At 45.6% G+C, this 72089-nt stretch overlaps 3 protein-coding genes, 1 long non-coding RNA gene and 1 pseudogene across 9 annotated transcripts; 4 read left to right on the top strand and 1 right to left on the bottom strand.

Moving 5' to 3' along the window:
• The first annotated feature begins 37392 nt into the window (after positions 1-37392).
• Positions 37393-38575, top strand: LOC147991916 (uncharacterized; annotated as a pseudogene).
• Positions 38576-38820: 245 nt separating this feature from the next.
• LOC125521656 (uncharacterized) lies at positions 38821-44355 on the top strand. 6 transcript variants are annotated; one of them, XR_015606789.1, is made up of 7 exons: positions 38821-39016; positions 39085-39260; positions 39360-39458; positions 39960-40314; positions 41459-43016; positions 43423-43633; positions 43827-44355. It is a non-coding gene; the product is annotated as an uncharacterized LOC125521656 (long non-coding RNA). The 6 variants fall into 6 exon arrangements; XR_015606800.1 differs by lacking the exon at positions 38821-39016 and having other exon boundaries at positions 39031-39260; positions 39960-40030; positions 40189-40314; XR_015606806.1 differs by lacking the exon at positions 38821-39016 and having other exon boundaries at positions 39031-39260; positions 41459-41516; positions 42733-43016.
• Positions 44356-55319: 10964 nt separating this feature from the next.
• On the bottom strand, positions 55320-57641 carry LOC125521645 (U-box domain-containing protein 16-like). Its single transcript, XM_048686707.2, has one exon. The coding sequence runs from the start codon at positions 57497-57499 to the stop codon at positions 55493-55495; it is 2007 nt and encodes a 668-aa protein (XP_048542664.2). The 5' UTR covers positions 57500-57641; the 3' UTR covers positions 55320-55492.
• Positions 57642-65558: 7917 nt separating this feature from the next.
• Positions 65559-67513, top strand: LOC147991915 (protein FAR1-RELATED SEQUENCE 5-like). Its single transcript, XM_087538868.1, has 3 exons — positions 65559-65673; positions 66057-66173; positions 66444-67513. Exons 1-3 carry the CDS (start codon positions 65559-65561, stop codon positions 67511-67513), a joined length of 1302 nt encoding a protein of 433 aa, XP_087394994.1.
• A 72-nt stretch (positions 67514-67585) lies between these two features.
• On the top strand, positions 67586-69172 carry LOC147991914 (protein FAR1-RELATED SEQUENCE 5-like). Its single transcript, XM_087538867.1, has 3 exons — positions 67586-67858; positions 67931-68154; positions 68863-69172. The coding sequence occupies exons 1-3, from the start codon at positions 67586-67588 to the stop codon at positions 69170-69172; spliced, it is 807 nt and encodes a 268-aa protein (XP_087394993.1).
• Positions 69173-72089: the final 2917 nt, after the last annotated feature.

The following is a 72089-nucleotide window of genomic DNA, read 5'->3' as shown; positions in this document are numbered from 1 at the left end:
TAGTTGAACCAAGTATGGCTACGCCCGGTCCTTGCGAAGGTTAAAACGGAGTCTATTTGACAAACTATCGTTGTGGTTTTGATGCGCAGGTGAGATTGGTTCTTGCTTAAGCCCGTAGCAGCCACGTAAAACTTGCAACAATAAAGTAGAGGACGTCTAACTTGTTTTTGCAGGGCATGTTGTGATGTGATATGGTCAAGACATGATGCTGAATTGTATGAGATGATCATGTTTTGTAACCGAGTTATCGGCAACTGGCACGAGCCTTATGGTTGTCGTTTTATTGTATGCAATGCAATCGCGATGTAATGCTTTACTTTTATCACTAAGCGGTAGCGATAGTCGTAGAAGCACAAGCTTGGCGAGACGACAACGATGCTACGATGGAGATCAAGGTGTCACGCCGGTGACGATGGTGATCACGACGGTGCTTCGGAGATGGAGATCACAAGCACAAGATGATGATGGCCATATCATATCACTTATATTGATTGCATGTGATGTTTATCCTTTTATGCATCTTATCTTGCTTTGATTGACGGTAGCATTATAAGATGATCTCTCACTAAATTATCAAGAAGTGTTCTCCCTGAGTATGCACCGTTGCGAAAGTTCTTCGTGCTGAGACACCACGTGATGATCGGGTGCGGGTGCAAAACAGTTGCACACACGGAATACTCATGTTATACTTGACGAGCCAAGCATATACAGATATGGCCTCGGAACATGGAGACCGAAAGGTCGAGCGTGAATCATATAGTAGATATGATCAACATAACGATGTTCACCATTGAAAACTACTCCATCTCGCGTGATGATCGGTTATGGTTTAGTTGATTTGGATCACGTAATCACTTAGAGGATTAGAGGGATGTCTATCTAAGTGGGAGTTCTTTAATTAATTTGATTAACTGAACTTAAATTTATCATGAAACTTAGTACCTGATTAGTATCTTGCTTGTTTATGTTTGATTGTAGATAGCTGGCTCGTGTTGTTGTTCCGTTGAATTTTAATGCGTTCCTTGAGAAAGCAAAGTTGAAAGATGATGGTAGCAATTACACGGACTGGGTCCGTAACTTGAGGATTATCCTCATTGCTGCACAGAAGAATTACGTCCTGGAAGCACCGCTGGGTGCCAGGCCTGCTGCAGGAGCAACGCCGGATGTTATGAACGTCTGGCAGAGCAAAGCTGATGACTACTCGATAGTTCAGTGTGCCATGCTTTACGGCTTAGAATCGGGACTTCAACGACGTTTTGAACGTCATGGAGCATATGAGATGTTCCAGGAGTTGAAGTTAATATTTCAAGCAAATCCCCGGATTGAGAGATATGAAGTCTCCAATAAGTTCTATAGCTACAAGATGGAAGAGAACAGTTCTGTCAGTGAGCATATACTCAAAATGTCTGGGTATAATAATCACTTGATTCAATTGGGAGTTAATCTTCCAGATGATTGCGTCATTGACAGAATTCTTCAATCACTGCCACCAAGCTACAAGAGCTTCGTGATGAACTATAATATGCAAGGGATGAACAAGACTATTCCCGAGCTCTTCGCGATGCTGAAAGCTGCGGAGGTAGAAATCAAGAAGGAGCATCAAGTGTTGATGGTCAACAAGACCACTAGTTTCAAGAAAAAGGGCAAAGGGAAGAAGAAGGGGAACTTCAAAAAGAACAGCAAACAAGTTGCTACTCAAGAGAAGAAATCCAAATCTGGACCTAAGCCTGAAACTGAGTGCTTCTATTGCAAGCAGACTGGTCACTGGAAGCGGAACTGCCCCAAGTATTTGGCAGATAAGAAGGATGGCAAGGTGAACAAAGGTATATGTGATATACATGTTATTGATGTGTACCTTACTAATGCTCGCAGTAGCACCTGGGTATTTGATACTGGTTCTGTTGCTAATATTTGCAACTCGAAACAGGGACTACGGATCAAGCGAAGATTGGTTAAGGACGAGGTGACGATGCGCGTGGGAAACGGTTCCAAAGTCGATGTGATCGCAGTCGGCACGCTACCTCTACATCTACCTTCGGGATTAGTATTAGACCTAAATAATTGTTATTTGGTGCCAGCGTTAAGCATGAACATTATATCTGGATTTTGTTTGATGCGAGACGGTTATTCATTTAAATCAGAGAATAATGGTTGTTCTATTTATATGAGTAATATCTTTTATGGTCATGCACCCTTGAAGAGTGGTCTATTCTTATTGAATCTCGATAGTAGTAACACACATATTCATAATGTTGAAGCCAAAAGATGCAGAGTTGATAATGAGAGTGCAACTTATTTGTGGCACTGCCGTTTAGGTCATATCGGTGTAAAGCGCATGAAGAAACTACATTCGGATGGACTTTTGGAACCACTTGATTATGAATCACTTGGTACTTGCGAACCGTGCCTCATGGGCAAGATGACCAAAACACCGTTCTCCGGTACTATGGAGAGAGCAACAGATTTGTTGGAAATCATACATACAGATGTATGTGGTCCGATGAATATTGAGGCTCGTGGCGGATATCGTTATTTTCTCACCTTCACAGATGATTTAAGCAGATATGGGTATATCTACTTAATGAAACATAAGTCTGAAACATTTGAAAAGTTCAAGGAATTTCAAAGTGAAGTTGAAAATCATCGTAACAAGAAAATAAAGTTTCTACGATCTGATCGTGGAGGAGAATATTTGAGTTACGAGTTTGGTGTACATTTGAAAAATTGTGGAATAGTTTCGCAACTCACGCCACCCGGAACACCTCAGCGTAATGGTGTGTCCGAATGTCGTAATCGTACTTTACTAGATATGGTGCGATCTATGATGTCTCTTACTGATTTACCGCTATCGTTTTGGGGATACGCTCTAGAGACGGCCGCATTCACGTTAAAAAGGGCGCCATCAAAATCCGTTGAGACGACGCCTTATGAATTGTGGTTTGGCAAGAAACCAAAGTTGTCGTTTCTGAAAGTTTGGGGCTGCGATGCTTATGTGAAAAAGCTTCAACCTGATAAGCTCGAACCCAAATCGGAGAAATGTGTCTTCATAGGATATCCAAAGGAAACTATTGGATACACCTTCTATCACAGATCCGAAGGCAAGACTTTTGTTGCTAAATTCGGAAACTTTCTAGAGAAGGAGTTTCTCTCGAAAGAAGTGAGTGGGAGGAAAGTAGAACTTGACGAGGTAACTGTACCTGCTCCCTTATTGGAAAGTAGTACATCACAGAAAACTGTTTCAGTGACACCTACACCAGTTAGCGAGGAAGCTAATGATAATGATCATGAAACTTCAAATCAAGATACTACTGAACCTCGTAGATCAACCAGAGTGAGATCCGCGCCAGAGTGGTACAGTAATCCTGTTCTGGAAGTCATGCTACTAGATCATGATGAACCTACGAACTATGAAGAAGCAATGGTAAGCCCAGATTCCGCAAAATGGCTTGAAGCCATGAAATCTAAGATGGGATCCATGTATGAGAACAAAGTATGGACTTTGGTTGACTTTCCCGATGATCGGCAAGCAATTGAGAATAAATGGATCTTCAAGAAGAAGACTGACGCTGACGGTAATGTTATTGTCTACAAAGCTCGACTTGTCGCAAAAGGTTTTCGACAAGTTCAAGGGATTGACTACGATGAGACCTTCTCACCTGTAGCGATGCTTAAGTCTGTCCGAATCATGTTAGCAATTGCCGCATTTTATGATTATGAAATTTGGCAGATGGATGTCAAAACTGCATTCCTGAATGGATTTCTGGAAGAAGAGTTGTATATGATGCAACCAGAAGGTTTTGTCGATCCAAAGGGAGCTAACAAAGTGTGCAAGCTCCAGCGATCCATTTATGGACTGGTGCAAGCCTCTCGGAGTTGGAATAAACGCTTTGATAGTGTGATCAAAGCATTTGGTTTTATACAGACTTTCGGTGAAGCCTGTATTTACAAGAAAGTGAGTGGGAGCTCTGTAGCATTTCTGATATTATATGTGGATGACATATTACTGATTGGAAATGATATAGAATTTCTGGATAGCATAAAGGGATACTTGAATAAGAGTTTTTCAATGAAAGACCTCGGTGAAGCTGCTTACATATTAGGCATAAAGATCTATAGCGATAGATCAAAACGCTTAATTGGACTTTCACAAACAACATACCTTGACAAAATTTTGAAGAATTTCAAAATGGATCAAGCAAAGAAAGGATTCTTGCCTGTGTTACAAGGTGTGAAATTGAGTAAGACTCAATGCCCGACCACTGCAGAAGATAGAGAGAATATGAAAGATGTTCCCTATGCATCAGCGATAGGATCTATCATGTATGCAATGCTGTGTACCAGACCTGATGTGTGCCTTGCTATAAGTCTAGCAGGGAGGTACCAAAGTAATCCAGGAGTGGATCACTGGACAGCGGTCAAGAACATCCTGAAATACCTGAAAAGGACTAAGGATATGTTTCTCGTATATGGAGGTGACAAAGAGCTCGTCGTAAATGGTTACGTTGATGCAAGCTTTGACACTGATCCGGACGATTCTAAATCGCAAACCGGATACGTGTTTACATTAAACGGTGGAGCTGTCAGTTGGTGCAGTTCTAAACAAAGCGTCGTAGCGGGATCTACATGTGAAGCGGAGTACATAGCTGCTTCGGAAGCAGCGAACGAAGGAGTCTGGATGAAGGAGTTCATATCCGATCTAGGTGTCATACCTAGTGCATCGGGTCCAATGAAAATCTTTTGTGACAATACTGGTGCAATTGCCTTGGCAAAGGAATCCAGATTTCACAAGAGAACCAAGCACATCAAGAGACGCTTCAATTCCATCCGGGATCTAGTCCAGGTGGGAGACATAGAGATTTGCAAGATACATACGGATCTGAATGTTGCAGACCCGTTGACTAAGCCTCTACCACGAGCAAAACATGATCAGCACCAAGGCTCCATGGGTGTTAGAATCATTACGGTGTAATCTAGATTATTGACTCTAGTGCAAGTGGGAGACTGAAGGAAATATGCCCTAGAGGCAATAATAAAGTTATTATTTATTTCCTTATAATCATGATAAAAGGTTTATTATTCATGCTAGAATTGTACTAACCGGAAACATAATACATGTGTGAATACATAGACAAACAAAGTGTCACTAGTATGCCTCTACTTGACTAGCTCGTTAATCAAAGATGGTTATGTTTCCTAACCATGAACAATGAGTTGTTATTTGATTAACGGGATCACATCATTAAGAGAATGATCTGATTGACATGACTCATTCCATTAGCTTAGCACCCGATCGTTTAGTATGTTGCTATTGCTTTCTTCATGACTTATACATGTTCCTGTAACTATGAGATTATGCAACTCCCGTTTACCGGAGGAACACTTTGGGTACTACCAAACGTCACAATGTAACTGGGTGATTATAAAGGAGTACTACAGGTGTCTCCAAAGGTACATGTTGGGTTGGCGTATTTCGAGATTAGGTTTTGTCACTCCAATTGTCGGAGAGGTATCTCTGGGCCCTCTCGGTAATGCACATCACATAAGCCTTGCAAGCATTGCAACTAATGAGTTAGTTGCGAGATGATGTATTACGGAACGAGTAAAGAGACTTGCCGGCAACGAGATTGAACTAGGTATGGGATACCGACGATCGAATCTCGGGCAAGTAACATACCGATGACAAAGGGAACAACGTATGTTGTTATGCGGTCTGACCGATAAAGATCTTCGTAGAATATGTAGGAGCCAATATGGGCATCCAGGTCCCGCTATTGGTTATTGCCGGAGACATGTCTCGGTCATGTCTACATTGTTCTCGAACCCGTAGGGTCCGCACGCTTAAGGTTACGATGACAGTTATACTATGAGTTTATGCATTTTGATGTACCGAAGGTTGTTCGGAGTCCCGGATGTGATCACGGACATGACGAGGAGTCTCGAAATGGTCGAGACGTAAAGATTGATATATTGGAAGCCTATGTTTGGATATCGGAAGTGTTCCGGGTGAAATCGGGATTTTACCGGAGTACCGGGAAGGTTACCGGAACCCCCCGGGAGCTAAATGGGCCATGATGGGCCTTAGTGGAAAAGAGTAGAGGCAGCCCTACATGGGCTGCGCGCCTCCCCCTTCCCCTAGTCCTATTAGGACTAGGAGAGGTGGCCGGCCCCCTCTCTCTCTTTTCCCCCTCCGCGAATCCTATTCCAACTCGGATTGGGGGGGGGGGGGGAATCCTACTCCCAGAGGGAGTAGGACTCTCCTGGCGCGCCACACCTTGGCCGGCCAGCCTCCCCCCCTCTAGTCCTTTATATACTGAGGCAAAGGCACCCTAGAACACACAAGTTGATCCACGTGATCTATTCCTTAGCCGTGTGCGGTGCCCCCAGCCACCATATTCCTCGATAATACTGTAGCGGAGTTTAGGCGAAGCCCTGCTGCTGTAGTGCATCAAGATTGTCACCACGCCGTCGTGCTGACGGAACTCTTCCCCGACACTTTGCTGGATCGGAGTCCGGGGATCGTCATCGAGCTGAACGTGTGCTCGAACTCGGAGGTGCCGTAGTTTCGGTGCTTGATCGGTCGGATCGGGAAGACGTACGACTACTTCCTCTACGTTGCGTCAACGCTTCCGCAGTCGGTCTGCGTGGGTACGTAGACAACACTCTCCCATCTCGTTGCTATGCATCACATGATCTTGCATGAGCGTAGGAAATTTTTTGAAATTACTACGAAACCCAACACTAATACGAACTATGGTACTAACCACTAGTAGTACCCACTACACATCACGACTAAGGAACTATTATATAACCAACACAATGGCAACAACACAGATGGGATGGAACCAACATATGGATTTAACTACATAATCACAACATGACATCATGAAGGTAAAAGTTAACCACAAGTAAATATTTAGATAGAATCCAAATATTTATAATCGTCAATAGCAGTCAAACATATACATCAACTTTATAATTCAAAATCATGTATTCTATATGACAACCAAACAAACATTATAAACCATACTAATTAAGCAATGAAAACATCATTCAACAACATGTCTTAAATTGATCTAGGTCTAGACCTAAATCATTATTAAAAGAAAATAGAATCAACTCCATTATATCAAACTAATTCATTTGTCAAACAATTATAAGAACTACACAACACATGGATCAAATGGATGAATAACTATCTTAGACATGATATGGTTAAGAGTAATTATCAACCACAAATAAATACTTGGATGAATCCAAATATTCATAATAGTTAACAACAACCAAAGTATAACATCAAACGTAATAACTATAGCGAGCATTCCTATAACAAGAGCCAAACCATTTCCATGGTCAAAACTAAATAAACAACTAAATCAAGACACATCTTCACACAAGGCATGTGAGTATAGAACCACTAGAGGTCTAAACGAATAACACAAGCATCACACATACGAGTGATCATGATAAGATACTAAACTAGAATATGCTCTTAATAATACAGAACAACTAATTAATAGCCAAATAGCCAGTAGCAATAATATTACCGGCACATGCTTAAACAAGAGATCAAACTATGCACACTAGGCATATGAGAAAGATACATCTCAACTAACATGAAAGGTAACTATCATATGCATGTGATGAACTATTGCAACAAGTATAGAGCACTCATAATATTAACGTATGACAAGTTAAGCATGTATAAGCCACTAGAATAACTATAAACATGGAGTATAATAAGGCATGAAAGGTTATTAGCATGACATGTCTCGGCTTAAGCATACCACAACTATAACAACTAGATAAAGTAGATATGACAAGTAGACATGTATGGTCATCACAAGAGATACGAGAGTATGCTACCAATACAATACTACTCATAACTATGACATAATTTAGTTGATATCAACTAACATGACTATCAAGCATGGCAATAGCACACAAGCCTACATACTAGTTATGACATGTAATCACATTGACTACGCATACAAACATGTAACCAAGTAATAATATATAATGGAATGAACAACAGTAAGCAATGCATCATAGTAGCATGAATAGCAGGGACAAGATCATGGCATGCATTTCCTATCTATTACAACATACACTTGTAAAGACATAACATAACAACCTGGAATGATCTATAACATGAGTTGATACACCGACTCTCTCTCTCTATGCCATCTAGTTATACAATCACAATATCATGGCACGATATTGAAGCAAGAATCCTACTTAATTAAAATATATGAGATCATAAACTACTAACATGTACTTCTACCAAGCAAATATTAACCATATGATTGGTCATACAATATAAAGTAGCAATGATATAACACATACAATCAAAACATGAGTAGGACTTTGAGCAAGTGCTAACATGGCATGGTAATAAACTAAGGTAAATGGACACACATGATAGTTACCAAGATGAAATAAACTAAATTCTATTTTGCAAGAATAAATTATATATAGCAATACAAAACTAAATGATTTCATCAGCAACTATCCATGCAATCTTGTATAACACACATGTATAAAATAAAAGGAACAACTAGCCAATAATATTCTGTGTTATGAACTACAATGTACTCATATCCAAACAATAAGGCATGTCATTCGACATCTAGCATAAAGAATACTATGCAACAACACGTACTAAAAATATATAAACATCTTTCGTAGACATGACATATTTGCAAACAAAACAAACGTGCGGCATGGACGAAAATGAATATATAATCAATATCTAACATATATTCATTCTAAACAAAAATGAAATAATCAAGACATTAGGTATTGCATAATCACACAGAGGTTACAGTAATTCTACATAAACCTACGCATGGTAATAATTTGCAAAAACATGTACATATGCATATTATAACTATATACCACAAGAAAGAAAAATATCAACATGAAATAACACGTTGAACAATTTTTTGAATAACTATAATCGGTGAAAGAAATAAATCTAACAAGTCCTACGTCGCACTAAAATTATAAGACGAATAACATACACTCGTAGGCATATCACGAACATAATAAAATAACATACTAACAAGAAGAGTTGACCGATCAAATACTCCACATGGTAGTAATACATAAGAACTAATACGAAGGTGTATCTCACTACTACATGATGCACGGAATTATCTACACAAAATCATATAGAACTATATTAAAAACTAGTGTTACACTTAACAAGAACGACTAGATAAAACCTAAACTAAAATCAATTGACCCAACAAGCAAGATTATTCTACCAATGGGCTTCTATGGCCATAGAGAATATTTCCTCTATTAGGAACAAAGTCATACGACGAATAAAAACTGAAGAAATATGTGGATGCCGTTGGATGGCCTCCGATTCATGGACATGGCGTGGCTGACATGGCCAACAAGAGAAATAGGTCAAATTAGGATGTCTAGGAGATAGATTGAACATGGTTTAGTGCATGTGCAAAAGGAATACAGAAACTCACCGAGCGCGACGAATCGATCTGACGAACTCGATGAACAGTGTAGACAAACATGCTGAATTCTTTGCATGTAGTTGACGGAACGCGTTCCTTCTTCTCTGAATGAATTCATGGTGTGGAAAGGAAGAACTTGGCGCAAGAGTTTGGTTGGAGATGGTCCAAGTCACCGGGATCGAAACCTCGTGTTCATGGACAGCAAGAGTTCAAGAAGAAAACTTAGAAGCAGTGGTAAGGAAGAGGGCAGGGGTTCTTGCGGGAATGGAAGAGGAAGTCAAGGCACACATATATATACTCACGGATTTGTAAACCATAGAGAGTTGAAGGGATTAGAGGAGGGGAGGGGTGCATAGTGGCTGTACGTTTCTCTTATGTGTTCTAATGGTGCGTATGTATGCGTACGTGGGTGGAGAAGGAGATGAAGTGGTTAGTGTGGAAGATAAGATCAAGAACAAGTCTACGTATCCTCGTAATTGGAAACGTTCAGAGATTAAGGAAATTAAGGGAAGCAATCAAAGTACGCAGAGGCTGTTTCTATTCTGTGCAAGGTAACGTACAAAGAAGAGAAAAGAGATGCTTCGCTCGTCTGGGTTTGGGCCAATTCGGCCGGCCCATCGGGAAGGAAAGCAAGAGGGAAAAACAGTAGAGAGAGGGAGAAGAAAAAAAAAGGTGGGCTAGCCCCACACGGTGGAGAAGGAAAATAAATGGATAGAAAAGAGTGGGACATATTGGGCCTAGGTAATTCTGCCCAAAGTTTGAGAGAGAGAAAGAGAAACGATTTCCTTTTAGGAAAGGAAAATCTAGAAAGGAATTAAAAGCTTGAACACAAATCAAACGAACTGAGAAATCTAGGAAAATGCAAACTCACATATTTAAATATGCTGAGGACAAATTAAAAACTAGTTAAAAGAAAAGAACAAAACTCAAATTTAATTTAAGTTCGCATTAGATCAAATTAAATCCTCTAAATTATAAAAGTTTGATTTAAGCTTTTTTACCAAATAAAACAAACGAAATTTTCTCGTCCTGATTTTTGGAAAACTTTTTCTTAAACATTCTGAGAATCGGGATGTTACATGTCCCCCCGGCTGCGCGACCTCCGCTGATATTCCCGCCGCCTGCTACGATGCCCGCCCCCACAAAGCAAGTTCCTGAGGCTCGAGACACTGCTCCGGTGGTTGTGCCCTCCGCTGAAGCCACTGGACGTGGGCCGAAAGGAAAGCGAACTGGTCTTTGGTGTTTCAAATGTCGTTCAGATGATCATCTTTCCAAGGAATGCACGGCGATTCATTTCTGTCACACTTGCGACAATTACAAGCACCCTTTGCATCGGTGCCATGTGGTTAAACAACTGAGGCCTACCGCGTCGCTCGGTGGATGTGGTTTAGTTAACGCTATGTTCCTGCAGTTACCGGACATGCTATTCAAGGAGCACCTTGCACCTCCAACCCTGCCGACTGCTTTGGTTCCGATCTCCGGTGGGTCTTTGACCGCAGCTGTGGTGGAGGTAGTGGTCGCCAAGATCGCATCGGTTCAGACATCTTGGAAGTGGGAAGCCGTACCCCATGGAGACAATGCTTTCTTAGTTTGTTTCCCGTCCGTGGAGGTTTTGAAGCGCGTGTCAGCTTTTGAGTATAATGTCAAATCACAAGATGTGAAGATTGCTTTTAGTGAATGGAAAGTTGAAGAGGTTTCATCGATTCTCCCTTTGCAACCTGTTTGGGTACATGTCACAGGTGTCCCACCACCTCTCCGCCATTTTCTTAGTTTGTGGGCGGTAGGATCAGTCATTGGCGCGACGCAAGACGTTGACTTGGTTTGCTTGCGCCTTCATGGTATTGTGCGCATCCAGGTGGCGGTCCACTCTTTGGATATTTTCACAAAAAAAGATGGTTCTGATGAAGCCTCGGTCTCCTCGGATGTCTATATAAAGCTTAATGGGTATGCAGTTCGGTTTGTACTGGAGGAGAAAGATTTCGTCCCCAACGTTGATTTTATTCCACGGATTTGGGAAAACCATGATGATGGACACGACAACGGCGCTAACCGATATGAGGATATGCCTGATAGGGATGCTAACAAGAGGTCAAAAAGCGTCCAAGCTGTTGATCAAAATTCGGCGTTGGGGTCTCAAGTAAGTGCTGCGGTCCCCATGCAGTCTACGCAACGAATAGTGCATACTGATACTCTTGAGTCATTTGTTGTGAGTCTGCCAGAGGATATGGGTACACACAGGCACGTACCGGTGGTGCAGGAGTCCATGGATACATGCACACCAATGCAAGACGAGTTGGAGAAGGGCACGTGCACAAGGTGCACCACTATGCATGCAACGGATGCTGCAAACGACTCGACTACCCACTTGAAGACAGCAGCAGTTGTGCACGGGCCACCCACGCAGCCAACCGCAGCGATTTCTGTATGTTTCGCTGGGCACGCTGCACCGGCTTCGGCGCTGCTCCAGTCGGCCATGCATCTGGCCGCGACACCAACCGCACACAGTACTGTGCATCGTGCTACCTCGGCTTCGACACCGCTACAGCCGGCCTTGACTCCAGCCGCGCATGCGACACTTCCTGCTTCAGTTGGCGTGCAGGAATCCCGGACGTTGCCAGCGATGGAGTCTCCAGTTCGTGATGCCGTTGCCGTGGTGCCACTTGGCCCAGCGACGGATCGTGCTAGAGGATCTTCTTCGGCATCTGATGCGGGCGTTCCGATGGGACCTGCGGCGCGTCCCTCTTCACCAACTCTTGAGACGCTTCGGACAGCACCTGCTTTGTAGAGGACTACATCAACTACTCCGCCGAAGACTTTGACGGGGACTACGTCCGGAGGGTTGGCTGCACCCCTGTGACGTAGTAACCGTCACTCCCTCAATGCTGATGGTTCTTCCTCGACTGATGAGCACTCTCTTGCGAAGGCAATGCGCCTCCAGGCTTTGAGGAATTTGGACCCCATGACAGGTACCTCGCCCGCTCAATCATTTCTCTCTTTGTCCGACAACCATATTTCTACTAGTTTAAATAAAGTCGGTGTACCTATGGGAAATAATGACAATGAAATTAATTTGTCAGTACGGGTGCTTAAACATATGGAGATCGACGGCTTAAAGGTTTCTCCGAAATGTAAAACCACCATACCTGACCCCAAAACCGAGGAGGAGGATGAAGTGGATGCCAAATATGATGGTCCTCTTATATCCCACTTGGTTGGTGAGGTTACCGAGGTTGGATTGGATGATGCAAGACCTGGGTCCATGTTTTGTGACTTCACGGCGTCTTCGCGGAAATCTAAATCGCACTCCTCCAAAAAGAAACAAAAACCGCCCAAGAAGGCGAAGAGTTCAACACAAACCCGAGTTTCCACATGAGAGGCATGTTTTGGAATAGCAGAGGTCTTTCAGACTTGGCTAAATATAAACACGTCAGTGATTGTGTCCGGGAACACGGTTTGGATTTTGTGGCAATTTCTGAGGCTGGCAAGTGTGACTTTCGCCCGCATGTCCTCGATCACCTATCAGGTGGTTTCGACTACGCATGGCATAGTATACCAGCTCGTGGAAGATCTGGAGGAATCCTTCTTGGGATAATGACAACAACCATGGACTTGTTGGCTTTTTCGATCGGTGAATTTCATATAAAATTTCACGTGCGGAATAGAGCTGACAATTTTACATGGACTCTTGTCGCTGTCTATGGGGCTGCCCAAGATGAGCATAAATCGGCTTTCCTTCGGGAATTGGTTAACCTGGCTAAGAATAACCCATACCCAATGCTTATTGGAGGGGACTTTAACATTCTGAGATACCAGGAAGAGAAAAATAATGACCGCTTCGACACTCATTGGCCTTTCCTATTCAATGCTATGATAGACAGTTTGGATCTTCGGGAGGCCAGTGTCGGGTCGTCAGTTCACTTGGGCAAACAACCGATCTGTGCCGACATACGAGAAGCTCGATAGGGTACTAATGGATACCGATGGGAACTAAAATTTCCTCTGGTAACCGTGCGAGCCCTAGAGCGTATCCAGGCCTTATCGAATCATGCACCCATCATTCTGGATTCTAACTTGATACGTCTCCAACGTATCTATAATTTTTGATTGCTCCATGCTATATTATCTACTGTTTTAGGCAATATTGGGCTTTATTATCCACTTTTATATTATTTTTGAGACTAACCTATTAACCGGAGGCCCAGCCCAGATTTGTTGTTTTATGCCTATTTCAGTGTTTTGAAGAAAAGGAATATCAGACGGAGTCGAAATGGAACGAAATCAACTGGAGAAGTTATTTTTGGAAGGAAACACACCTGATGGACTTGGACCCCACGTCAAGGAAGGAACGAGGTGCTCACGAGGGTGGGGGCGCCCCCCCCCTAGGGCGCGCCCCCTGTCTCGTGGGGCCCTCGTGGCTCCCTCGACGTGCTTCTTCTGCCTATATATCTCCATATACCCTAAAACTTCCAGAACGCACAATAGGTCAGGAGTTCCGCCGCCAGAAGCCTCCGTAGCCACCAAAAGTCAATCGGGACCCTATTCCGGCACCCTGCCGGAGGGGGGAACCCTCACCGGTGGCCATCTTCATCATCCCGGCGCTCCCATGACGAGGAGGGAGTAGTTCTCCCTCGGGGCTGAGGGTATGTACCAGTAGCTATGTGTTTGATCTCTCTCTCGTGTTCTTGATTTGGCACGATCTTGATGTATCACGAGCTTTGCTATTATAGTTGGATCTTATGTTTCTCCTCCCCCTCTTCTCTCTTGTAATGAATTGAGTTTCCTCTTTGAAGTAATCTTATCGGATTGAGTCTTTAAAGACTTGAGAACACTTGATGTATGTCTTGTCGTGGATATCTGTGGTGACAATGGGATACCACGTGCCACTTGATGTATGTTTTGGTGACCAACTTGCGGGTTCATGAACCTATGCGTAGGGGTTGGCACACGTTTTCGTCGTGATTCTCCGGTAGAACTTTGGGGCACTCTTTGAGGTCCTTTGTGTTGGTTGAATAGATGAATCTGAGATTGTATGATGCATATCGTATAATCATACCCACGGATACTTGAGGTGACATTGGAGTATCTAGGTGACATTAGGGTTTTGGTTGATTTGTGTCTTTAGGTGTTATTCTAGTACGAACTCTAGGGCTGTTTGTGACACTTATAGGAATAGCCCAACGGATTGATTGGAAAGAATAAATTTGAGGTGGTTTCGTACCCTACCATAATCTCTTCGTTTGTTCTTCACTATTAGTGACTTTGGAGTGACTCTTTGTTGCATGTTGAGGGATAGTTATGTGATCCAATTATGTTAGTATTGTTGAGGGACCTTACACTAGCGAAAGTATGAACCCTAGGCCTTGTTTCAACACATTGCAATACCGTTTACTCTCACTTTTATCACTTGCTACCTTGCTGTTTTTATTATTTCAGATTACAAAAACTATTATCTACTATCCATATTGCACTTTTATCACCATCTCTCCGCCGAACTAGTGCACCTATACAATTTACCATTGTATTGGGTGTGTTGGGGGACACAAGAGACTCTTTGTTATTTGGCTGCAAGGTTGCTTGAGAGAGACCATCTTCATCCTATGCCTCCTACGAATTGATAAACCTTAGGTCATCCACTTGAGGGAAATTTGCCACTGTCCTACAAACCTCTGCACTTGGAGGCCCAACAACGTCTACAAGAAAAAGGTTGTGTAGTAGACATCAAGCTCTTTTCTGGCGCCGTTGCCGGGGAGGTTAGCCCTTGAAGGTATATCTTTAGATCTTGCAATCGAGTCTTTTAGTTTCTTGTTTTATCACTAGTTTAGTCTATAAAAGAAAATTACAAAAAAATGGAATTGAGTTTGTCTCATACGCTTCACCTTTTTAATATCTTTCGTGAGTATGATGGAAAGGATAATTGTGCTCAAGTGCTAGAAGAAGAAATCTATAAAATGTTTGGCACTAAATATTTGAATGATGAGCATGATTGCAATGTTGTTAGTATGAATTCCTTGAATATCCATGATGCTAATGATATGCAAAGCCACAAGCTTGGGGAAGCTATGTTTGACGAAGATGATATTTTTTGTCCCCCAAGTTTTGATGAGCAAATTTATTATGATGAAAGCATGCCTCCTATCTATGATGATTATTGTGATGACACGTATGCTTTAAAGAATAATGATAACAATAAAACTTGTCATCTTGATCTTAATTTACAATCACATGATAGTTATTTTGTTGAGTTTGCTCCCACTATTATTCATGAGAAAAAATTTGCTTATGTGGAGAGTAATAAATTCTCTATGCTTGTAGATCATGAAAAGAATGCTTTAGGTGCTGGTTATATTGTTGAATTAATTCATGATGCTACTGAAAATTATTATGAGGGAGGAATATATGCTTGTAGGAATTGCAATAATATCAAGTTTCCTCTCTATGTGCTTAAAGTTTTGAAGTTATGCTTGTTTACCTTCCTATGCAAGTTGATTCTTGTTCCCACAAGTTGTTTGCTCATAAAATCCCTATGCATAGGAAGTGGGTTAGACTTAAATGTGCTAGTCATATTCTTAAGGATGCTCTCTTTATGTTACAATTCTTATCTTTTATGTGAGCATCATTGACATCATCATGCCTAGCTAGGGGCATTAAACGATAGCGCTTGTTGGGAGGCAACCCAACTTTATTTTTATTCCTTGCTTTTTGCTCCTGTTTAGTAATAAATAATTCATCTAGCCTCTGTTTAGATGTGGTTTTATGTGTTTAATCAGTGTTTGTGCCAAGTAGAACCTTTGGAAAGACTTGGGTGAAGTCTTTATGATCATGTTGTAAAAATCAGAAACTTTAGCGCTCACAAGAATTGCTGCCATTTTTATTTGGAGAGTGCTATTTAGTTAATTCTTTTTGCAGATGATTAATAGATAAATTCCTCAGGTCCAGAAATTTATTTGAGAATTTTATGAGTTCCATAAGTATACTTTTGATCCAGATTACTACAGATTGTTCTGTTTTTTGACAGATTCAGTTTTTCATGTGTTGTTTACTTATTTTGATGAATCTATGGCTAGTAAAATAGTTTATAAACCATAGAGAAGTTAGAATACAGTAGGTTTAACACCAATATAAATAAATAATGAGTTAATTATAGTACCTTGAAGTGGTGATTTATTTTCTTATACTAACGGAGCTTACGCGTTTTCTGTTAAGTTTTGTGTTGTGAAGTTTTCAAGTTTTGGGTGAGGATTCGATGGACTATGGAATAAGGAGTGGCAAGATCCTAATCTTGGGGATGCCCAAGGCACCCCAAGGTAATATTCAAGGACAACCAAGAGCCTAAGCTTGGGGATGCCCTGGAAGGCATCCCCTCTTTCGTCTTCGTTCATCGGTAACTTTACTTGGAGCTATATTTTTATTCGCCACATGATATGTATTTTGCTTGGAGCATCAATTTATTTTGTTAGGATTTTCTTTCTGTTATTTATAATGATGTTTTGCATCTTTTATTTCAATAAAAGTGGCATTAATAGCCTTTACTATGCCTATTTTACTAGTATACATGTTGCTGTTTGAAAACAGAAAGTTTACCGCTGTTGCAATAATTCCCTAGAAAATTCAGAATGTGGTAAAATGTTGAAACCTTTTGCATATTAAGATCTGATAAATTTACTACAGTGAGAATTTTCTTCCATAATTTTTGGAGCTAGGGAAGTATGGATGTTGCAGCATTCTTTACAGACTATCCTGTTTAGGCAGATTGCTGTTATATTTGCATTGTTTGCATATGGTTGCTTCTTTAATGATTCTATTTGAGGATAGGACTATTAAATATGCAGAGGAATTTAGTATGCAATGTTGAATAATAATTTTAGTGATTTGCTACAGTAGAGTATGATAAGGTTTTTGCAATGGTTTATACTAACTTATCTCACGAGTCCTTGTTGAGTTTTGTGTGGATGAAGCTTTTGAGATTTAGGGAGACCTTTTTTTGAGAGAAAGCAAAGCTTTATAACTTAACGGTGCTCAGGCAAATCACCCGACACACAAAAGCCACATGGGGCGGTACAATATTGGTCCAACCAATGCTATCATTTGGCAAACATAAACTACCAAGTTTCGCAAGTTCATGCGCTACCGAGTTCGCTGCGCGTCTACAGAAAGTAATAGATTGCTTAGAGAACCACAATTTAAGCTGAAGCTTGATGTCCTCGATAACAGCCGCGTATGGGGACGAGTCAACCTTGGACAAGTCGAGTGCTTCCTGCAGTAGCTGTGAATCAGTCTCGAAGACGACACGGAGGGTGCCAATGTCAACTGCCATGGCCACTGCCTCAGACATGGCCGCAACCTCTGCTTCGAATGGGTCATTTATCTACTCCTTCCTACCAGCTCGGGCCAGCATCACATCTCCCGCCTCGTCACGGACAACCGCTCCCCATGCAGCAAAAGTCTCGCCCGGCGTATAGGCTCCATCCACATTGATCTTCAGAAATCCTTCACCCGGCGGTGACCACTTGCTCTCTGCTTGCTTCTTTTTACTCGTTTTAAACAGTTGCATGAACTCCAAGGTACTGCATTGGACTCGGCGAATTAGCTCGTCATCCGTGATTGGTAATTCCCCTTCTCTTATTTTATTCCTCTTGTTCCACCAGTTCCACCAGAAGGTGAGGATTTGGACACGCACATTTTCATCTAGCCTCCAAAGCAGGTCCATGATTGCATGCACTAGTGATTGCTCTTCCATCTCCAAGCGTACATTCTCCAGGCTCATCGCCCTCCACACTTCCTTGACAGCCTTGCATTTGACAAAAATATGAGCCCCGTCTTCATCCACTCTCCCGCAAAAGAAGCACTTGGAGTTCTCGAGCCTGACCCCTCTTCTCGTCAGGTTAGTACAGAAAGTCAGGGACTCATGTTTGAATCGCCAAGCGAACATCTGAATCTTGCATGGGCAGGGTAGTTTCCAGATCCTACACCATGCTTGGTCATCCCACCTATCCAAGTTTCCTGCCGCCATTGTGCTACTGCCAGGGGCCCCATTCCTTGCTTGTTTCTGCAACTGTACAAATAGCTTGTAGGCGCTTTTAACAGTATGGTTCCCTTTAGAGTCAAAATGCCATGCCATGAAATCACTAACTCCTTCACGCAATGGAATCTGGAGAATGTGTCGTACATCATCCGGCCAGAAAGTGTCCTTAACAAGCTGCTCATCCCATGCTCCCGTAATCGGGAAAATAAGCTCGCTGACCTGTGTAATCAGGTTCTGTCCTTTGGGTGTAATAACACGGCATGACCAAGCCCTTGGAATCCAAGGATCGGACCAGATGTTAACTCCCGTCCCATCGCCGATTCGCCAGATATAACCCTCCTTGATTAGCTCGAGGATATGAGAGGAATTAAGGAGACACAAAAGCTCAAGCTTGGGGATGCCCAAGGCACCCCAAGATAATATTTCAAGAAGTCTCAAGCATCTGAGCTTGGGGATGCCCCGGTTGGCATCCCACCTTTCTTCTTCAACAATTATCGGTTAGTATCAGTTGATCCTAAGTTTTTGTTTCTTCACATGATGTTTGCCATTCTTAGAATGTCATTTTATTTTGCTTTGCTTGCTGTTTGAATAAAATACCAAAGATCTGAAATTCTTAAATGTTAGAGAGTCTTCACATAGTTGCATAATTATTCGACTACTCATTGATCTTCACTTATATCTTTTGGAGTAGTTTGTCATTTGCTCTAGTGCTTCACTTATATCTTTTAGAGCACGGTGGAGGTTTTATTTTATAGAAATAGATGAACTCTCATGCTTCACTTATATTATTTTGAGAGTCTTAAATAGCATGGTAATTTGCTTAAAATCCTAATATGCTAGGTATTCAAGAATAATAAAATTCTCTTATGAGTGTGTTGAATACTATGAGAAGTTTGATGCTTGATAATTGTTTTGAGATATGAGGATGGTGATATTAGAGTCATGCTAGTTGAGTGGTTATGAATTTGAGAAATACTTGTGTTGAAGTTTGTGATTCTCGTAGCATGCACGTATGGTGAACCGTTATGTGACGAAGTCGGAGCATGATTTATTTATTGATTGTCTTCCTTATGAGTGGCGGTCGGGGACGAGCGATGGTCTTTTCCTACCAATCTATCCCCCTAGGAGCATGCGCATAGTACTTTGCTTCGATAACTAATAGATTTTTGCAATAAGTATGTGAGTTCTTTATGACTAATGTTGAGTCCATGGATTATACACAGTCTCACCCTTCCACCTTTGCTAGCCTCTCTAGTACTGCGCAACTTTCGCCGGTACCATAAACCCACCATATACCTTCCTCAAAACAGCCACCATACCTACCTATTATGGCATTTCCATAGCCATTCCGAGAGATATTGCCATGCAACTTTCCACCGTTCCAATATTATGACACGCTTCATCATTGTCATATTGCTAGCATGATCATGTAGTTGACATAGTATTTGTGGCAAAGCAACTGTTCATAATTCTTTCATACATGTCACTCTTGATCCATTGCATATCCCGGTACACCGCCGGAGGCATTCATATAGAGTCATCTTTGTTCTAGTATCGAGTTGTATCATCGAGTTGTAAATAAATAGAAGTGTGATGATCATCATTCAATAGAGCATTGTCCCAAAAAAGGCCAAATAAAAAAAAGAAAGGCCAAATAAAAAAAGGAAGGCCAAATAAAAAAATTATTAAAAGGGACAATGCTAGTATCCTTTTACCACACTTGTGCTTCAAAGTAGCACCATGATCTTCATGATAGAGAGTCTCCTATGTTGTCACTTTCATATACTAGTGGGAATCTTTCATTATAGAACTTGGCTTGCATATTCCAATGATGGGCTTCCTCAAAATGCCCTAGGTCTTCGTGAGCAAGCGAGTTGGATGCACACCCACTAGTTTCTTTTGTTGAGCTTTCATACATTTATAGCTCTAGTGCATCCGTTGCATGGCAATCCCTACTCACTCACATTGATATTTATTGATGGGCATCTCCATAGCCCATTGATACGCCTAGTCGATGTGAGACTATCTTCTCCCTTTTTGTCTTCTCCACAACCACCCTTCTATTCCACCTATAGTGCTATATCCATGGCTCACGCTCATATATTGCGTGAAGATTGAAAAAGTTTGAGAACATTAAAAGTATGAAACAATTGCTTGGCTTGTCGTCGGGGTTGTGCATGATTTAAATATTTTGTGTGGTGAAGATGGAGCATAGCCAGACTATATGATTTTGTAGGGATAACTTTCTTTGGCCATGTTATTTTGAGAAGACATAATTGCTTTGTTAGTATGCTTGAAGTATTATTATTTTTATGTCAATATGAACTTTTGTCTTGAATCTTTCTGATCTGAATATTCATATCACAAGTAAGAAGAATTACATTGAAATTATTCCAACTAGCATTCCACATCAAAAATTATCTTTTTATCATTTACCTACTCGAGGACGAGCAGGAATTAAGCTTGGGGATGCTTGATACGTCTCCAACGTATCTATAATTTTTGATTGCTTCATGCTATATTATCTACTGTTTTAGGCAATATTGGGCTTTATTATCCACTTTTATATTATTTTTGGGACTAACCTATTAACCGGAGGCCCAGCCCAGATTTGCTGTTTTATGCCTATTTCAGTGTTTTGAAGAAAAGGAATATCAGATGGAGTCGAAACAGAACGAAATCAACTGGAGAAGTTATTTTTGGAAGGAAACACACCTGATGGACTTGGACCCCACGTCAAGGAAGGAACAAGGCGCTCACGAGGGTGGGGGGCGCCCCCCCTAGGGTGCGCCCCCCTGTCTCATGGGGCCCTCGTGGCTCCCCTGACGTGCTTCTTCTGCCTATATATCTCCATATACCCTAAAACTTCCAGAACGCACGGTAGATCGGGAGTTCCGCCGCCAGAAGCCTCCGTAGCCACCAAAAGTCAATCGGGACCCTGTTCCGGCACCCTGCCGGAGGGGGGAACCCTCACCGGTGGCCATCTTCATCATCCCGGCGCTCCCCATGACGAGGAGGGAGTAGTTCTCCCTCGGGGCTGAGGGTATGTACCAGTAGCTATGTGTTTGATCTCTCTCTCTCGTGTTCTTGATTTGGCACGATCTTGATGTATTGCGAGCTTTTCTATTATAGTTGGATCTTATGTTTCTCCTCCCCCTCTTCTCTCTTGTAATGAATTGAGTTACCCTCTGAAGTAATCTTATCGGATTGAGTCTTTAAAGACTTGAGAACACTTGATGTATGTCTTGCCGCGGATATATGTGGTGACAATGGGATACCGCGTGCCACTTGATGTATGTTTTGGTGACCAACTTGCGGGTTCATGAACCTATGCATAGGTGTTGGCACACGTTTTCGTCGTGATTCTCTGGTAGAACTTTGGGGCACTCTTTGAGGTCCTTTGTGTTGGTTGAATAGATGAATCTGAGATTGTGTGATGCATATCGTATAATCATACCCACGGATACTTGAGGTTGTTGGGGAACGTTGCAGAAAACAAAAATTTTCCTACTCGTTTCACCAAGATCCATCTAGGAGTTCATCTAGCAATGAGTCATCGGATGCATCTACATACCTTTGTAGATCGCGTGCGGAAGCGTTCAAAGAACGGTGATGATGTAGTCGAACACGACGTGATCCAAATCACCGATGACCAAGCGCCGAACGGACGACACCTCCGCGTTCAACACACGTACGGGACGGAGACGTCTCCTCCTTCTTGATCCAGCAAGGGGGAAGGAGAGGTTGATGAAGATCCAACAGCACGACGGCGTGGTGGTGGATGCAGGGCGTCACAGTAGCAGGGCTTCGCCTATACTACGAGAGAGAGACATAACGGGGAGAGAGGGAGGCGCCAGGGGCTGGTGTATGAAGTCCCTCCTCTCCCCCACTATATATAGGGGTGCTAGGGGGGGCGCCGGCCCTAGGAGATGGAATCTCCTAGGGGGGCGGCGGCCAAGGGTGGGGGGCTTGCCCCCCAAGCAAGGGGGCGCCCCCTTTAGGGTTTCCCCTCAACCCTAGCCGCATGGGCCCTAGGGGAGTGGCGCCCCAGCCCACTTTGGGCTGGGTTCCCTCCCACTTCAGCCCATGGGCCCCCCGGGATAGGTGGCCCCACCCGGTGGACCCCCGGGACCCTTCCGGTGGTCCCGGTACAATACCGGTGACCCCGAAACTTGTCCCGATGGCCGAAACAGCACTTCCTATATATAATTCTTTACCTCCGGACCATTCCGGAACTCCTCGTGACGTCCGGGATCTCATCCGGGACTCCGAACAACATTCGGGTTACTGCATATACATATCTTCACAACCCTAGCGTCACCGAACCTTAAGTGTGTAGACCCTACGGGTTCGGGAGACAAGCAGACATGACCGAGACGACTCTCCGGTCAATAACCAACAGCGGGATCTGGATACCCATGTTGGATCCCACATGCTCCACGATGATCTCATTGGATGAACCACGATGTCGAGGATTCAATCAACCCCGTATGCAATTCCCTTTGTCAATCGATATGTTACTTGCCCGAGATTCGATCGTCGGTATCCCAATACCTCGTTCAATCTCGTTACCGGCAAGTCACTTTACTCGTACCGTAATGCATGATCCCGTGACCAGACACTTGGTCACTTTGTGCTCATTATGATGATGCATTACCGAGTGGGCCCAGTGATACTTCTCCGTCATACGGAGTGACAAATCCCAGTCTTGATCCATGTCAACCCAACAGACACTTTCGGAGATACCCGTAGTCTACCTTTATAGTCACCCAGTTACGTTGTGACATTTGGTATACCCAAAGCACTCCTACGGTATCCGGGAGTTACACGATCTCATGGTCTAAGGAAAAGATACTTGACATTGGAAAAACTCTAGCAAACGAACTATACGATCTTGTGCTATGTTTAGGATTGGGTCTTGTCCATCACATCATTCTCCTAATGATGTGATCTCGTTATCAATGACATCCAATGTCCATAGTCAGGAAACCATGACTATCTGTTGATCAACGAGCTAGTCAACTAGAGGCTTACTAGGGACATGTTGGTGTCTGTTATTCACACATGTATTACGATTTCCGGATAACACAATTATAGCATGAATAAAGACAATTATCATGAATAAGGAAATATAATAATAATGCTTTTATTATTGCCTCTAGGGCATATTTCCAACAGTCTCCCACTTGCACTAGAGTCAATAATCTAGTTACATTGTGATGAATCGAACACCCATGGAATTCTGGTGTTGATCATGTTTTGCTCTAGGGAGAGGTTTAGTCAACGGATCTGCTACATTCAGGTCCGGATGTACTTTACAAATATCTATGTCTCCATCTTGAACATTTTCACGAATGGAGTTGAAGCGACGCTTGATGTGCCTTGTCTTCTTGTGAAACCTGGGCTCCTTGGCAAGTGCAATAGCTCCAGTGTTGTCACAGAAAAGTTTGATTGGCCCCGACGCATTGGGTATGACTCCTAGGTCGGTGATGAACTCCTTCACCCATATTGCTTCATGTGCTGCCTCCGAGGCTGCCATGTACTCCGCTTCACATGTAGATCCCGCCACGACGCTTTGCTTGCAACTGCACCAGCTTACTGCCCCACCATTCAAAATATACACGTATCCGGTTTGTGACTTAGAGTCATCCAGATCTGTGTCGAAGCTAGCGTCGACGTAACCCTTTACGAAGAGCTCTTCGTCACCTCCATAAACGAGAAACATTTCCTTAGTCCTTTTCAGGTACTTCAGGATATTCTTGACCGCTGTCCAGTGTTCCTTGCCGGGATTACTTTGGTACCTTCCTACCAAACTTACGGCAAGGTTTACATCAGGTCTGGTACACAGCATGGCATACATAATAGAACCTATGGCTGATGCATAGGGGATGACGCTCATCTCTTCTATATCTTCTGCCGTGGTCGGACATTGAGCTGAGCTCAATTTCATACCTTGTAACACAGGCAAGAACCCCTTCTTAGATTGATCCATATTGAACTTCTTCAATATCTTATCAAGGTATGTGCTTTGTGAAAGACCTATGAGGCGTCTCGATCTATCTCTATAGATTTTGATGCCTAATATATAAGCAGCTTCTCCAAGGTCCTTCATTGAAAAACTCTTATTCAAGTAGGCCTTGATGCTGTCCAAGAGTTCTATATCATTTCCCATCAATACTATGTCATCTACATATAATATGAGAAATGCTACAGAGCTCCCACTCACTTTCTTGTAAATGCAGGCTTCTCCATAAGTCTGCGTAAACCCAAATGCTTTGATCATCTCATCAAAGCGAATGTTCCAACTCCGAGATGCTTGCACCAGCCCATAAATCGAGCGTTGGAGCTTGCACACCTTGTCAGCATTCTTAGGATCGACAAAACCTTCCGGATGCATCATATACAATTCTTCCTTAAGGAAACCATTAAGGAATGCCATTTTGACGTCCATTTTCCATATCTCATAATCGTAGAATGCGGCAATTGCTAACATGATTCGGACGGACTTTAGCTTCGCTACCGGTGAGAAAGTCTCATCGTAGTCAACCCCTTGAACTTGTCGATAACCCTTAGCGACAAGTCGAGCTTTATAGATGGTCACATTACCATTCGCGTCTGTCTTCTTCTTAAAGATCCATTTATTTTCTATGGCTCGTCGTTCAACGGGCAAGTCAGTCAAAGTCCATACTTCATTTTCATACATGGATCCTATCTCGGATTTCATGGCTTCTAGCCATTTGTCGGAATCCGGGCCCGCCATCGCTTCTTCATAGTTCGAAGGTTCACCGTTGTCTAACAACATGATTTCCAAGACAGGGTTGCCGTACCACTCTGGTGCGGAACGTGTCCTTGTGGACCTTCGAATTTCAGTAGGAGCTTGATCAGAAGTATCTTGATCATTATCATTAACTTCCTCTCTAGTCGGTGCAGGCACCTCAGGAACATTTTCTTGAGTTGCGCCATTTTCCGGTTCAAGAGGTAATACTTCATCAAGCTCTACTTTCCTCCCACTTACTTCTTTCGAGAGAAACTCTTTCTCTAGAAAGGACCCATTCTTGGCAACAAAGATCTTGCCTTCGGATCTGAGGTAGAAGGTGTACCCGATAGTTTCTTTTGGGTATCCTATGAAGACGCATTTTTCCGACTTGGGTTCGAGCTTTTCAGGTTGAAGTTTCTTGACATAAGCATCGCATCCCCAAACTTTTAGAAACGACAGCTTAGGTTTCTTCCCAAACCATAATTCATACGGTGTCGTCTCAACGGATTTCGACGGAGCCCTATTTAAAGTGAATGCGGCAGTCTCTAAAGCATAGCCCCAAAAAGATAGCGGTAAATCGGTAAGAGACATCATAGATCGCACCATATCTAATAGAGTGTGATTACGATGTTCGGACACACCGTTACGCTGAGGTGTTCCAGGCGGCGTGAGTTGTGAAACTATTCCACATTTTCTTAAGTGTGTGCCAAATTCGTGACTCAAGTATTCTCCTCCACGATCTGATCGTAGAAACTTGATTTTCCTGTCACGTTGATTTTCAACCTCACTCTGAAATTCCTTGAACTTTTCAAAGGTTTCGGACTTGTGTTTCATTAAGTAGATATACCCATATCTACTTAAATCATCAGTGAGCGTGAGAACATAACGATAGCCACCGCGAGCCTCAACACTCATTGGACCGCACACATCAGTATGTATGATTTCCAATAAGTTGGTTGCTCGCTCCATTGTTCCTGAGAACGGAGTCTTGGTCATCTTACCCATGAGGCATGGTTCGCACGTGTCAAATGATTCATAATCAAGAGACTCTAAAAGTCCATCTGCATGGAGCTTGTTCATGCGTTTGACACCTATGTGACCAAGGCGGCAGTGCCACAAGTATGTGGGACTATCATTATCAACCTTACATATTTTGGTACTCACATTATGAACATGTGTAGTATTACGTTCGAGATTCATAAAGAATAAACCATTCACCATAGGAGCATGACCATAAAACATATCTCTCATATAAATAGAACAACCATTATTCTCGGATTTAAATGAGTAGCCATCTCAAATTAAACGAGATCCCGATACAATGTTCATGCTCAAAGCTGGCACTAAATAACAATTATTAAGGTTTAAAACTAATCCCGAAGGTAGATATAGAGGTAGCGTGCCGACAGCGATCACATTGACTTTGGAACCATTCCCGACGCGCATCGTCACCTCGTCCTTTGCCAGTTTCCGCTTATTCCGCAGCCCCTGCTTTGAGTTACAAATGTGAGCAACTGCACCGGTATCAAATACCCAGGAGCTACTACGGGCACTAGTAAGGTACACATCAATTACATGTATATCACATATACCTTTTGTTTTGCCGGCCTTCTTATCCGCTAAGTACTTAGGGCAGTTCCGCTTCCAGTGACCGCTTCCCTTGCAATAAAAGCACTCAGTCTCGGTCTTGGGTCCATTCTTTGGCTTCTTCCCGGCAGCTTGCTTGCCGGGCGCGGCAACCTCCTTGCCGTCCTTCTTGAAGTTCTTTTTACCCTTGCCTTTCTTGAACTTAGTGGCTTTATTGACCATCAACACTTGATGTTCCTTCTTGACTTCTACCTCTGCTGATTTCAGCATTGAGAACAACTCAGGAATGGTCTTTTGCATCCCCTGCATGTTGAAGTTCATCACAAAGCTCTTGTAGCTTGGTGGAAGCGACTGGAGGATTCTGTCAATGACCGCATCATCCGGGAGATTAACTCCTAGCTGAGACAAGCGGTTATGTAACCCAGACATAGTGAGTATGTGCTCACTAACAGAACTATTTTCCTCCATCTTACAGCTGAAGAACTTATCGGAGACTTCATATCTCTCGATCCGGGCATGAGCTTGAAAAACCATTTTCAGCTCTTCGAACATCACATATGCTCCATGTCTCTCAAAACGCTTTTGGAGCCCCGGCTCTAAGCTGTAAAGCATGCCGCACTGAACGAGGGAGTAGTCGTCAACACGTGTCTGCCAAGCGTTCATAACGTCTTGGTTCTGTGGGACGGGAGCTTCACCTAGCGTTGCTTGTAGGACATAATCTTTCTTGGCAGCTATGAGGATGATCCTCAGGTTCCGGACCTAGTCCGTATAGTTGCTGCCATCATCTTTCAGCTTGGTTTTCTCTAGGAACACGTTGAAGTTGAGGACTACGTGGGACATTTGATCTACAAGACATATTGTAAAATATTTTAGACTAAGTTCATGATAATTAAGTTCATCTAATCAAATTATTAATGAACTCCCACTTAGATTAGACATCCCTCTAGTCATCTAAGTATTACATGATCCGAGTTAACTAGGCCGTGTCCGATCATCACGTGAGACGGACTAGTCAACATCGGTGAACATCTTCATGTTGATCGTATCTTCTATACGACTCATGCTCGACCTTTCGGTCTTCTGTGTTCCGAGGCCATGTCTGTACATGCTAGGCTCGTCAAGTCAACCTAAGTGTTTGCATGTGTAAATCTGTCTTACACCCGTTGTATGTGAACGTCTGAATAAAACACCCGATCATCACGTGGTGTTTTGAAACAGCGAACTGTCGCAACGGTGCACAGTTAGGGGGAACACTTATTGAAATTATTATGAGGGATCATCTTATTTACTACCGTCGTTCTAAGTAAACAAGATGCAAAACATGATAAACATCACATGCAATCAAATAATAAACGTGACATGATATGGCCAATATCACATAGCTCCTTTGATCTCCATCTTGGGGCTCCATGATCATCTTGTCACCGGCTTGACACCATGATCTCCATCATCATGATCTCCATCATCGTGTCTCCATGAAGTTGCTCGCCAACTATTACTTCTACTACTATGGCTAACGCGTTTAGCAATAAAGTAAAGTAATTTACATGGCATTTCTCAATGACACGCAGGTCATATAAAAGAATAAAGACAACTCCTATGGCTCCTGCCGGTTGTCATACTCATCGACATGCAAGTCGTGATTTCTATTACAATAGCATGAACATCTCATACATCACATATAGATCATTCATCATTCATCACAACTTTGGCCATATCATATCACAAACCACTTGCTGCAAAAAACAAGTTAGACGTCCTCTAATTGATGTTGCAAGTTTTACGTGGCTGAATTTAGGGTTCTAGCAAGAACGACTTCTTACCTACGTTAAAGCCACAATGTGATTTGTCAACTTCTATTTACCCTTCATAAGGACCCTGTTCATCGAATCCGCTCCAACTAAAGTGGGAGAGACAGACACCCGCCAGCCACCTTATGCAACTAGTGCATGTTAGTCGGTGGAACCGGTCTCACGTAAGCGTACGTGTAAGGTTGGTCCGGGCCGCTTCATCCCACAATGCCGCTGAAGCAAGAAAAGACTAGTAGCGGCAAGAAAGTTGACAAATCTACGCCCACAACAAATTGTGTTCTACTCGCGCAAGAAGAACTACGCATAGACCTAGCTCATGATGCCACTGTTGGGGAACGTTGCAGAAAACAAAAATTTTCCTACTCGTTTCACCAAGATCCATCTAGGAGTTCATCTAGAAACGAGTCATCGGATGCATCTACATACCTTTGTAGATCGCGTGCGGAAGCGTTCAAAGAACGGTGATGATGTAGTCGAACACGACGTGATCCAAATCACCGATGACCAAGCGCCGAACGGACGGCACCTCCGCGTTCAACACACGTACGGGACGGGAGACGTCTCCTCCTTCTTGATCCAGCAAGGGGGAAGGAGAGGTTGATGAAGATCCAGCAGCACGACGGCGTGGTGGTGGATGCAGGGCGTCACAGTAGCAGGGCTTCGCCTATACTACAAGAGAGAGACGTAACGGGGAGAGAGGGAGGCGCCAGGGGCTGGTGTATGAAGTCCCTCCTCTCCCCCACTATATATAGGGGTGCTAGGGGGGGCGCCGGCCCTAGGAGATGGAATCTCCTAGGGGGGGCGGCGGCCAAGGGTGGGGGGCTTGCCCCCCAAGCAAGGGGCGCCCCCTTTAGGGTTTCCCCTCAACCCTAGCCGCATGGGCCCTAGGGGAGTGGCGCCCCAGCCCACTTTGGGCTGGGTTCCCTCCCACTTCAGCCCATGGGGCCCCCCGGGATAGGTGGCCCCACCCGGTGGACCCCCGGGACCCTTCCGGTGGTCCCGGTACAATACCGGTGACCCCGAAACTTGTCCCGATGGCCGAAACAGCACTTCCTATATATAATTCTTTACCTCCGGACCATTTCGGAACTCCTCGTGACGTCCGGGATCTCATCCGGGACTCCGAACAACATTCGGGTTACTGCATATACATATCTTCACAACCCTAGCGTCACCGAACCTTAAGTGTGTATACCCTACGGGTTCGGGAGACAAGCAGACATGACCGAGACGACTCTCCGGTCAATAACCAACAGCGGGATCTGGATACCCATGTTGGATCCCACATGCTCCACGATGATCTCACTGGATGAACCACGATGTCGAGGATTCAATCAACCCCGTATGCAATTCCCTTTGTCAATCGATATGTTACTTGCCCGAGATTCGATCGTCGGTATCCCAATACCTCGTTCAATCTCGTTACCGGCAAGTCACTTTACTCGTACCGTAATGCATGATCCCGTGACCAGACACTTGGTCACTTTGTGCTCATTATGATGATGCATTACCGAGTGGGCCCAGTGATACTTCTCTGTCATACGGAGTGACAAATCCCAGTCTTGATCCATGTCAACCCAACAGACACTTTCGGAGATACCCGTAGTCTACCTTTATAGTCACCCAGTTACGTTGTGACGTTTGGTATACCCAAAGCACTCCTACGGTATCCGGGAGTTACACGATCTCATGGTCTAAGGAAAAGATACTTGACATTGGAAAAACTCTAGCAAACGAACTATACGATCTTGTGCTATGTTTAGGATTGGGTCTTGTCCATCACATCATTCTCCTAATGATGTGATCTCGTTATCAATGACATCCAATGTCCATAGTCAGGAAACCATGACTATCTGTTGATCAACGAGCTAGTCAACTAGAGGCTTACTAGGGACATGTTGGTGTCTGTTATTCACACATGTATTACGATTTCCGGATAACACAATTATAGCATGAATAAAGACAATTATCATGAATAAGGAAATATAATAATAATGCTTTTATTATTGCCTCTAGGGCATATTTCCAACAGAGGTGACATTGGAGTATCTAGGTGACATTAGGATTTTGGTTGATTTGTGTCTTAAGGTGTTATTCTAGTACGAACTCTAGGGCTATTTGTGACACTTATAGGAATAGCCCAACGGATTGATTGTAAAGAATAACTTTGAGGTGGTTTCGTACCCTACCATAATCCCTTCATTTGTTCTTCGCTCTTAGTGACTTTGGAGTGACTCTTTGTTGCATGTTGATTGTTGAGGGATAGTTATGTGATCCAATTATGTTAGTATTGTTGAGGGAACTTACACTAGTGAAAGTATGAACCCTAGGCCTTGTTTCAACACATTGCAATACCGTTTACGCTCACTTTTATCACTTGCTACCTTGCTGTTTTTATTATTTCAGATTACAAAAACTATTATCTACTATCCATATTGTACTTGTATCACCATCTCTTCGCTGAACTAGTGCACCTATACAATTTACCATTGTATTGGGTGTGTTGGGTACACAAGAGACTCTTTGTTATTTGGTTGCAGGGTTGCTTGAGAGAGACCATCTTCATCCTACGCCTCCTATGGATTGATAAACCTTAGGTCATCCACTTGAGGGAAATTTGCTACTGTCCTACAAACCTCTGCACTTGGAGGCCCAACAACGTCTACAAGAAGAAGGTTGTGTAGTAGACATCATAACTCTACAAACCCAGTCACCCGGCGCCCTTTCAAATTTGAATTGGGATGGCTGCATAGGGACGGATTCGTAGACATGATCAAGAATGTTTGGGAGAGGCCTGCTGTTGGTCGTACACCTATTCGGCGATGGATCTTTAAAATAAGAGCCATGAGGCGACACCTCTCTGGATGGGCAAAACACACCAACGGAATTTATAAAAAGGAAAAACAAAGGCTCTGTACCATCATTGATGACCTCGACGAAATTGCAGAGACGCGCACATTATCTCAGCAAGAGATTGAATTGAAAAATCAATCTAATGAGATGGTCGCCCGTCTACTGCGAGAAGAGGAGATCAAATACTACCAGAGATCCAAAGCTGACTTCATTTTAATGGGTGATAGTAATACAAGATACTTCCAATTGGTCGCCAATGGGCGGCATAGGAAGAAATGCATTTATAGTCTCCAACAAGATGAGGGGAGGATCGAAGGTCAGGAGGAGCTCAAAAAGTATATCACCAAATACTACAAATCTCTTTTCGGAGCGCCGACTGAAGGGAATTTCACCCTTGATGAGACCCGAACAGATGATATTCCACATGTCACGGCAGAAGAAAACGATATCCTAACGACACCATTCTCAGAAGAGGAGGTGCGAGCTGCGGTGTTCCAAATGGAACATAACAAAGCTCCAGGCCCTGATGGTTTCCCCGCAGAATTCTATCAGAATTTCTGAGATATCATCAAGTCTGACCTTTTAGAGTTGTTCAATTGTTTTCATGCCGACCGACTTGACTTATTCAGACTTAATTTTGGCGAGATTGTCTTGTTGCCGAAGAGTAAGGAGGCCAAACGGATTCAACAGTTCAGACCCATATGCGTCCTTAATGTCAGCTTCAAGATTTTCACCAAAGTGGCGACGAATATATTAAACTCGGTAGCTGACCATGTTGTCCGGCCATCTCAAACAGCTTTCATGCAAGGAAGGAACATACTCGATGGTGTAGTAATCCTGCATGAGACCGTCCATGAGATGCACCGGAAAAACATGAGTGGAGTAGTATTCAAAATAGACTTCGGAAAAGCCTATGACAAGGTCAAATGGTCTTTCTTCCAATAGGCCCTAAGGATGAAAGGCTTCTCCGATAAATGGTGCAAGTGGATCCAAAATTTTGTAACTGGCGGTAGTGTGGCCATCAAAGTCAATGATGATGTCGACCATTACTTTCAGACAAAAAAAGGACTACGACAAGGTGATGCCATATCCCCAATGTTATTTAACATTGTGGCTGACATGTTGGCTATTCTGATTGAGCGCGCCAAGTAGGACGGACAGATTACAGGAGTAGTGCCACATCTAGTGGATGGTGGTCTCTCTATTCTGCAATATGCCGATGACACAATTCTCTTTATGGAACATGACCTAGGCAAGGCTAGAAACTTGAAACTTTTGTTGTCAGCGTTTGAGCAAATGTCGGGTCTTAAGATTAACTTCCATAAAAGTGAATTGTTCTGCTTTAGAGAAGCCGTTGATGCAGCGGACGATTATGCTGACCTTTTTGGTTGTGCACATGGACAATTCCCAATTAAATATTTCGGAATACCAATTCATTATCGACGTCTCACCATTGCGGAGTGGAAGCATGTAGAGGAGCGACTAGAGAAACGCTTGAGTAGCTGGAAAGGCAAGTTGCTCTCAGTTGGAGGACGATTGGTTTTAATAAACTCTGTCCTCACAAATATGGTCCTGTATATGCTTTCATTCTTCCAGCTCCCAAAGGGGGTCTTGCAAAGATTGGATTATTTTAGGTCCAGGTTCTTTTGGCAAGGAGATGATGAAAATAAAAAATATAGACTGGCCAAATGGAGTGTGGTTTGTAGGCCGAAAGACTAGGGCGGCCTCGGTATTCATGACCTGCAGGTCAAGAATGAGGCCCTACTTAGTAAATGGTTGTTCAAACTTCTTACTGAGGATGGTGTTTGGCAAACCATGCTGCACAATAAGTATATAGGCCAAAAGGCAGTGTCTCAGGTATATTGGAAACCTGGAGACTCACACTTTTGGGCCGGCCTAATGGCGGCAAAGAAACATCTCTTTCGCTTTGGGTCTTTCGCGATAAAGGACGGGTCAGAGATTCGTTTTTGGAAAACATCTGGCTAGGCAATGCTAGCCGCCGAGAACAATACCCAGCCTTATACAACATTGCACGCGATAAGAATAATACTATTGCGCAAGTGCTCAGCTCATCCCCGCCAAATATTTCGTCCAGACGGGATTTGATTGGCACCCGACTTATGTCATGGAATAATCTATTGTCCCGTCTGGATTCGATTATCCTGAGACAAGGTCGTGATGTGTTTCGCTGAAACCTTACTACATCGGGGTCTTTCACAGTAGACTCTATGTATCATGCACTCACGCATTCTGAGGTACCGGTGAGTAATAACAAAAAAATTTGGAAAGCGAAGGTACCACTTAAAGTCAAAATATTCATGTGGTATCTCCGTAGGGGAGTTGTGCTAACAAAAGACAACCTCGCACGACGCAACTGGTCGGGAAGTAAGAATTGTTGTTTTTGTACTCATGACGAGACAATTAAACACCTCTTTTTTCACTTAAGTTTGCATGTTCTACGTGGTCAGCCATCCAAATAGCGTCAAATTTGTATCCGCCCACAAGTGTTGCCAATATTTTTGGTCATTGGCTGGACGGTATTTCAAATGCATACAAAACGCTAATAAGGGTGGGAGCGTATGCCTTACTATGGTCGCTTTGGCTATGTAAAAATGATGTTGTTTTTAATGACAAAAATGTTTCTCCTTTGCAGGTTATTTTCCGTTGTACACACTCGCTTCGTACGTGGTGTACGCTACAACGAGCAGAGTACCAACCGCTATTCAAGGCGGTGTGTACGCTGTTGGAGCAGGTGGCTACGAAGGTTTTTACCCAACATGGATGGCAGCATAATCTCCGGCTCGGTCCACCATCTCTTTCGACATAGGCATAGTGTCGGTCTATAGACTCTACTGTTACCGAATTGTCGGTTTTTTATCTTTCTGTTAATCAGACTACTGGTGTTTGGCTGTGTGCACCCTAATTATGCAGAGGCCGGATGATACTCTTAATGCTTTGTATCACTTTGATGCTACATTTTGAGATAATAAAAGCGCCCTTTATCGAAAAAAGCAACAACATGACAACATCCAACCATGATACGACAACTTTCGGATGGTTCCACCTGATGATAGCAATGGAGGCACATGCAGAGATGCAGCATCTTAGTTTTGATCACACCATACATGAAAACATCAAAGGAAGCAAATCAATTGTCACATCCTCCGGTTTCTTTTTTATCGGGCATGCGCAATCACATCAGATTTAGTGGAATTAAACCCTTCATTTTGTAAGATAAATGACCCACAATTTACCCTCTTCTTGAAATGCCTTGATGATTTGCAGGCAACTCATAAACGTATTTAAATTGGTGAAATTTAATATAAAAAAGCGAGGAGGGACTATCTATTTGGGTAACAAACGAAATTTCTATCGCATGCATTAGCTGGCTCATCAGGTGGTGTGGTCGTGCGTTTGGACCCCTACACACGACCAACAAATTTTATCAACGGAAAAAAGTGCGCTGAAGGCCCAGCTTGACCCATTAAACCCTTTAACAGTCGCGCAAAGAGCGCCCTCTCACGATAGCCACATCGGCAGCGATGCACTGATCCCGCAGTGAATAAAAAGAGAAAAGGGTGAAAACGCGTGGGGTTGAGAGAGAGTAGTGCTTTGCTTCTCCTCCCACGCAACTTCCCCTCCCCTCGCTCTTTCCACCCTCGAGCGGCGGCAGCTAGGGTTGCCGCCGTCAGACGCGCCATTGGCTTGCCGGCCGCCGCCACCTCACCTCCCCTTCCCTCTTCCAGTGCCCGCCCTCCTCTCCCCTCTCTTCCCCATTTCTCCCTTTTATCCTCTCAAGCCTGAACTAAAGCGGCGGACATCCAACTCCAGGTCCATGGAGGTGGCCGGCATGAGGGCCATCGACCTTGGCTGCCTTATGGCTGAGGGGCGACGGCCATCCCAGGGCAGAGGGAGCCGCTGTCGCTGGAGGGAGATGGTGGTCCAGTCGATGGCGTCGCGGTTCGGCTTGGCTGTGGGCGGCAAATGGGTACGAGGTGGTGTTCGATGCCACGCCTATAGATGCGGAGGTCCATGCCGCCTCGCCAGTATCCAGCGTATCTAGCAGTAAGATTTATGGGTGGTCTTTCTCTCCGGCCCCTTCCGCACCATCATGGACGTCATCGAGTTCTGGAGAAGATCCTCTACCAGGTAACCAAACAAACACACACATTCAGGTTCAGTAACGCTTCCTGCTATCTTATCTGTAATATAAAGAACAGAAGGGTGAACATTTCTTCAGGGTTTTTCAGAGTCTATGGTCCATCGGTAGAGAATATCCTCTACCAGATAATAAAGTAGCAAAACAAATAGATGTTCAGGCTCCTCTGTAGAATCAGTTTCTTTTTACAGTTGACTATTCATTGAGTTTGCTGCAGCAAAAATTTGATTCAAATATTTCAATCCTCTGTTGTGCTTGCATGGTGACCAGGTGATCGGCGCTGATGCTACGGTGGTCCTCATGGTGCCCGAGCCCGACGATTGTTGCGGCGCTTCGCCCAATCTTACCTTGATGTTCTTGCAATCGCTTCCCGGACTAGGTAAGGGGACGTTGCCCCGCAACATGGCTGTCTCACGAGCTCACGATTGGCATGGTTTGAATATTTTTCACATATTTGTGACTGGGCGATGAAGAGGCTCAACCCTTGGATCCCTCAGTCTCGCTGGGCCAGGGATCCCGTCCGCGCCGCGTCGCCACCGGCATGGAGGCCCGGACTCGGGCAGCCGCAGCGGTGTCGGGTGTGCCGGCGAGGTCTCTAGGGACTGCGTGGTGGGCATGACCTCTCCCGGCTCCCTGCCCCTGCCCACGGCGACGAGTACCAGGTCGTGTTGCGCCTCCAGTCCCAACTCATGGTCATGCTGGACAAGCCCCATGACGTGCCTTCGATTCGGTTGTGGCGTGCGCTGGAAAATGTACGATGTTCTCTGATGCGTACCAGGAGGTTTGGTCAGTCGAGGTCAGGTATGAGTAGCTCCTAAGGCTAATGGATGGATGGATGTGTGTATGTATGTATGGATATCAGGGTCATGTTGCTTGGTGAGCAAAGGCCGGGGGTACAACCTCCTTTTCGGTAAAAAATGAGGGGCAGTGATGATGACTCTGGCTGAAATAAGCATGTCTTGAGCAATCAAGACTGATGTGGCCTGTGGGTACTAAATTAGAGCCCACCCTTACCTCTCTTGCAGCCTGTTCAATTCATCGGTAATGTTGGATGTTCTGCACCTCGGATGGTCGTTCTGACAAGCGATAACCATGGCAGTTCGTTTACATTGCGATGGGTATGTTATGCAACAAGAGATGTGAGTGTTGCGCTTGAAGATCAAAGACAAAACCGTGCCCTCTTTTGTTGTGCTACAAATACACAAAATTTCCTTATCTACTATACAATGTTCTTCTTTCTTTTCCATTCCTCTATTGTGTCCATTCCTCTATTGTGTTGATGTGAATGAAGATCCATCTGGACTTGGGATTTATGTCTTTTTTTGGTGATGAACTCAACCACCCTAAACTTATTTGGATTGATTTATAGTTGGGTTGTTTACATATTCATGGGTTTGATTTTGTGCTATCGCCCTTGTGAACAATCAAGCTATCAGTATCAGGCGAGAATCGATTCGTGGCTCTTTTTTAAAATGGTCGTTAGAGCAACTCCAAAGGGCCGACCCATTTCGTCCGCCTGCGTCCGTTTGGGTCGGCGCGCACAAAAGTGGCGGCCCAACGCGCCGACCCAAACCCAAATCACGTCCGCGTCGCGTCCACGCCGACGCATTTGCGTCCCAAATGCGTTGGCGCGGACGCCGAACAGATGCTTCGCGCGCCTTCTCGCTGTCCACCGCGTCCCCACATGGCGGTCGTCCAACTACTCGCTGCCCACGCGGTCAGCTTAATTTATGACGACGGGCCCACGCGTCAGCGACGGCGCTCGTCCTTTTTTAAGCCGACCGTGCGGCGGGGCCGTCCTCATCCAAACTCTCCGTCCCCATCTGCCCCCCCTTGCTCCCTCGTCGCCGGCAAACCCTAGCCACCGCAACCACAGCGACGATGGGCCTCTTCTCCGGCGCCAGCGGCAGCAAGGCCAAGGGCAAGTCCCCCGCCACCCCTTTCCCCTCCAAGTTTCTCCCACCCCCGCCGGCGCCTCGCCGGCAGAGGCAGCGCGTCAGCGTGCCAGTGCACCAGGCGGAGTGGCACTGGCAGAACCGCCAGCCGCTGCCGTATCCCGACGTGACACTGCCGCACGACTGGCATCTGGATCCAGATAGGATCCCAGTGCCGGCGGCGCCGCGGTCGGCTCGTGCTCACGCGGAGGAGGTGCGGCGCCGGCGGGCGCTGCTGACGGCGGAGCAGCGCCGCAACAACGCCTACGCAACCGACTCGCCCAACTGGGCGAGGTGGTTCGCTTTCGAGCACGAGGAGGCGAGGCGCCGGGGCGTGCGCGAGGTCGATCGGAGGCCAACGCCGCTGGTCGTCCGCGAGAAGGACCAGGCAACGGAGGACGCCTACCAGGCGGCCCTTGCGGCCGTCTACCGTGAGAGCGAAGAGGACGAACGGCGCAGAGCGGAGGCGGCGGAGGCGGAAGAGGAGGCCCGCTACGAGGCGGCAATGGCGCAGGCCCTTGCCCTCTCCGCGGCGGGCGACGGCGTGGTGCCGCCGGTGGCCCCGCCGTCCCCCATCAAGCCGGAGCCCGAGCCCGAGCCCGAGCCCATCGCGCGCTTCTCCTGAAATGGAGTGGTGCGCGAGTGGGTATCCGCGCCACCAGTCTGGCTAGGGGCGACGCCGGCGCAGGAGCAGGCCTACCTCAAGATGTGGCGCCAGCGCTGGCTGGCAGAGGAGCGCCGGCAAGGCGAGTACGAGGAGATTCTCGAGCGTGACCTCGAGGAGGAGGCGCGTGAGGCCGAGGAGGAGGCGCGCCAGGCTGCAGCTGCACAGGCGGGCGCACAGCCCCCCGCTTCAGCACTACCTGCGCCGGCACAGCCCGACATGGCAGCGCTCTGGAACACGGCGTTCGCCTGGGCCGGGCCGGCGCCGACGCTCATCGACCTCACGGACCCCGACGACAACGACGACGCCTAGGGCAGCGCGCCGCCTCGTAGTTTAGGCTGTTTTTATTTTTTCTAAATGCAAATGTGGACGCGTGGACTCTCGCCGGCCTTCGTGGCCGGCTTTAATGTTTAATTGGTGTAGTTTCTCTTTTTTTAAATATGTATGCGTTTATTTTTTTTGGCGCCGTTTAAAATGGGTCGCAGGCCAGTGTTGGACGTAGGTGCCGACCCAAATGCGGAGGGGGGCATCTGTGTCCGTTTGGCCGACCCAAACGGACAAAAAACGGACGAAATCGATGTCCGTTTGGGTCGGCCCGTTGAAGTTGCTCTTATGTGGTTCTTGGGGACTCATAATTTGTTCCGTTTTTTCTTTACCTCCTATTTATGGGCTCACTTTTGTTAGGGAGCCGATTCAGGACCAGATACGTATCTTGTCCGTTATCTCCAGCAAGTCAGGTGGCAATATGTTTGGGTAAGTGTCCACGACGGAGTAGGTAACCTACGACGTTGACACTGCCGGGCTCACTGTCCTCATTGCAGCTGACCGCAACGCGGGACAGCGGGATCTGCTCCGGGCGGTCCAGGGCAAGCCGGTGCCGCTCGTGTGGCCGAACGGCGGCCGTAGCGGCACGGCCGGGGAGAGTTGCGTCGACCAGGTCTTGTAATGGTGGTCAACTGGTCTGAGCCAACCCCTCCTCCCACTTCCTCATCCCGAGGTCTGCTCCTCTAGGTTTTTATTTCTTGTTTTTTTTTTCAATTAAACCAGTTGCTGCATCAATTGATTCTCAAGGTAATGGTATCTTCATGTTTTGAAGGTTCTTTGATGTCATTCTTCAGGGTTCACCCGCCTCCTGCGTTCAGCTCATCGTCCAATCTAGAGGAATTGGCGCTAGAAATGAACGAGTCTGATGCAGGTAGCACTAATAACGAGGACGATAATGATGTTTACTAGATAATCATATCAGTGTTAAGTCATACAACGAGGAAGATGTATGTTATTTATCAGCATGATTGTTTTGGTGGATTTCCTTCTTATTAGTTTTTTATCATTAGTAAAGGAATAGATGTGTTACAGTTTCATTTTATATTACAGATGCTTGATGGATTATTTTCCTGTCCAATTGCGAAATTTAATTGTTCAAATATTATGTATTCGAATTTGTGTGTCTGAATTTTATTTCTTCAACCAGCAGGATGCACCTGCCAATGCTATTATATTGATGTGAATTCCATGTTATGATTCCAGTTTGTTTCTCAATCTGCCATGTATCCTAAGTTTTGTTACATGTATTGTGGCCATGTTCCATTTCTATTCAGGACATAAATCTGTGAACAATGTAGAGCCTCTGTTATTTTGATTTTATTTGAAGCTACCATATCGCAATCCAATTGCTGAACTGTATTTCTTCTTCCAGGAAAGTTTTATCTACACCTTACGCAGATCTTGAGCTCGATGGCTTGCCACCATCACACCATGATCGGAATGGTTGAGTTTGGAATGTTTCAAAGTCTTCCTTTTACTGCTTCTTAATAGTTATGTTAAATTGTGCTATGTTTCTATGAAATATCCCTTCAGATAGTATGATTAGCTTACTCTTCTAGGTTTTAGTGATTCTGGCTTTTCTCATTATGGTGACTTTGCAGGCTTGCTCTAAATGGTCATTTGATAATAGGATTGCCTATTGGAGATGACTTGTCAAGCTTGAGTATGGCAGATACTAGATCCTGAAAAATTCAGCAAGGATGGACACATTGAAGAGTTTAGATGAGGTTCTTATTTGTCCAATCATTTCATGCCTTTTTTAGTAACATAAATTCAATCTTGTAATTTGTACTGGAAACTTTTAACTTATTCTAATTACAGTTGAGTTTGCCCATTAGTATTAGGTGGAGCTAACGGAACAAAAGAGATGTTAAACAGAAATGGTGGACATATTGAAACCTTAGCAGTTGCATCTTGAATATCCTATTGGCGTTCTCCTCTTAGTCTTACAATGTTATATTGCTTGAGCCAGGCTTCTCTTGTGACTGAAACCTAATCTTTCTTTACTTGCAATGGAGGTTTCAAATGTTGTTTATGTTGTCCACTGAGTTTTTTTTTCTATGCTCAGTCCTTCAGTTTCCTGTATTGGATATTTTATACTAGAGACAAAAGCATAGGCACCATTACATCATGCTATTTATCTTATCGTGTCCTTATCTGTATATACTCTGTATGTTATTTTGACATTCCCAGTTTTGTTGTGGTAGTATGTATTTGACTCCTTTTCCCTGCCTTCTTCCTTTGAATCACTCAATGAATTCACTCTTTGGCTCTGAAACTGTCCTCATGGTCATGTCTACTGGTATACAGGGCATTAAAAGCCATAAATATTGCTATCTACAGGCCGTGTATCATGAATCTCTATTTTACACAGTTTTTTCGCCTCCTCATATTACGTCATATGGTTCAATTGATATTTCAGAAGACACCAATGCATATAGTACAAAATAATACAAAGACATGTATCTTGTTGTCATTGCAAAATCAAAGAACAATGAGTTTTCACTGGCAAGTGTGTTATTTTGTTCCTTTTCTATTTGTTGCATTACTTGATTTGAGTGCTTTGTTTCGCACGGTAAAGTGACAAAAATAATGATCCAGTTCCGTAGTTTTGTTCTCTTCTCTTTTGTGTACATATGAAAGAAACTACTATTGGAATAGATTAGTAAATGAATATTCAATTAATTATAGCATTTTGTACTTTACTCGCAGGTACTGTTTGTCCATCCCTATACATTATTATTTTGATGTCCTTTGGCTCCTTACATCTTACACTCTTTTTGATAGTTGGCTCTCTATTTCTTCCCTTAACATTAAGTGTTTTTATACTACTGTATGAATCCCTAATCTGCTGCTTCGTTTCACTTACAGAGAATGTACTGCTAGCATGTTGATGTGGTAATTGGTTCTCTGTTTCTTCAGCTACTTAGTAAGGGTTTGCTCTAAACTTTTTCCGGTTCGTTAATTGATATCTTCATTCTCCATTGGCAACACTTATTGCTATCTAAATCGTGGTTCATCTTTTTTTCTTAGCTCCCACTTCAAAAGTTTTCGCTATTTTTGTCTTGGTACACTTTTACTTCAAAAGTTTACGCAACGCATAACAAACCTTCCGTGATGTGTCTAACATTTTCAGGTAGATGAGAATGTACCTCATCATTACTGTAAATTTAATTTATTGGTTGGAAAATTATCAGGTGCAAGCATAATCGCCTTTGCCTGTCATATTTACTAGGCATATGTAATCTCTGCCATTGCTGATAATATCATGTTTGATATAGGCTGTTTCAGTCTATGGCTCATCCTATATTTTTACTTGGATCCTGCAAGGTCGAGATTTGCTCAACCTGGCTTTTACATGGATGAATCTTACTTCTACCGTTTCCAAAAAATTTCCTTCTCCAGATGTGGGCATTTGTCGTGCTGTCACTCTAGTCACCTGTCGTTCTCTGTCTCAAGATTCGGTACATCAGCATGAGCATCATCCTCATCACCATCTCTAGGATTCTGGACTAACTGAATGTAGTGCGCTCTGTCATTGAAAGATTAGCTTGCTCTTGCTGCTTTACGGTCTTTAAATTACATTGTTAGACAACTTGCTAGAAATTAGGGTATGCAATGTGCCTTCAAGTTTAAGATGAACTTCCTCTGGTTTTGAGACAGTTTAGCCACTCCATATATTTCCTCTCTCGTGACCTGCACTTAGTATGTCATTTTGTCTATGATACTGTATATCTTTGTTTTTCACCTGAAACTTAGCATGAAAATTTTGAATTAATTAGAGCTCATTTTTTTTGTATGGTTCATTGAGCCGTACTTAAAAATGAACTTCCATTTGATTCGTAATGTGTTCCTGGATTCTTGATTTTAAATTTGTTCTATCAAGATTAATGATTTGAAGGTCCTTCACCTAATGAATTCTATTTTCTTGTTGACCCACTTGCATTTGTCAATTTGAGGTCTTGACACTCCTCTCTTGACGGAATAACTGTGCATCAAAGTACATGCAATCATCACCTTCATGATTTGAAGGTCCTTCACCTAATGAATTTTATTTTCTTGCTGACCGACTTGGATTTGTCAATTTGAGGTCTTGACACATAGAACATACACTTTTATTTATGGTGTTTGTTATCATAAGATAGGTTCAGAACCAAGATCTGGGCCAACGCGCCTCGTTCTCGCATGTGTCTTCCACCCCCTGCTGTCTATGCTGGCCATGGGGAGAAAGATGACAGCGCTTCAGATGCCAATAAGGAAGGACGAGAGCAGGATTGACCAGCAGCTCGAGTAGGAGGAGGCCAGCGGTGCCTGGAACATACTTTCTCTGCTTCTTCTTTCCACTTCAGTACATGCCTTCCACTCCCAGCTCGACCTCTCCTTTTCCCGGCTTCTCCGCTTGGCAGTAAGAGGTGACACATCAGATCAGGTAAGAGCAGACCAACTCTTCCCTGTGGAATTTTTACGATGTACTTGTTGGTCTATATGGCTGAAGAGGAATGATTATTTTCTCCATTCAAATCATTTCATAGATACTTCGTTGATAAGAAAGAAATTTGATAAATTAGAGAGAGAGATGTGCTTTCATCAGTTGCAAATTCAAGTGTTTGGTTTGAAGGATGACGCAAATCCCATGCAAGAAACAAGTTAATATGTATCCATCTTTCATGGCATCCTGTTATTAGTTGCCTCTTACAATGTTTTACTGGAAGAATATGTATCCAACATCATCAAGTTCACTTCCTTCCTTGTTTTCACAAGTGTGAGTCAAATAATAGGAAGAACTAGGAATTCACCTAATGGAATGTTATTAAATCATTTTGTTTTTCTTTAAGGAAACTGTGCAACATATATGGAAGGTTTGGTATTAAGATGAGGACATATGCAGACAACAAGCCAACGACATCAGGTTGTCGACAGCAGCGACATCAATGGATGGAGATACACCTGCTGCAATGGACTTCGTTGTCTCATCGGTATGGTCGCCTGTGACAGTACAAGGGAGCTTTCATTTTTTGTTGAAATCTCTGAAGAATTTTATGGAAGGTTTGTTTGTCTGCTTCCAGTCCAAATTTCAATTTGACATTTCATGAATCTAACTCAACACCGCTTGTTTCTTGCTTGCATAAGGGGAATATACTGATTCTGAGGCAGCATAACTGTTCTTGCTCACGAGTAGTTTTGTTGCTTTGTTGATAAGCATACTGAAGGTATTATTCCATTTTCATGACGGTGGCAGCGGGGACTCCTCTGGAGCTTGTGGCGGCGTTCATGGCGGGATTCCTCGTACTGTACCTCAACTACCTGTACAAGCGATGGGGCGGGCAGGACGATGCGCACTGGACGGGATCCAGCACGGTGGCCGGACCGACGAGGAAGAGGACCAACAGAGGGGGACTTGGCAAGGCTGCATGCTGGCAGCCATGCCGATGTTCAAATCTAAGGCGTGTGTGCGTGCCGGCTGCAGCAAGATCAGGGAGGAGTGCACGGTGTTCCTTGGCGCCATGCATGATGGATCTGGCACGGCGGTCGGGCCGACGAGGACCAGCGGATGGGTTCGATGAAAAGTGGCATGGTGCAAAGGTTGGTAGCTGGTGCATAGGTGTTGCTTCATCATCTTGCCTTCTTTGAAGCGTGGGCTGATTGATGGTTAGCCATCATGTACGTAATTTTTTGTGTAAACTTACTTCAATTGGAACCGATAATTTTCTGCCATGATTTCTACTAGATTGTAATCTTGGATGACTTTTGCATCATTGATATTTGAAGGTCTTCAAATGACTTGAATGTCAGTTTCTTCACACCAGTATTACATGATACACAAACCACACTCATTAGTACAAAGAGGGCGGTGGAAGGGACGCGTCCAACCTGGCACCGCCCAGCTTCCGCTCAGGCGGCGCGCCACGCCCCAACCACTAGTACATATAAACTGGGTGAGGCCTAACGAACAAATAAATTAAATAAACTTTCTTTATTATAACAAAATTTCAATGTGGTACAGATGGTTGTTCCTTTCATGGGAGCAACTAGTTAACGAGCGCTCCTTCGGGAGCCTCGCAACGATCAGCGCCACTTGGCGCGCTCTCGGCCATTCGCCACGTGTCGCGTTCTGGACGCTCTCTTCGGATTTTTTTTTTATTTTTTCACACGCGTTTTCGACTTTTTAAACGGTTTTTTCCTGGGTTTTTTCGACGTTTTGGTTTTCACCCGGTCTTTCTTAGCTTTTCGATCAAAAAAAATTGGAAAAAAAAAATTTCACGAAAAAACGCGTTTTTTTTCTTTCGCAAGTCACGGTTTTTCTTCCGCGAGAGGCACGGTTGTGCTTTATCGAGAGTCACGGCCGTGCCTTTCGGAAACGAAAAAAACGCGTTTTCTGTTTTTTTTTCTTTTGCGAGAGTCACGATTTTTCTTCCACGAGAGACATGGTTGTGCTTTTGCGAGAGTCACGGCCGTGCCTCTCGGAAAGGGAAAAACAAAACGCGTTTTCTGTTTTTTTTTTCGTGAGAGTCACGTTTTTGCTTCCGCGAGAGGCATGGTTGTGCTTACGCGAAAGTCACGGCCGTGCCTCTCGGAAAGGGAAAAATACGCGTTTTCTGTTTTTTTTTTTTCACGAGAGTCACGGTTTTACTTCCGCAAGAGGCACGGTTGTGCTTTTGCGAGAGTCACGGCCGTGCCTTTCGGAAAGGGCAAAACAAAATGCGTTTTCTGTTTTTTTCTTTTGTGAGAGTCACGGTTTTGCTTCCGCGAGAGGCATGGTTGTGCTTACGCGAAAGTCACGGCCGTGCCTCTCGGAAAGGGAAAAAAATACGCGTTTTCTGTGTTTTTTTCTTTCACGAGAGTCACGGTTTTACTTCCGCGAGAGGCACGGTTGTGCTTTCGCGAGAGTCACCGTCGTGCCTCTCGAAAACGAAAAAAAACGTGTTTTCTGTTTTTTTTCCTTCCACGAGAGTCACAGTTGTGCTTTATCGAGAGTCACGGCCGTGCCTTTCGGAAACGAAAAAAACGCATTTTCTGTTTTTTTTTCTTTTGCGAGAGTCACGGTTTTTTTTCCGCGAGAGGCACGGTTGTGCTTTTGCGAGAGTCATGGTCGTGGCTCTCGGAAAGGGGAAAACAAAACACGTTTTCTGTTTTTTTTTCTTTCGTGAGAGTCACGGTTTTGCTTCCGCGAGAGGCATGGTTATGCTTACGCGAAAGTCACGGCCGTGCCTCTCGGAAAGGGAAAAAAATACGCGTTTTCTGCTTTTTTTTCTTTCACGAGAGTCATAGTTTTGCTTCCGCGAGAGGCACGGTTGTGCTTTCGCGAGAGTCACCGTCGTGCCTCTCGAAAATGGAAAAAAACGTGTTTTTTTCCTTCCACGAGAGTCACCGTTTTGCTTTCGGAAAGGGAAAAAACCGTGCTCCCGGTTCGGTTTTTTCGCCCGGTTTTTTTCGTCCGGTTTTTTCGTGAAAAAAAAGTTCGTCAAAATCTGTCAACATGGGATCTAGTTTTGAAGATCTCGACGCGAGGAATCCAATGATGAAAACGGTTCAAGATTTGGACGCACGGTTTAAGAGATAAAACGTTTTGAATAAACGGATCTACGAAAAAAGGGAAAACTTTCAGGTTGCGACAAGCGACGCTGCATGTGCGCCACTTATCGTGACCTGGGAAAGTGAAGTGTTCTTTGCAACGAGTACTTTTTAATTAGTGATTTCGTCTTTTCATGTTATAGTCGGGAGTTGCTAGGTTTGATTCCCACTTTTGTATTTAAATCTTTTTTTTTGGATTCTGACCCGTGTACATGGAGTGTTCTCTCATGGCCCGCAAGAGAAAAACGGCTCATGAGAAAAGCGGCCTTGCGGGACGCTCGTACGCCCGTGCCTGTTTAGGTCCTGTTTGGTTCAGCTTTTATCAACAGATTCCGCTGCCGCGCAGCAGAATCTGAACTAAAGGGCGAACCCAGCAGAATCCAATTTCAGAAATCCTCTATCAAAATTTGAACCAAAAGCTGAAGCAGCTCAGGACGTGCTTTCCAAAATCTAATTCCGCTGTGTGCCAAAATCTGAAAAAGCTGTATCAGCTGATTTGCCAAATAAACTACATCTTTTTCACATCAGATTTTCCACAGCAGATTTTTCACAACTGCCTTTAGAAAATCCACAGCCGAACCAAACAAGGCCTTAGTACCACCTCAAACAGCTTGTTATGATAAAATCACCTGCACGCCCGTGCGTGTTTAGTACCACCTCAACCAGCTCGTTATGATAAAATCATCCTAAGCGGGACAAAATCAAGAATATCATCTTACTTTATTAGTAGGGGTATAGATATAGATATAGATATAGATTAGTACTATGAAAAATCGCAAGTCAAAATCTCTATCCGTTTCTGCATGAAATCCTTCTTCCTTCCTTTTGTTGCGAGGTTACCTTCGTCTTCTTCCGTTAGTCAATCTCTTGCAAATCAAAGCAACACGGGGTGACAAATCACAATCAAAAACCCATGTGGTGTGCCACGCCATTAGCGACTGTTACTGTCTACAGGATGCAGGCGCTGCAAAGCTCGCCAACCATGCCAGATTAATCAGGCAACATACGTCTATGCCCGGGCATAAATTGCTTCATATAATACTAACGGTGCAGCCTTGACTTTTCAGGAGCACCATCATTCTGTAAACAAAAACTGCGTTCTTTTCGTGTTCTCGAGTTGCTGGAATGATCCGTGGTGGTAAAAAAAAGTCTTTGGAAAAAGCAGTGTTTCAAGCGGAGACATTTTCTTAACAATTGAGTAAGAAATCTGTGCACAAGAAGATTGAGTAAGAAATCCGTGGTTACTTCTCAGCCTTTTAACAGTGCGGTCTGAAATACCCGCCACCAGGAGTGCTTTCTTACTGAATGTTGATCGTGTCTCACCCTCAGTTTTCTTTCATCAGTCATTTCTACAACAGCAACATAGCACGGACAGGCCATGGCAGCATACTACTATTTCTTGGCCAGTCAATAATGGCGGTTTATAGGGTATACAAGGTACGATCTTCTTTATTTATCGAATCGGATCGAATTTTTCTGAGACAAATAAAGAAAAGAAGATCCTGCACCATTTTGTTCGGCCATGATCTCTGATGGGCTTGTGCAGGAGATCGTGAAACGAAGGGCCCTCTGGGCCTGTGGCCAATCGGGAACAGACCTTCTATTCCACGTCATGTTCAATTCTTTCAAACGATTTTGACCCGATCAAGAAAGCTAAGCCGATTAGGTTTCTGAACACTTCATCATCAGAAATATAACAGCAGCACATGGTCGATTTCCAAATAATAAAAATCGCACGGCAGCGAACGATCTTTACCTTTTCTCCTCGAGCAAACAAAAATACATCGACCTTTTCTTTGTGCTCGTCGTTGTGATACGAAGCAACATCGATCTTGATCTAATGCCGCCTGTCGGGCTTATCATCGGCTTGGCGTCCTTTTCATGCAAGCTCGTGTCCTTCGCCTTCGCCTGCCGGTTCCTCTATGTCATCATCTACAGGTACAGAAACAACACCTCGGGCTCCTCTCCTCACTAGTGCAGAACCGGGCAATAGCACCGGTTCGTAAGGCCCTTTAGTGCCGATTTCATAACCGGCACTAAAGTGTGCGCACTAAAGCCCCCCCTCTAGTACCGGTCCAGCACGAACCGGTGCTAAAGGGAAACCACGTGGCACGAGCCAGCTCCGGGGGCCGGGAGCCCTTTAGTACCGGTTGGTAACACCAACCGATACTAAATGTTTGTGGGTTTTTGTTTTATTTTGTATTTTTCAATTAAATTTGTGTTATTAATTTAATTTAGAATTGTTTTACGTTATAATGAGTTGTAGTCGTCGTCATCATCATCATCATCATCATTGCATATTAATAAATAAATAAACTCTAGCTAGCTAAAAATCATCGTAGTCGTCTAATTACCACTATTTAATCATCATAGTCATTACCGCTAGCTATCTAATCATCACCAACACTGGCTAACTTAAAGAGGAAATATTCACTTTGTAACAGAAGCAAAGATATCATCAAGTTCAACATAATCATTACCAACATCGAAGTTCAGGACACGGACATGAGACACTAATTAAGAGCATGAACTAGTGCTACTCCCTCTCAGGTAGAATAGCATAGAACATGTATAGCTCTCCTGATTCATCATACTGAAGCATGCAGATGAATCTGTCTCTTAATCTTGGGTTGCGCTTCTCCTTGCTGCCCCCTAGTACTTCTCTGCGATCGTTAACAATTTTGCTCCAATCTTTCACTATTAAGCATTCTTCGCTTTCAGAAATCCTGAATGCACTCATGTGCAATGTAGGATATCTCGGCCGTAAGCTAACCATTGCCATGTCACCTTTAGTCTCGATCCACTGAGGCACAACTGTCATCGGAAGTCCCTGTTGAAGAACATCGTATAGTAATTAATATACTAAGCAATGAAAGTTTAGCTTCAAAAATAATGTATGCAAAAGATGCACTAATTAAGGACAAATAGTTAAAATCTTACCATCTTTCGATTATAGATGTGACCGTAGTTCAATACGATCACCATTGGTCGCACGTTTTGAGTACTAACATTTCTAAGTTCAGGAAAAAAATTTGTCTTGACAGTATTAAGATCCTCAAGCCATGAAACATAATGACTTATCTCCTCGCAGTTTAGCTGAGCCCCGGGGCAGTAGTAGGTCCTGTCTACCAAGCGCCGGACATGTTTGCTTGAACCGAAATAAGCTGACAATACAAATTAGTTGTCAACTATTTTTGAATAAACTGTATCAAAGACATAAACATATGCATGCATGGTTGAGAAAAACTCACATAATGGTAGAACTGGAGGCGTTTCACATCGACCCAGATGTCTATATTACCTTCAATATCATCTTCCGGACGAATATCAAAGGTGACAACCATACCAGGCTCAAATGCATAAGCCTTCCATAGTGCTTGCCAAGTTTTGCATTCAAAATGGGTGTATGTGTCTCCATTATATAATTTGACGTTGAAAGTATACCCATGCTCCGTCTTCAAGTAAACTCTCTTTACCTCCATATCATCTATAGCACTAAAACCTATCTTATCCAAAACAAAAATTCTTGCATGGCAGGGGATGCGCTAGTAGAATAGTGAAAATTTAAAATTATAAGTTGAAGCAAATGAAGCATAAGTTTAATTTGCATTCAAATAATAATTGACAAAGTGACTTACTATATCAACTTTGAATGTCTCATCCAGCTTGATGCTGAAGCGCCTACCATCAACAAGGAAATTTCTGTCGCACAGGCCGCGCTAGTCTTCACAGTGTTCGCACATAATGAAATCTTTTTCGTCGTCAGATGACATTTTCTATGTTCATATAGGTGAAACATTAAACACCTATTAGTATCTAACATTAATTAATATCTCGCCAAATATATATTCATCTAACATTTGACATTAATATATTTAACTATATTCATTTCTAACAATTGACATTACTATATACTTAACTTTTCTATCTAATTCATCTAACATTCGACATTAATCTAACATTTATATAAACTCAAAATATATAAAAAATTAAATAAACAGAAAAACTTATTAACAAATAATATTTTAATTAGATCATCAAATCTCATATACCTAAATTTTCTTATTAAAAATAAACTAGTTGTATTAATTATTGAACTAGTTCAAATCTCATATACCTAAATAAACTAGTTATATTAATTATTGAACTAGTTCAAATCTCATATACCTAAATAAACTAGTTCGACAATTTTCTTACTAAAAATAAACTAGTTATATTAATTATTAAACTAGTTCAAATCTCATATACCTAAATAAACTAGTTTGATAATTTTCTTACTAAAAATAAACTAGTTATATTAATTATTCAACTAGTTCAAATCTCTAATTCGACAATTTTCTATCTAGCTAATTCATCTAACATTCGACATTAATCAAACATTCGATCATCTAATTAACTTTTCTAAAAAACAGAAAATAAGTAAAAATATGTGTGTGTGTGTGTGTATGTGAGTGTGTGTGTAGTGTGTACGTATATATGCATGTGTCTGTATGTGTGCGGTCCCGTACGCCGCCGCCCCGTACGTACGAGCGGGGGCGCCGGCGTACGGGGCGGGGGCGGCGGCGTACATACGGGCGGGGGCGCCGCCATACGAGCCGGGTGCGACGACGACGGATGGCGGCGCGGCGGGTATACGCGAGAGCGAGAGACGTACGGGACCGCGGCGGGACGACGACGGACGGCGGCGCGCAGTGTTCGGGGCGGCGGCGCGAGACGGCGATGACGACGGGGGCGGCGGGGACAGCGACGACGACGACGGACGACGGGCGACGGGCGGCGAGGACAGGTTCGAGCGGCGCGCGAGAGGTTGGAGACGAAAGAAGTGGGAGATCTAACTGAATTTTCGTAAGTATTGTATATATAGGAGAGGCCTTTAGTACCGGCTGGAGCCACCAACCGGTACTAAAGGCCAACTTTGGCCAGGCCAAGAGGCGGGAAGAGCAGGCCTTTAGTACCGGTTGGTGGTTCCAACCGGTACTAAAGGGTGGTCTTTAGTACCGGTTGGAGCCACCAACCAGTACTAAAGGCCTCGCGCTGCCACCCCAAAGTTTAGTCCCACCTCACCGGGCGAAGGGCAGCCGCACTGGTTTATAAACCAAGCCGCGGCTACCTCTTCGAACTCCTCTATATAGCAGGCTTCTGGGCCTAATTAATTAGGGCGCGCTGCCCTGTGAGCCTGCTGGCCCTTCTGGGCCTGCATTTGCACACCCTAGGTCTGGCAGGCCCACTGGGCAGCGCGTCAACAAATTTTTTATATAGTTTTTTTCTTTTCTGCATTATTTATTTTTTTCTATTTATTTTTGAGTAGTTTTTTATATAGTTTTTTCTTTTCTGCATTATTTATTTTCTTCTATTTATTTTTGAGTATTTTTTGTATAGTTTTTTTATTTTCTGCATTATTTCTTTTCTTCTATTTATTTTCTTCTGGAAATTAAATGCTGCATATTGAACAATTAGGTAAATGACCAAAAAACAACAAATGATGTCAGAACATGTTGAAAATTGATGACGTCGCTTTGAATGCTGCATACTGAACACAAAAGAAGTTCGGAGTTCAAATAAGTTTAAAAAACATTGAAGTGGCCGTGTAACAGATGAGTTCTCGTCCGAAACCCTGATACTCCGAAAGAGTATGTCCAGTTTGTACACGAAGTGCGTCTAGTTTTTGCCGTGACCCTCTCTACTCTTTCGTGCATGCTATGCGGGTGATATGATGATAGCATGCCAAGTTTCAACATTTTCAGGATTCATTTTGTAGTGATTTTTAATTTCACGGTCATTTAGCTCTCTAAACAATTAGGTAAATGACCGAAAAACAACAAATGATGTCAGAACATGTTGGAAATTGATGACGCCGCTTTGAATGCTGCATACTGAACACAAAAGAAGTCCGGAGTTCAAATAAGTTTAAAAAACATTGAAGTGGCCGTGTAACAGATGAGTTCTCGTTCGAAACCCTGATACTCCGAAAGAGTATGTCCAGTTTGTACACGAAGTGCGTCCAGTTTTTGCCGTGACCCTCTCTACTCTTTCGCGCATGCTATGCGGGTGATATGATGATACCATGCCAAGTTTCAACATTTTCAGGATTCATTTTGTAGTGATTTTCAATTTCACGGTCATTTAGCTCTCTAAACAATTAGGTAAATGACCGAAAAACAACAAATGATGTCAGAACATGTTGGAAATTGATGACGTCGCTTTGAATGCTGCATACTGAACACAAAAGAAGTCCGGAGTTCAAATAAGTTATTAAAAATAAAAAAGAGGTGCAATGCTGGTTAGTTTGCTTCAAGCCATTCGGAATAGTGTAGACTGCACTGCACATAGCTCAGTGCAATCTATACTATTCCGCAAGGCTTGAAGCTAATCAACATGTAGGTGAGCATTGCAACTCTTCGTCATTGTCTGTGCACTCACGGCTTATAAACCGCTCATACTGCATCTCTCTTGGCGAGGTGGGACTAAAAATCAGCTTACAAAGAAACTCTAGTACCGGTTCATGGCATGAACCGGTACTAAAGGTCTTCGTGGGGGCCTCAGACTGACCATAGCCTGACACAGCCTCATTAGTACCGATTCGTGGCATGAACCGGTACTAAAGGTTACCCACGAACCGATACTAATGATGCCCGCCCGCCTAGCCGTTGGAACCGGCACTAATGTGCTTCACATTTGACCCTTTTTCTACTAGTGCCTCCAACGGCGGCGGCGAAGGCTCTGGCTGTTACGACGAGGAACGGGGCGCCATCACCGCGGGAGAAGGCGACGGCGGCACGGGTACCGGAGGCGACAGATGCTGCATATGCCTGGAGCGGATGTCGGACGACGCCTGTAGCGGCATGTGGCGGTCGCTTCGAGTGGCCCTATGCATGGAGCAGACGATGCTGGACGCGGAGACGTGCATTCCGCTGCGCTGCGGCCACGTCTTCGACGCCGGCTGCATCCGCGGCCAGCGGTTGAAGAGGAGCGGCACCTGCCCGTCGTGCCAGACGTCGGCATGGGTTTCAGCACCATCACTAAGCTTTGACGATGAAGGTGTTTTAGCTTTCCTTATGGTATTTTGGGGTTTTGTGGGGGCGTCCTTGGGTTTCTTTGGTGATCCATAAGATAGCTATTTGTTGGCGACAAAGGAAGCAGTAGTGTAGATACTAGGAGAATAGACCAGTGAAAAAATAGTGCGCTCTAACGTCGTTAATAGCAAGCTATAGCATTATGAACAATGCCTCGCAAAATAAATCAATGTACAGTGTCCCGTTAATAGCACGCTATAGCATACTAGTAGCGTATTTTAAGGGCCACGCTATTTTGCCATGGCATGCTACTCTTTTCAGTTTAATAGATCTAACCTGATGACTTTAGATGTACCTGGAATTCATTGGGCATCAGTTGTTCATACCGCTTCAACTTTATGAATCATGTCGCGTTGTCTACTATTGAGCACTCCTTATTGCGCCATCATTAGTGTCAACTATAAAGGATCAACAAGTAAGCAGCACAGATAATCAGATAATTTTGCAATTTTCTTCATGTCATGGCCTTTAGTATTAAGCAACGATTACAAGTAACGATATTGATCCAAGGTGTATAGTGTCTACACCAAATTTAATTAGGAGCGAGTCAACCATCACATCACTATCACCAGGATGTCAAGCCAGCCATGTGGTGAGAACCATGCTGCGGATGCTTGGAGGGCCAGTTAACCAATTAGCGATCATCCCGAGCACGCACCTAATCATGTATTTTCAGCAAAATTCACCTGAATATGTGTCAGCCTATCCTATATCCTATATGTGCCTGATTTTTTCCCCACATTTTCTGACACCTACAGATACGAGTTTTCAGTAAGTTTTCGCTTAAAAATAGAGTTTACGTGAAGTTGTTGCACATGATTCACATATAATACCATGAAAATTTCCCGTAAAAAAATATACTACTACCATGAAAATTCGCTGAAAGTCAAAATCGCTGTCGGTTTCTGCACGAGATCCTTCTTGTCTTCCTCCCTTTCTTTTGTTGCGGAGAAGTCACCTTCGTCTTCTCCAGCTAGTCAATCTCTTGCAAAACAAAGCAACACGAGGTGACAAATCCCAATCAAAAACCCATGCGGTGCGCCCTCCGGTCCACGCCATTAGCGAGCGACGGTTACCTACCACCTCCCGCTCAGAGGTCGGATCGCAGAGGCCGTCCCTGTCGACAGGACGCAGGCGATAGCTAGCTGCAGAGCCCGCCAACCATGCCGGATTAATCAGGCAAGGCAACATACGGCCTACGCCCGAGTGGCGGGGCGTGAATTGCTTCATGTAGTACTAACGGTACAGCCTTGACTTTTCAGGAGCTATAATTCTGTCAGGCACATTTTAATTTCAGTTTCACGCGAGAACCGGTCCTGGCCACGGAAGAAGAAGTGGGCAGCAGAAAGACAACGCCTACCTGCCGCAGATGCGTCTGCCTTGGCCATTTGAGAAGAAGCAACGTGAGGCTGATTAGGACGGGGGAGATGGAAAGCTGATAGGCACTGCCACTGCAGAAGCACTGAAGCACCCAGCATGCATGTTCTCGACCAGGAGTGCTTGGGTTAAAGGAACGGCGGATCAATGGTCAAATTCAGGAAAGAGCCCATGTGAAGCGCAGGGACACCCTGGAGTGCATCTCGCTTCGAGGGACAAGAAAGGAACCAAGCGGATTGTCAATGCCGAATCATGTATAGGTTAGATTAGCAGTGGAGTAGTGCTAGCATAGCAACATAGCATAGCGTGGATGGATGCGCACCGGCTGGCAGCGGCCAAAGCGCCGCCCTTTCTGCCGGAAAGCCGGCGAAGGCTAGCTGGATCGGCGGCTTTGCTGCTGCCGAATCATGGAGCGTTCCCAGCCGCGCGACTTATTCGTCTGGGTACCGTGCACTCCTCGCCGACGGACGGACGGACGGCTGGGAGGGAAGAAAGGCTGGCCTTTTCCGGTCCCCGGCCGCAACCACTCATCACGGGCGCCGTGCATCCGCGACGACCACCTAGTTTGGCCCATCAACTAGTACAAAATTATTGCAATCTGCCAAGATGAGGAACCAAGAATGGGCACAATTTGTACAACTAGTATTATTTTCTTTCACTTTGTGTTACAAGATCTCACAGCGACAACGAAGAACGAAAGAAGCAACGAATGTTCTGTAGTATGCACAGTTGATTCAATTACTCTGTGTTTGTGTTTGCCCACTGGGGCTAAAGAATCGCACCACGGCCTAGAATTACAAGGCATTCAGCAAGCCAAATTTTGTACAGCACAAGAATTATCTACTTTTTTGGTTGTGTTTTTCAGCGGTTCCTAAGAATGAGTTCACGACGCCGCCACGGTCGGCGGCGAGACGGTGGAGGCGGGGCAGTCCGCGTTCTGCGCCGCGTTGGCGGCCGCCCAGCGCCGGCACGTCCTGCCGAGCGACGCGGCCTTCCGGCGCGCCCGCTCCGAGCCGCTGCCCATGAGCTCCCAGATCGCCCACTCCACGCCGCTGATCGCCAGCACCTGCGACGCCGCCGCGGCCCCCGCGCGCCGGCACAGCAGCACCAGCGCCGCCGCCGCGCACTCCCGCGACCACTCCGTGCCGCGCCGCATCTCGGCCACCAGCTTCGCCACGGCGCCGTCGATGTTCACGATCGCCTCCGCCCCGCCGCGCTTGGCCAGCGACGCCAGCACCGCCGCCGCGGTCTCCTCCTCGCTGATCGCCGACAGTGCCGCCTCCGCGGCGCCCGCGCCCACCAGCTTGCCAACGTTCTCCCTCTCCGCGGACAGGCACAGCAGCGCGGCGAGAGCGTCCTTCTTGGTGCTCGGAGGGCCCGTGCGCACCAGGAGCACGACCTTCTCGATCACAAGTGGGTTCCGGCCGAGCCGGCGGCGGTACGTATGGACGGCGGACAGGCTGAGCACGGTGGCGGCGGCGTTCTCCTTCGCCCGCCATGTCGCGCCGGAGCCCATCACTTCGCAGAGGGCCGCCACCGCGCCGTCGGTGTGCATGATGCGCTTCTTGTTGGCATCGAGAATGGAGAGGTTGAGCAGCGCAGTCACGGCGTTGAGCTGCAGCGCGGCGTCCTCGGAGTTGAGCAGCGGCATGAGGAGCGGCACGGCGCCGGCCTCTCCGATGAACGCGCGGCTCTCGGAGCCGGACTTGGCGAGCAGACGGATCTCGTGCACCACGCGGTTGTCCGAACCAGGGGAGAACGAGGCCGAGAGCTTCTTCACCAGAAACGACGCGGTCATGCGCGCAGCCTCCACCGCGGCCTTGTTTGCGGCCACCGGTGGCGCCGGCTCGGGCTTGCCAGGCTCGCTGCCTTCCATGGCGACGCCATTCTCCCGGCACCACCGCGAGATCAAGTTCTTGAGCGCCTTGTTGGGCACGAGCTCCAGATTAGTCAGCACCTGGCCGGTCTTGGGGCACGTCGACTTGCCGGCGCCGAACCACCGCGTAATGGACTCGCGGTCGTACGTCTGGCCACTGGAGGACACAACGGGGTCGCGCATCAGGTCGAGAGAGATGGGGCAGCGGAAGTCCGGCGGCGGCGCCAGAGGCTCGGCGTCATCGTCGTCAGCGTCCACCTTGGAGTCCAGCGGCCGCGGCGTGGCAGCGCTGAAGAGGACGCACTTGGCGTACCGGAGGAGGCCGACGAGGGCAATCATGGCCGACGTCCACCGCTCCGCCAGCCGGTCGCCGATCTCGCGCTCCAAGATCTCGATCTCCTGGCTGCAGCTGGCGGGGTCGTTGATGGCCACCTCCTCGAGGATGGCCTCCAGGCGCTCCCTCTCCGGCACGATCTCCCGCTCGACCTCCTGTATGAGCGCCAGCACGCTGGCCTTGAGCTCCTGCTCGGCCGCGGCCTCGGGCGCGGGGCGCCGGCACTGGCGCGACGCGAGCGTGAGGAGGTCGGCCACGTCGTCAGCAAGCCCGAGCTCGCCAACGGGGAGAATATCGAGCAGCGTGGCGAGGTCGTGCTGCAGCTCGCGCACGCGCGCGGCGACCTCGTCGGACTGGAGCAGCAGGCGCATGCGGCTGCGCGCGGAGCAGTCGGCCACGACGGCCTTGAAGCGCTGCAGCACGAGCAGCACCTCGCGGAGGCAGAGCGAGGCGGACCTTGGCATCCCGGCGCCCGCGCCCAGCGCGAGCAGCAGGTCGTCAAACACGGCGACGAGGAGGCGCGCCCGGCGGGACACGGACGCGAAGACGGCCCGGAGGAACGGCGCCGGCGGGTCGGCGGCGGCCAGGTCGCGCGCCAGGCGGCGCAGGGAGCGGAGGATGTCCGCGTCGGGCGCCGACGAGGAGTAGGGCGAGGAGGATGGCTCGGCCGTGCTGGCCATTGCGGCAACCAGACTCAGAGGGCGGCGACGGAGGCGTGAAGGCTTTGGATGGCGTCGGGTTGAATGAATGAATGAATGAATGGGATGCCGATGGAGTGCGGCGATGGATGAGAACGGAGAATGGAGATGAGACGAAGTGGAGGGCGGGCGCGGGTATATATACGAGCGCGACGTGTTGGCGCGTGGAGCGGTGGAGAACCGGAGAAGAAGGCGGAAGGAATCGTCCCGACTTCCGTGGACCGTGACGCGAGGCTGATTGCCCGTCTCATCTCAGCCGTTTTGTTTATTGTTTTTTCATGCCTTAGCGGTGTTATTTTCGCTTATTTTATCGGCGCTATTGTTTGAAGGAAGGAAGATGTCAGTTAGTGGCATGTGGAGCGCTGGATCGGGGGCGATGGACGGTCGGGATGGGTTGTTGGGGTGTGGGGTGGATTGGTGACCCGGCTTGGGTCCGGCAGTTGAAGCGGCCTGACCTCCTCACGTGCCTGATCAATGTGCAGGCCGGGTTTATGGTTGGAAATCGTCTTAAGCATGTGGCTGCGTTGCACAGTGACACGGTCCGTGCGGTTCTACTCTTTCATTTCATCGGCGTCGCGACTGTATCAACTTTTCTCTCCTCAGAAAATGCACGACCATATCAACTTTGGGTTTTTGAAGCGGAGATGATTGCACTATTACTACCAAATCATACTCCTAAATGACACTGGTAGCACAATGTCTGTTCAAGTTCTACTGGTAGGATATTCCAGAGGGCTCGTACGTGTGCATTTTCGACAACTTTGGGGACGCCGCATGATAAAGGGCGGCAACCGCATACTATTCACACGCCCAAGTTTGTATTCCTGTGCAAGTTACGTATTTAACATGTGTGTGCATGTTTTTCTCTGTTGGACAAGTCGATTCCCTCCGATGCCATACTTACTTGTCTGCAAGACTAACATCGTAGATCCCTTCAAAAAAAAAAGACTAACATCGTAGACAAAGGGTGGGCATCCAGCTGGGTCGATCGTGATGCCACATTTTTGCATCGGCCGTCTTCTAATCTACTCCATCCGTTCGAAATTATTTGTCTCGAATATGAATGTATCTAGAATTAAAATATGCCTAGATACATTCATTTTCGTCACAAGTAATTCTAAACGAAGGGAGCAGCTAGTTAGTTTGCTCATGAAGTTCACGCCCACGCAAAAGCTCAGCTACGCTTCCAAATCCGGCACACAAGGCATGGTTGGGATGGCCAACAAAAATGGTGCATACACCAAAGTGGATGGTATTAGAACCAGATTGGCAGCCGTTGTACATCAATTTCTGTGACGAGTAATTTGAAACGGAGGGGGTAGAAAGTGGCAAGCCGAGAGCAACGAAAGAAGGCGACGGACAAAGGCGACATTCACGTCAGAGATAGCTGGCCGGGATTAACAGTCGCTCGCCTCGCCAGAGCCGGATTCCGCACAGCACCGCAGCCATGCATGAACCCATCCGCGCACGGCACGGCACGGCGCACGAGCACGTACGCGCAGCGGCGGTCAATTTTACACGGAGCCGGCAATAAAATACCGCCCCGAAAAGTTGCTCCCAGAAAAGCGGGCAAGTTCTTCCAGCCCGCCCGGCCGGCCACCCAACACTTGCCGTAAATCTTCATTGTTCGTGATTAAAATAATCAAAGCTTGAGCATCAGCGCACACCGGCCTGGGTAGGAGTAGTAAAAAAACGGAGGCTTTGTTATCGAGATGGCCTTTTGACTTGATCCGATCCTGGCGCGAGGGTGTGGAGAACTGGCCTCGTGGCGGCAGGGGAAGCGGCCTTTGACCCCGGGCGTGCACGTTTACCACTCCCTGTCGCCGCTGGCCGGTACTAATCCGGTGGCCAGCGGTCACCTCCAGCTAATAATCCCCGACGCGATCCAGCGAGATACGGCCGGCGCGTCGGTGTCGCTTGCGCACGTCGTCGACCGGCGTACTGGCGGACGTGGAAGCCACGCCGCCCGGCTGCCACGGCGCCGAACGTCGCCGTTGCCGCCGCGTGACCTCGGCGGCCCGCAACCGCGCGCGAGCGCGACGGCTGACAGCTGAGGAAAAGACGGGCGGTAAAAGTAAAACAGCGTCGCGGGTTCTTTTCTTCTGGACGAAGGTACGGCGGCCGGCCGGCCGTCCGGCCGGCGGCTGATTCTGTGGCTCGCCGTGGCTGATGACAAGTCCTAGGTCGTAGTAAGCGGTGAGAGCGACGGGGCTTTCTCCGGACGTGTGTGGTGATGGCGAAGCGGAGGAAGAATGGCCCGCGCGTGGAGGACGACGGGAGTGTCTGCGACTGTCCACGCGCTGCTACTGACGGCGCCGCCGCGTCGTGATTGGGAGATCTGGAATAATGCGGGTTGCCAGCGTGCCGTAGCGGCGTCGGCTTGGACCATTCGACCGTTCCGTGGAACCTAGTGGGATAGCGGCAGTGTGCCCTTGCGGTCCATTCCATTTCCATGGAAGGATACACGGAGCTCTTTTTTTCAAAACAAAGTAATATATGGAGCTGCCAATTTATCGATGGCGCAAATCCTATCTTGCATGGCCGACCAAGCGAAGAACTTCACTTTGAACGACGCCCAGGCCTTCCAAACTCCTTCTCCGGCGCCTAATCCTGCTTCTCCTCTTCCTCCTCCGGAGAGTCCGGAGGCAGGCCGGCTCCATTGCGAGCGGCACGCCGTGCCTTCATCTCTGCTCGACGCTGCGGGGTCAGCATCTTGTAGTAGGTATCCTAAAACAGGCCGTTGCTACCAATGAACGGCGAGGTTGGAGCAGAATAGGGCGTCGTCAGGGTAGTGGTTGTGGCGTAGACTGGAGTGAGAAGCAGGAAATGGGGACAACTAGGGTTGTGAGGCTTGTCGTACAATTGACGGGTTTCTGCGTGTTTTCACGAGAATCCCACCTGTCAGTCCTATTTGGGGCACACGTCTAAGGATTATTTTTTTCAAAACTGTGATGATTTTTATAGCAAATTCGGAATCTATACGTTCTCACACAAGAAAATCAAAACTAGCACCCTGTCGGCCTCCAGTTGGCCGAAGAGGGGCTCTTCCGCCTGCGGTTGACCGAAGTGGGCTTTTCAGCCTCCCGTTGGCTGAAGAGTACCCCAACTGGACCGAAGAGTACTCTTTGGTCTACCGTTGGCCGAAGAGTGCTCTTTGGTCATCCGTAGGCCGAAGAGTACTCTTTGGGGCCCAAGGCCTAGCATAGGCAAAAGAGCGCAGCCATGCAGTTTCGGCCTCCTGTTAATGCGAAAAGTTGGGACCCGAGGACTCTTCGGCCTACGGTTGACCAAAGAGTGCTCTTCGGCCTACGGTAGACCAAAGAGTCCTTTTCAACTCAGTTGGGGCACTCTTCGACCAACGGGAGGCTGAAGAGCCCACTTCGGTCAACCGCAAGCGGAAGAGCCCCTCTTCGGCCAACTGGAGGCCGACGGGGTGCTACTTTTGATTTTGGTGCGTGAGAACGTATAGATTCCGAATTTGCTATAAAAATCATCACAGTTTTGAAAAAAGCGCTTTCGGTCCTTCACATATACATCCGTCCCAGATATGGGTTGTGGATAAGGGGTGCCGGACAAGTCAAACATATACGGCCGCTTTTAGGGGTTCAGTTAGGTCGCATTTTCACGACCAGGCCGTCCACCTAGACGTATAGGAAGGATATGAAGGGTCCGGTTACAGATTCTCTAAACCCCTAATTTTTTTGTATTTTGCCTGCCAAAAATGTTATAAACATGTAAACACTTCTTAATTAATTAGATTGAACAAAACCTTTCTCTGCGTTTAGAAAAAACTCGGACAACAACGTTGTTGTTTTTAGACTCATTCTTTTATTTTCGTACTTCATTTCTTATTATATATAAACAAAATTGGCACTAGCGCACTCGTAAGAGATGACACTTATTCAGAGTGCATATTTTGAACTTGTCAATTACTCATTTCTAGAAGTAGAAAATCTGGTGAGTCACTTTATACTACTCCAAGTTTGTTCCCTGTTGCGTTAATTTTGTTATTGCATGTTGTGTTAAAAACACTCTTATATTATGAGACGGAGGGAGTGCTGACTTGCTTTGGAGTGCATGTCAATAGAAGCAACGCATATGCTAGCGTCTGAGGGTGTGTCGACCTAGCCAGCCGTCGCCTCTTGACCTAGCCAACCGCCGCCTCCAAAAAGCTAGGGTAGTTCGCCTCCCGCCGGCGCCGGCGCCGATCCGTCCCGTCTCCGATGGCCTCAGGATCTTGCCCCTTGCCGGTGGGAGGGCTCTGTTTTTAGATCTTTTTTCGAGCTTTGTTAGGGTTTGTGTCCTTCTCAGGTAGACGAGGCGGCGACGGCTCCCTGAAGATGGAATAAAGGTCTCCCCGCCTAGCCCCCGTTCCGGTAATGCGTCTAGCGTTATCAGTGGGCGTGTGGAGGTGTGTCTCCGACGGATCTGTCTTTGGTGGATTTGCACGGATATGTTCGTCGTTCGTTTTTGTTCGTGTCTCTTCAGGTTGGATCATTTTGATCTACACTCTTCATCTGCGGTGGTTGCTGTTCTGGTGTGTTGATTCTACGAGGCCTTAGCACGACGACTTCCTGACTGTCTATTACAACAAGGTTTGTCCGGCTCCGGCGAGGGAGGGGCGATAACAGCGGCGCGCCTTCGGCTCGTTTCAGTGCTTGTAGTCGTCGCTAGATGGTCTATGAAAGTGGATGTAATTTTTATCATTTCTAGTGTTCGTTGTACTATCATGACTGAAGATGAATAGATTGGAAGTTTTCCCGTAAAAAATAAATAAAAATAGAAGCAACGCATGAAAAGGAATAGACTAGCGTGTTTGTCATTCTCTAGCAACTTGCGCATAGAAATGTGGAGAGCTTTCATCAGCCTCGGATATATGAGCATAGCCTCAGATCTGAAAGTCCTCAGTTAGACCTGAAAATTTGGACTATAAAAAGTCTGCCTTATATAATAATTCAGTTCTTGATCTTTCATGTCATTAAATTACTTGCAACTTGCAGGAAAATGTGCCGACAGCTCAAGGTATTGGAGCATCAATAAACGTTAGCGGAGGTGCGAAACAAGTGTTTGATTATTTTAGGGTCCGAATAACTGCCACACGTGTGGCATGGATGCGAACCCGCCCGCACGCCTCGTGTGGCATGGACGGGAACCGGCCCGCACGACCACGTCCGCGCGCACAAAAGCACGGCCCGCACGTTCGGTGTGTGGCAACCCCGCCCGCACTGCCCCGTCCGGGCCAGACGACCCGCTGCCCGCACGACCCAGCCGTTCCCGGCCTCCGATCCATCCCCTCTGTCGTCTGCCGCCATCTGAAGGAAATATGCCCTAGAGGCAATAATAAAGTTATTATTTATTTCCTTATATCATGATAAATGTTTATTATTCATGCTAGAATTGTATTAACCGGAAACATAATACATGTGTGAATACATAGACAAACAGAGTGTCACTAGTATGCCTCTACTTGACTAGCTCGTTAATCAAAGATGGTTATGTTTCCTAACCATGAACAAAGAGTTGTTATTTGATTAACGGGATCACATCATTAGGTGAATGATCTGATTGACATGACCCATTCCATTAGCTTAGCACCCGATCGTTTAGTATGTTGCTATTGCTTTCTTCATGACTTATACGTGTTCCTATGACTATGAGATTATGCAACTCCCGTTTGTCGGAGGAACACTTTGTGTGCTACCAAACGTCACAATGTAAATGGGTGATTATAAAGGTGCTCTGCAGGTGTCTCCAAAGGTACATGTTGGGTTGGCGTATTTCGAGATTAGGATTTGTCACTCCGGTTGTCGAAGATGTATCTCTGGGCCCTCTCGGTAATACACATCACATAAGCCTTGCAAGCATTGCAACTAATGAGTTAGTTGCGAGATGATGTATTATGGAACGAGTAAAGAGACTTGCCGGTAACGAGATTGAACTAGGTATTGAGATACCGACGATCGAATCTCGGGCGAGTAACATACCGATGACAAAGGGAACAACGTATTTATTATGCGGTCTGACCGATAAAGATCTTCGTAGAATATGTAGGAGCCAATATGAGCATCCAGGTTCCGCTATTGGTTATTGACCGGAGACGTGTCTCGGTCATGTCTACATTGTTCTCGAACCCGTAGGGTCCGCACGCTTAAGGTTTCGATGACAGTTATATTATGAGTTTATGAGTTTTGATGTACCGAAGTTAGTTCGGAGTCCCGGATATGATCACGGACATGATGAGGAGTCTCGAAATGGTCGAGACATAAAGATTGATATATTGGACAGCTATATTCGGACACCGGAAGTGTTCCGGATGATTTCGGAGAAAACCGGAGAGCCGGAGGGTTACCGGAACCCCCCCGGGAGAAGTAATGCCATATGGGCCTTAGTGGAGAGAGAGAGGGGCAGCCAAAGGTGGGCCGCGCGCCTCCTCCCCCTGGTCCGAATTGGACTAGGAGAGGGGGGCGGCGCCCCCCTTTCCCTCTCCCTCCCTACTTCTTTCCCCCTCCTAGTAGGAGTCCTACTCCTACTAGGAGGAGGACTCCTCCTTGGCGTGCCATAGAGGCCGGCCGGCCTCCTCCCCTTGATCCTTTATATACGGGGGCAGGGGGCACCCCATGACACACAAGTTGATCCACGTGATCATATTCTTAGCCGTGTGCGGTGCCCCCTTCCACCATAGTCCTCGATAATATTGTAGCGGTGCTTAGGCGAAGCCCTGCGACGGTAGTACATCAAGATCGTCACCACGCTGTCGTGCTGACGGAACTCTTTCCCGACACTTTGCTGGATCGGAGTCCGGGGATCGTCATCGAGCTGAACGTGTGCTAGAACTCAGAGGTGCCGTAGTTTCGGTGCTTGATCGGTCGGGCCGTGGAGACGTACGACTACATCAACCAAACGCTTCCGTTGTCGATCTACAAGGGTACGTAGATCACACTCTCCCCCTCTCGTTGCTATGCATCACCATGATCTTGCATGTGCATAGGAATTTTTTTGAAATTACTACGTTCCCCAACACCATCGTCCCCCACCTCTCGAACCCCGACCTCCGTCGCCGGCCATCTCTGGTTGCCATGGCAACCAGGGCAGATCCGTAGGGCGCTCCCACCTCAAACCACACCCCAATCCTCCCCACCCCACCCCCCACTCCAACCCAGCCCTCCAGAGACGATCATCTAAAACCAGGTGAAATCTCCCGATCTCATCCTTCTCATCCTTAAGGCTGAAAATCTCTCAATCTTGTACTGGGTCCATGCTATAGGGGTAGAACACTGCATGGTTCAGTGTATATTCGCAATTGCCAAGCAGAATACACCAGATCTGCCATGTACTACGTTTGAGATTAACTTAAGTTCATAGTTTAATTGATGCAAGTAGTTGGGTATGAAATGGATGAGTAGGAATCCCTAAAAAAGGGCAGGAAGGACAATTTTTGGAACGAAGGGGGTGGGAAAAATTAATTGCCACTTGTGTATAACGACAGTTGCCACCTTTCGTTGTCAATAGCTGCCACCTATTTTGACCTGTTGCTTGCCATCCCTATCTTCTATGTGCAAGCAGCAGAAGAATACAATTCTTGTGGATTGTTGATGCCTTCTTGTTCATCCAGTGATTGAGAACACATCGGAAAGAAGCGAGACACGGAAAGAATGAATCACGAAGATGGCGCTGATGCTTGGGGTTCTCAAAGGCCAAAAACGCCCCCTTGGAATGCATCAGAGTACAGTCAACTCATCTCTGCAGGGCCATTGCTGCCACTACTAGAATAGTATGCAGGCATAGGTATGATGCGTGATAACAAAAGAAGAGAACAGTTGCCATCTTCGCAACGATGAAGATGACATTCTACTTATGTCATACACTGTCATTTTTTCGCAGGTTCTTATGACCAAAACACTCATAGGGGGCCCCCGTGGCAAGTTCAGTCACAAGGCGCTAACACTGACAAATGTACGGGCAGCCAACTTCAACTAGCTAGTATGGCTAATTAAGGTAATGCAAAACGAAAAAAGAGCACATACTGCTGTGGACATGAAAAATGAACATGCAAAAAAACTGGCAAAAGGACTCTATCACGGGTGAAAATGCAGAGCCTTCATGCAGCATGTGGCATCAGGCAGCACCCATGTACCTGCCATCGACGTCATACACAGGTGAGTCCATAAAAAAAGTGAAGTTGCGGATGCTCAATTAGCAGAAGGAGCATAGTTGACAACTACAATTGCCATGACTAGACATCTATAGTTGCCATGAATTAAAAACTACACTTCTCATCCCTGGACAACTGTTGTTGCCATCCCTGGACACCTGCAGTTGCCATGGAGGAACAACTGCAGTTGCCATGCCAGTGCAACTACATTTGCCATGCCATGGCAACTGCAGTTGCCATGAAGGAACAACTGTGGTTGCCATACCGATGCAACTACAGTTGCCATGCCAGTAAAACTGCGGTCGCCACATCAGGGGCAACTGTAGTTGCCGTGCTAGCACAAAACTGCATTTGCCATGAATTGACCAACCACTACTATGCTTACAGGTTATTACGCTAGTGGTAAACCGACAAACGTCTCGTGGCAAGCTTCACAAATTGCAGGTGGAGCACGTCATTATGGTGTCACAGACCACACAAGATGGTCAAATGCATCACAACAAGGTAAGGAAAAAAACTGAACCACAAAAAATAGCACTACATTTGTTATTTGTAGTTATTTGTAGGCAAAACAAATAGTTGCCATGTTTGTTGAACAGTAGCTGCCATGACTGGTACCACAAAAAACAGCTGCCATACATGTCCACGCGCAGACTCACGGCTTGCTGTTTGAAATGATGTCATGCCAAATCACTCGAAGATGGTGTGATCTGTTGCGATACACATGTTATCCAAACAAAAATCTTACTCTCGTACCTGTTTTTTCTATTACAGGGCCTACAACTACACTGAACAGCGGCGCGGGGACATCTATGGCGGGGAGCTCTGAGCGCACGGAAGACGCGTTCCACCAGCCAGCAGACAATCATGCTGCAAACAATTTCGAGTCAAAGTCGGGAATGGCAATCATTCCAGCAATGCCAACAAGCACCCCTTTGAACACAAGCACTGGCAACACTCAAGTAGATGGAACTGCCGCCGATACTGAAGTGAATGATGAAACTGACGACGACGCACAAGAGGATGAAGATGGTGGGCAATCAGAGATCATGGTACCTCAGCCACCGTACATTGGGCAGAGATTTGAATCATTCGAACAAGCAAAGGAATACTACCAGACATATGCAAAGTTCCATGGATTTGCGGTCAACACCGAGTACCATAGGAAAATTAAGAAAACTAACGAGTACAGCAGAGGTGAGATGAGGTGCCACAAGGCACGGAGGAACAAGAAGGGGAAAGGTGTTGCGCCTGCCGTTCCGGAACGAAAGAGAGGTATCATTCTCAAGACTGAGTGCCCTGTCCGGTATAAGCTAAACGTAGATGGAGCACAGTGGGTGGTCAATGAATATTTTGACGAACACAACCACCAACTCATAAAGAAGTTCGACCTGGTAAAATTTCTGACCGCCCATAGAGGGTTCACCCCCGTCGAAAGGCAATTCGTAAAGCTGCTACATGATTGTAATGTCGGTCCATCAAGAATGGTACAGATACTATCTCTCATCCACAGCAAAAAGGGGACTCTGAGTAGCATGCCGTACATACCAGCTGACGTCACAAACCTACAGGCCAAGTACCGTAGAGAGAGCAAGTTGACAGACATAGAGGCCACAATGGCCTACTTCGATGAAAAAGCGAAGGAAGATCTAGATTTCTTCTACAGGATATGGTTGGACGATGAGGACCGTGTCAGGAACATGTATTGGGTGAATGGTGCTGCAAGGAGAGCCTACAAACATTTCCGAGATTGCATTTCATTCGACGCGACGTACCTCACCAATATGTACAAGATGCCATGCGCTCCGTTCATAGGAATAAATAACCACAATCAGTCGTTGTAGTTCGGCTGCGGGCTCGTCCGGAACGAAGACACGGATGGATACGTTTGGCTGTTCAAGACCTTCTTGGAGTGCATGGATGGACTTGCTCCGATGAACATAATAACAGACCAAGATTTCAGCATGCGTGCAGGCATAGAGGAGGTCTTTCCGTTGGCAGTGCACAGGCACTGCAGGTGGCACATTATAAAGAAGGCTGAGGAGATGCTAGGACTGTTCTTTGCTGACCGTCCAGAGCTGCACAAGGCATTCGAGCTGTGCGTGGACCACAGCTTGACGATGGAGGATTTTGAAAGGAGCTGGATGGCCATGACTAAAACACATCAAGTCCAAAACAACGAGACTCTTGTTAGCCTGTGGGAGAAGCGAATGTACTAGGTGCCGGCCTACTTCATGCAGTGCTTCTTTCCCTTTCTGCAGACTACGCAGCGCAGCGAGGGGTTCAATGCTGTTTTGAAGCGGTACGTCAGCCCTGGCAACTCATTGCTACAGTTTGCCAAGCAGTACACAGCTTTGCAACAAAAAATTCTGGGATCTGAGCTACAGCAAGAAGCGACCACGACACTAAAGCAGCCAAAATTGCTAGCGTATTTACCGATAGAGAGGCAAATGAGCAAGATATACACCAACAAGATCTTTAACAAGTAAGTCAGTTGCGTTACAGTCTTATTTGCAGAAAAAGCACCAAGTCAGTAGGTGCCTTATAGAGTGCAATGCAGTTGCCATGATGTGCAGTTGCCATGTTTAATGAAATACTATTTGCCATGCTTACTCAGCTGCATGTTGCCATGCTCAATGAAAATTATGTTTTGCCATGCTTGCTCGGGTGCATTTTCCTTGTTGAATGAAGTTCAGTTGCCATGTTTAATGCACTGTGCTTCCATTGGGGCATGTTGGCATGCAAATGCCAATGTCAACTGGAAAAATGTTATATTGGCGACACATATGCCGAAATGCAGTTGCCATGTTTAATAAAATGCATCTGCCATGTTTGTTGAAATGCAATTGACATGTTTACTCAACTGTAGATGCCATGTTTAAATAAAAGGGCAGTTGCCATGTCTTATGCAATGTGCTTCCATTGGGGAATGTTGGTGTGGAAAAATGACGATGTCCAGTTGAAAATGTACTACAGTTGCCATGTCTAGTGTACTACAGTTGCCATGTCTAGTGTACTGCATTTGCCATGTCTAGTGTACTGCATTTGCCATGTTCAACGTACTATATTTGCCATGTTCAATGAAATATGTTTGCCATCTTCAAACAAAATGTATTTCTATTTCCATGACAACATAAGGTGGTATAAGAAAAGAGCGCACGATAGTTTAACAGAAAACACACAAAACTTGCAGATTCCAGGAAGAAATAAAGCATGCCAGCATGTTCATGGCTTTCCAGGTGGACGAACATATGTTCAAGGTGTGTTCTATTTTGGGCATGTCAGATTCAGAACCTGAAGACCCGGACAAAGGAAGGAACTACTTCGTCAAAGCCTTGATAGGCGAAGGCGAGTACTACTGCCAATGCTGCAAGTTCGAACGGGACGGCATTGTGTGCTGTCACATACTAAAAGTAATGGACATGAACGCTGTGACACGGATGCCCCGCCATTTCATAAGGCGGCGATGGACTTGGGACGCTGACGACGCGTTGGCGCCGTAGACAACACATGCAGTTTTGGCTATGCATGACGAGAGACCTGAGTCAACCATGGAAGCCGTGAGGCACGTTGTGCTGACAAAGAACTATGCTGAGCTAATTGATGAAGCGTGCAAGAGTGATGAGACAGCGAGAGTCGCAGAAAAACACAGGAAGGCACTGAAAAGAGAGCTTGATGAGATCAAGAAGAGGAAAGCTGAGGAAGCCTTACACCGGTTCCCCTGCACATCGAGTGTGCCTTCATCCACGGGGCCATCATCTGAAAACTCGGAGATAGGATCTGGAACAGCAAACACACAGACCTAGGTCAGAAACCCACCCCGTTCTATCACAAAGGGTCGTCCAAGAGAGATAAGGTACAAGTCGGGATTGGAGATCCAAGCAAAACACAAGAAAATGAAGAAAGGGGCGGGCAATCCATGAGCAAAAATTGGGGCGATGTGACATGGTCCTTGTGGACATTTTGTTTTGTACCCTAGATGATGAGAATTTTTTTAAAAAAATTGGGAGAATGACTCTTGAGGGGCATCAGAAGTGGAAGAAAAATTCATTGAATGGATAAATGCAGTTGCCATGTTATGGGTACTTAATCTGCCATGTTATGTGTAGTTAATCTGCCATGTTATGTGTAGTTGGTCTGCCATGCAATTTTATACTAAATATGCCATGCTATTTTATACTAAATATGACATGCTATTTTATACTAAATATGCCATGCTAGTTGTACTGGATCTACCATTTTAGTTGTACTGGATCTGCCATGTTAGTTGTACTATATCTGCCATGTTAATTATGCTGGATCTGCCATGTTGTTTGTACTGTATCTGCCATGTTAGCTGTACTGAAAATATGCCATGGTATTTGTAATGACTCTGCATGGCATATATTTTTGTGACAATACGACGCGGTTTAGAGACACATAGTGTGTTGTGTGCAAATGTATGGGAAACAAGTTGGAAAAGCGTAACGTGCATAAACCGCAGCAAAGGTTGTGGCTACATGATCAACCTACCCATGCTAGCTGGTGCAGTTAGCGATGAAAAAGAAGAAGCAAAACAGCCAAAATGAAAAATGACGATGACTTTCACTACCCATGTCTGAAGAACTACATTTGCCATCTTTTTTAAAACATCGTAGACGCATTCGAAACAGCAAACCGGTGCTAGAAACGATGAAACCATTATAATAATGATAAACATAAAAACATATCTGCTGTAACGCCTAAAATAGGTTCACGTCCACACATATATTACAGAAACTATTCAAATGTCACTCACACACCACCACTACATAGTTAGGCTACGTGGGGTTGCAGTCATAACATAGCACACAAACATAGTTTTCAACGAGAAACAAAGAGATAGTACCTTACATTCCTCGGCAACAGAATGTAAGGTATGCGTCCGGTGTGTAACGCCACGTGGTCACTTGTACTTCTTGATGACTTTCTTGACAGCTTCCTCCACGAACTCGCGTGCTCCGGACCGCTTGTTGAAATCTTCAGTCGTCAACCAGTTCCATGTGTAGATTTTTCGGAGCTCAACGACCGTTGCAGCTGTGATAGGGGGGACAATTCTGCCTTCTCACTTTGAAAAGTATTCTAGCGCGTGAAAGCCACAATCCGTCCTGCACGAGGAAAAGAGTCAGCTGAACACGCAAAAAGGACAGTCATAACAAAGATAGACTTCAATTCAGATGTGACAACAAAAGAGGGGTTGGATTGATGTAAATGGCACATGAAGGAAGGAAGAAATTACGTGTTCCCTTGCTTCGCAGTCGCCACATACTCAGTCGGGAAATGCCTGGTCTGGACCTTTGAATGTTCGTAGTGACAGTTCCATGTCTCTTTGAGGTTGTTAATGAAGAAATTGGCATGCGTAGTAAGGTCTGCATCAGCTTCCAAACGGATTGAATCAAGCACCTCAAAACGTCGGTTCTTCAGGTCAAGACAGATCGCATAGTGGTGACCACACTTGTCGTGTGGGTCATGTGGTGCAAGCTCCTAGAACATGGGGAACATGACCTGCATTTAAAAGTGAAGAAATGAGAAGCAGAGTTCACATAAAGAACAGCAGAGGGACAAAAAAATTAGAATCACGTAGAATGTTTGGTTATGGGTGAGGGTAGTTGAAAGAAAGTTGCCGTCCATGTATGAACAAAATGTGCCGTGTATTTTACTATCAAGTTGCCACATAGTTTGCACGTGATGCTAAAATTAAGAAGTCAGTGTGCACGGCAGCTGTTGCCACATGAAAACATCTGCCACATAAACACAAGTGCATATGATGGCAAAAAACCACACCATGTGAAAAAACATTGCAGACAGGGAAGGAGTACTCACATATTTCTTCAGTGTGAGCTTGAATTCACCGTGTTGAGCAAAATTCTTCCTCGGGATTTTGTGGTGGAAGTCACCATCCCATATTTTGCAGGTCACACTGTAATGCATGATTATCTTATCGGCACACACATCGGTGTGATTGTTGATGTAGTCGATCCCGCATGCAACTACATTCATCGACATTTTACCGTTTGGCCTCACGGACTCGGCAAGATCACCCAGCTCGACGTACGTTGCTCCGCATTAAATGACTTTGGTTCTGTCCAAACATAAGCTGTATGAAAACGATATGACATGGAATAATCATGCCTACTAAGTAAAAAAATATATGAAAGAACTAAAACGTAAGCGGATCGTGTATAGAAAGTACGAAGAAGATGAATGGTAAAAAAGGAGCAAAGCAAAACGAGAGATTATGGGGTGTAGTCATTTACGCTTCCAGCTCCTTCATGTGCTTGCTGCTGGCCCTCGCATTTCCAAACCGCTTGACGATATCGTACATCTAGGTTTGTTCCTTAGTGGCCCTGAATTCGGGCTCGTAGTCTTCCGCGGGAGGTGGGTGAACTACCCTCTGCTGCC

The sequence above is a fragment of the Triticum urartu genome, chromosome 1A, assembly GCF_056163025.1.
Source record: "Triticum urartu cultivar PI428250 chromosome 1A, HENAU_Tu73, whole genome shotgun sequence".
Taxonomy (NCBI): Eukaryota; Viridiplantae; Streptophyta; class Magnoliopsida; order Poales; family Poaceae; genus Triticum; species Triticum urartu.
This window is presented reverse-complemented; position numbering and strand designations above follow the sequence as displayed.

Bases quoted from the DNA above. Each gene is read 5' to 3' on its own strand.
- LOC125521645 (XM_048686707.2), bottom strand. From the start codon at position 57,499: ATGGCCAGCACGGCCGAGCCATCCTCCTCGCCCTACTCCTCGTCGGCG.
- LOC147991915 (XM_087538868.1), top strand. From the start codon at position 65,559: ATGAACATGCAAAAAAACTGGCAAAAGGACTCTATCACGGGTGAAAAT. The intron at 65,674-66,056 runs GTGAGTCCATAA...CTATGCTTACAG, and splicing joins GCCATCGACGTCATACACAG to GTTATTACGCTAGTGGTAAA. The intron at 66,174-66,443 runs GTAAGGAAAAAA...TTTCTATTACAG, and splicing joins GTCAAATGCATCACAACAAG to GGCCTACAACTACACTGAAC.
- LOC147991914 (XM_087538867.1), top strand. From the start codon at position 67,586: ATGGATGGACTTGCTCCGATGAACATAATAACAGACCAAGATTTCAGC. The intron at 67,859-67,930 runs GTTAGCCTGTGG...CCCTTTCTGCAG, and splicing joins TCCAAAACAACGAGACTCTT to ACTACGCAGCGCAGCGAGGG. The intron at 68,155-68,862 runs GTAAGTCAGTTG...CAAAACTTGCAG, and splicing joins ACCAACAAGATCTTTAACAA to ATTCCAGGAAGAAATAAAGC.